The sequence below is a fragment of the Manihot esculenta genome, chromosome 2 (genome assembly GCF_001659605.2).
Source record: "Manihot esculenta cultivar AM560-2 chromosome 2, M.esculenta_v8, whole genome shotgun sequence".
Lineage (NCBI taxonomy): Eukaryota > Viridiplantae > Streptophyta > Magnoliopsida > Malpighiales > Euphorbiaceae > Manihot > Manihot esculenta.
In genome coordinates, this window is record NC_035162.2 from 20,176,158 (window position 1) to 20,248,246 (window position 72,089).

General features: G+C 35.5%; 1 protein-coding gene, 1 long non-coding RNA gene and 1 pseudogene across 6 annotated transcripts; 2 read left to right on the top strand and 1 right to left on the bottom strand.

Annotated features, from left to right (window-relative positions):
- The first annotated feature begins 4,810 nt into the window (after nt 1-4,810).
- On the top strand, nt 4,811-10,699 carry LOC122723097. Its single transcript, XR_006349922.1, has 3 exons — nt 4,811-5,027; nt 10,187-10,270; nt 10,361-10,699. It is a non-coding gene; the product is annotated as an uncharacterized LOC122723097 (long non-coding RNA).
- Nucleotides 10,700-16,741: 6,042 nt separating this feature from the next.
- On the bottom strand, nt 16,742-17,285 carry LOC122723069 (annotated as a pseudogene).
- Nucleotides 17,286-17,949: 664 nt separating this feature from the next.
- Nucleotides 17,950-59,523, top strand: LOC110607529 (disease resistance protein At4g27190). Of its 5 annotated transcripts, none has more exons than XM_043954415.1 (8): nt 17,950-18,218; nt 18,376-18,442; nt 52,215-52,242; nt 52,335-54,951; nt 55,615-56,178; nt 56,312-56,830; nt 58,045-58,731; nt 59,084-59,523. In XM_043954415.1, the coding sequence occupies exons 4-7, from the start codon at nt 52,351-52,353 to the stop codon at nt 58,726-58,728; spliced, it is 4,368 nt and encodes a 1,455-aa protein (XP_043810350.1). In that variant the 5' UTR covers nt 17,950-18,218; nt 18,376-18,442; nt 52,215-52,242; nt 52,335-52,350; the 3' UTR covers nt 58,729-58,731; nt 59,084-59,523. The 5 variants fall into 5 exon arrangements, with proteins under 5 accessions (XP_043810350.1, XP_043810352.1, XP_043810349.1 ...); XM_043954417.1 differs by having other exon boundaries at nt 17,950-18,199; nt 52,319-54,951; XM_043954414.1 differs by having other exon boundaries at nt 17,950-18,199.
- Nucleotides 59,524-72,089: the final 12,566 nt, after the last annotated feature.

Sequence of the window (72,089 nt, forward strand, 5' to 3'; positions counted from 1 at the left end):
ATTGCTTTTTTATTTTTCAGGAAATCAAAGAAGACTTAAAAAAAATTTCAAACCTAATTAAGATTTCCCTAGAAAACAATAGGATGCCCAATCTGAGTCACAATATGCAATGATTTAAAAATCATAATTAACTGGAAAGTAAAGACCTGTATTAATAGTAGCCTTCAGATATCATAGAACATGCATAGCTATTTCCCCATAAGGCCTTTTTAGGGCAGCCATAAACTGGCTGAGGTGCTGTACAACATGGCTAATGTCTAGCCTAGTGAGATTAACATACAAATGTCTCTCAATAAACCTTCTATAACAATCTGGTTCAGTAAGAGGCTCACTATATCCGGTGATAGATCTAAACCTCTAGAAAGAGGAAACAAAGCAGGTTTACAGTGCAACATACAACATCACTCAACCAATAGTAATATACTTTGCCTGACTAAGAATAGTGGCCTGATTAGACAGAGCTATTTCAAGCCCAAGAAAATATTTAAGGTGTCCTAGATTTTTATCGTGAATTTATTATGCAAAGCAATTTTAGCAATAGTAATATCATCAAGAGAAGTTTCTGCCATAATGACATCATCAATATATTTTAAAAGAGCCATAAAAGAGTACCCAGATTGTTTAATAAATAGACAGTGATCATGGGAAGACCGTTTGAACCCCAAATACTTGAAGAAGCTAGTGAATTCAATATTTCATTACCTGGAGGCTTGTTCCAAACTATAAAGAGATTTTTTAAGCAAACCTCCTCAAACTCAAGACTCTTAGTAATGGCTACTAGTTTCCGGATAGTATTTCTATCTCTATCTTGTCTTGCAGGTTTCCCTTCAATCTTGATTTGTTCTTAAACCAATCTGGATATCCTATTGGTTTGAAATAAGTATCCCTAACATGACCATCCATGTTGCAATGACTACAGTGCCCCTTCTTTGGATCATATTTCTTCTGTTTACCTTTCTATAACTATTCTTGTGACTGATTAAATAGTACCAAGGTTTCAGTTGACTCAAAGTTTCTTTTACTCAGAATCTCCTTTTGAGACTCATGCTTAAGGGCCATAGAATATGCCCTATTCATGGATAGCAAGGGATCAAGAACTAAAATTTAATCTCTCACAGAATCGAAATTCTCATTTAGTCCCATCAAGAACTGCATAAGCCTATTCCTGTTGTTCATATCATCAATGGCCTTGGATGCTCTACAGGAATATGGAGGTAAAACTTCTATAGATCCTAACTCATCCCATAATTTTTTCAGATGGGTGAAGTAAACTAAAATGGGAGAATTTTCTTAAGATATGAGGGAGATTTGTCTATGTAATTCATATATTTGAGAACCATTACTCTCCCCAAACCTCTCTATAATCTCACACCATAAATCTCTCGAAGAAACTGTATATATGAAACCATCTACGAGAACCTTCAAGATCGAGCTCAAGATCCAAAATGTGACCATATAGTCACATCTCTTCTACTGTTCAAAGAATTCATTATCTTTATTTGGCATCGGAATGGTGCCATCAACAAAACCTAACTTATTCTTGGCTTCTAACGCTATTCTCATAGCTTTATTCCAAGGTCTGAAGTTTCTACTCCCTATCAAAGAAGCTGAGACCAAAATCATATATGGATGGTCAGATCACTGTAGGTAGAACGGATCCCCGCTCACTGTCCACTAAATGCTGCTTATCTTTTCCCGATCCAGACACCTTAGTTTTACCATAGATACTAAATTTGTCAATCCTCCGTTTTCTTAAGATCTAGCTAAATAGATTGTGAGGAATAAAGGTCGCAGCCTTCATCGAACTCTAACCCTACAAAACTCACCTGCTTTGATGCCATGTAAAGAAAGAGAAATGAAAAATACTTCTAATATATTGATCTAAATCAGTCCTGTACAAAAGGGGCTATTTATACTAAGCCTATCTCACGTGCAATGCACGGTCCAGAATAATCCAGAAAGGAAAATAACACAAGAGTCTTTTGATACTGAAGCTAAACTAATCTGGTCCAAACAAAGCTTATTTACAAAATGGTATTTAAAACAATACAACTCAGTTAATCATGTCGATAAGTCGGTTGTCAAGACCTGCATCGGTCACCAAGTTGTCTGGTCGTCAGTCGGTCATTAGGTGACATTAGGCCGGTCACCAGGTCGATCATCAGGTCGGTCACTAAGTCATCAAGTTGTCTGGTCATCAAGTCTAGATGCCAGTCGGTCATTAGGTCGTCTGGTCGTCAGTCGGTCAGTCAACAGGTCATCATACATATTCTTCTATAGCAAACAATAGCTAAACAGCCACATAGAAGCTATAGAAGCAAGGAGATGAATGTCTCAATAGGTGCAAAGGGAAAGAGGCCAAATCCAAAACGATATTCATCACCTACATCAATAAGCTTCACAAAACGGTAGGAATGCAAATCAGCACAATCACCAATAGACATTTAAGATCACTAACAAAAGTTCAGCATAACTTTAAACAGAATCAGGTTCTATCCATGCAACAAAATCTGAATTTCTAGAGACTCCTTGCTTGGCAAGTTGGTCAGCTACATGATTTCGATCACGAAAAACATCATGGAAAGAAACATTACCTATCTTCATTCTCAAATTATCAATTGTATTGAAGACCTGTTGAAGGCGCCATGGTCTATTGTTTGGAGAAGATGTAATCCATTTTATTGCATCAGAAGAATCAGATTCAATAACAATGCCAATAAATTCAGGCCTACAATATGAACCAGAAAGCTGAAGTGCCTTCATAAAACATTTTGGCATCATTTTGGATCACATGTACCATGAGTTTCCAAGACTTTATTACAAAAAGGGCAAAAAGATAAATTGTCATGGATGATATCTCTATTAAGAAGCAAACCTTTGGTTGAAACCTTTTCCAATAGTGCTAACCAAGAAAACACTTTAACTTTTGGGGGAGCTAAAACTTTTCTCACCCTAGTTACAAATTCATAATGCATTGGTACTTAAAGCTTGGATCAAAATAGAAGATGTTGATTTTACACTATAATTTCCTTTCGAATCAAATTTCCAAATCAATCTATCACTTCTAAAAGACATAGTTACATTAAAGAGTGCATCTCTCTGTGCTGCTTTCCAATCTCTTAAAAATTTTCCCCAACTTAAACACTAGTTCCAATGAGCACCATCCCATAAGCCCATGACAGTAGTATCTTGATCAAGAGAGATGAAGAAAAGAGGAGGAATTAGATCATGTAGTTTAGCGAAACAAACTACTTAATCTATTTATTACATAATTAATATATAGTAATAAATATAATTTATTATTTTTATTATATTATTAATGTATGATCTTTTAATTTTCTATTACTTTTTAATTTGATAAATATAATTTATTGTGTTTATTCATCGCTATGATCTTTGATATCCTATGGAAATTCCGCTAAATGCAACATTGGATGTTGTGTAAGTGTTGATATACCATGATAAAGAAAAGATGCATGTGCTTGCCTAAGGAACTCAGTTTGTGCACATGCTTGATTCTAGGGAGGATTCTTTATTGTGGGACGTTGCCCTCTCGAAACTGTATTGCTACATTCAGTGATTCCCATTGCTACCAACTACTAATAACATAGCAGGCTAATTGTTCCCTATGCCTACCATGTAGCACCTTCTAAAATTGCCATGTGGATGACATTAATATAGCATGCTAAGTGTTCCTTAAGCCTACTACATGGCACTCTCTGATATTGCCATGTGGATATCATTAAATATTAAATATTAAAAATAAATCATTAAACATAACATTAATTAAAAGGAATATGGCAAATTAAAGATTAATTTTTTACCAAATGTTACTAACGGCTTTTTGTTTGAAACGTCAAAGTGTCTTATGCTTTTTAAAATGGCAAACATTTTCTTATCTTAATAGTTATTATAAATATATTTTTTTTGAAAGCATTATATATATTTTTATTTAAATGTAATTATTAATATATATACTTTTATTACTAAAAATAATAGCGAAATTTAATGTATTACAATATTTAAAATAAAATTTTCAATTTTATTTAAATGATTTTAATTTCTAAATATATAAATTAATGGAGACTACCAAGTGTGTCATTTCTTTATTTTAATTATTCTCTTTATAGATCAATTTATATATATATATATTTTTACCTATTCGCATTTTTTATAATATAAAAAAGTGCATTAAATTATAGAAAAATGATTTATGTACAAAATTGTGTTTAAGATCAATGTTTTTTTTTTTTTTTTTGAAAGCAGTCTTTAAGATCAATTTTATAATGTCTTTATAATTTTCATCAACATTTTTTATATTATTTTCTAATGATTATTTAATCTTTTAATTTCCTTTAATCATTTACGTTATATTTAAAATTAATATATTTTTATAACTAATGCAATTAAATAATACAATGGGTTTCATTTAATTATAATTTAAAATAAAATTTTAATTTAATTCAATAATTTTCACCTTTTCTAATCTAAATATTTTTATTAAAATTAAAATAATTAAAAAATATATCTTATCCCAGTGCATAGCACTGGCATTCCGCTGGTCAATTGGAAAGATTAACGTATAATTTTTATCGGGAAATTACTAATTTAACGTATTTTTAAAGATGGTTCTGAATTTAATTTTTTATTAAAAAATACCTTAAAATAAAATATCATTAACAATTAGAGAAATTTGAGCTAATACTGTTCATTTGTATTTTAATTATTTAATATTTTTATTTAAATTAAATTAAAAAAAACTATAAAAATAGAAAAATAAAAGAGGGATGGAAAAGAGGAATAGATATTCTAACTTAACCTAATTCCTCTCAATTCCTTTTCTTGACCTAATTTACTCTCAATCTTAACAACTGACAAGTGTAATCAATAATTATCAAACCCTAAGTTTCAATCGATCATATATCCACTCTGATTTCCTCAATTATTCACTGAAAGGTAAGTGAAATCACATTGTCGTGCATTGGAGTGAGTTGAAATTTGGTGTCTCCATTGTCGTGCATTGCAAGGTAAGTGAAATTCCATTAATAGCTTTCTCCTTTTTTGTTTATTTCCTCAATCTGCCATATGCATGAATAAAACTTGATTCCTCATTTACAATCACTCGTAATAAATTGTGTTTAGTTTATATGAATTCATACCAGATGCATTATTGCTTGTTGTATTTAGTTTTTTATATTGATTTTTTTTCTTGAAATGAATAGGCAAAATGTCAAAATATGTTAATTTAGTGATGCATTATGGTGGTTATTGGATATATAAACCTCATATGGTTTATGGAGGTTTAGTGTCCTATGTTAATCACAAAGATATAAACTACTTATCATAATTTGAGCTATTTGTGTATAAAATGGATTATGGGTACAATGATGGTTGCAGAATTTGGTTTAAAATTACTGCTCTTAGTAGAGATGAAGGTTATGAGGAGATTTTGAGTGATCAGAATGTAAGTAATATGATTAATTATAACAAGGGATATCCTCATATTGATGCGTACTATGTTGGTATTGGTAAACCGTTATTTGTTCATACTAGTGATGTTAGAGCTGAGGTTGTTAACGAAGTTGTAGTTAGTGATGAGGGTGTTAGTGAAGCTGTTAGTCTTGATAAAGGTGATGCTAATGAAGCTCCAATTAGTGATGATCGTTAGTCTTGATGATAGTCCTAGTGAGGATGTTAGAGAGTACCAAACAGAGGTTGGAGGAGATATTAACATTCATGACAGTGAAAGTGAGGATAGTGATTATAAAGATGGCTCTGAAGTGGAGGAGATTTCTAATGATGATGACTCAACAAACAATAATGTTAGTGAGATCTGAGCTAATTTAGAGGGGAGTGATGATGATATTATGAATAAGGGCAATTGTGAAGTTGAAGATGAGACAAAGTATGAATCAGACCAATAGACAGAGCATGAAAGAAGAGGAAGTGATACAACTTTTTCACACAATAAAGATATCAATGAAGATGACAAATAAGAGTTTAATGAAGCGGCTGTTAAAGATGACGAATTGCATAGCATGGCAAGTTTTGAAAGTAAGTGTGAGCATGACGTTCAGGACTTTAATGAAGATTGTGGTATGAAGGATCATTTACTTAAAGTAGGCATGAAGTTCACTTCTGTCAAGGTTTTTGGAAAGGTTTTAAAGGAATGGGCAATTAAAAGAGAGTATACATATGTATTCCAAATGAATTATTCAAAGAGGATAACATCTATTTGTAAAAATAATTGTGAATTTAGGATTCATACTAGTAAGCTTAATGATAGTGATACTTTTCAAATAAAAAATTTTAAGAGAGGGCATAATTGCCCAAGAGTGTTTCATAACCCTCTTGTAACTTCAAGATATCTGTCTGAGAAGTATTTGGAAGAATTTAGGGGAAATCCAAACTGGGATGTTAGGACCATGCAGAAAAAGTTACAAAGAAAAACTAAAACTGAAATATCTCTGTCAAAATGTTACAGGGCTAAGTACAAAGTAAAAGTAAAAATAGAAGGGGATGTTAAAGAGCAATATAAAAGGGTTAGAGATTATGCATTAATAATCATGAAATATAATCCTGAAGTTGGTGTTGATGGGCATCGAATATGTCAATTAAAACGGATTCTACTTTTCTAATTCAATAATTTTTATAAACAGGGTGAATGAGTATTGAATCCATAGAGACCATAAATTTATTTAATTCTTATGACAAGTGAGGGAAAGAATGATTGTTTAAAACAAAAGGGAGAAGAAAAAAATTTCAATTGAAAATTTTGAATTTAAGAAAGACTTGAGAAGAAATAAAATAATGTGATGGAATGCTGAAATAAACAATTAATTTAAAAACTCAGCTGAAGGTAATCAAAGTTTAAGAGGTTTTCAGTTGACCATTTGATTCAAAAGAGAATTCATTTAATTTTTCATTATTTGGTTATAGTGCTCAAACAAGCGAATTCCACCAATTATTCCTTAAAATTAAATTAATTTGCATAGTGCTAAATCAATTTCTAATTAATTAACAATCTCAATAAGCGTATAGATTTAATTAATTAATTACTTTAAAAAAGAAGAACCCACATTTGATTAACAATTGCTAGCGAATTGTTTAAACCAAATCAATCAGTTCCTTAACATAAATAGATATGCTAATTGCTACTTGTATTAAGCTAATTAAATAATTACATTTTTGCTTGAGTTAATTAGCAATATATTGTCTATTTAAGATATTCAATAAGCCTATTGAATCCCTAAAAAGAAAACAATGGAGGTAATATTACTCAAAAACAGAAAAAGAATGAAAACAGAAATTAAGATGAAGAGAAATTAATAATATATCTTATAACTTAAATAAAACCTCAATTTGATTAATCTTCAACTGAAAAAGAGTGTTTAGCCACTAAGATCCATAACAAAAGTGTAGAAAAATAAAAAGAAGAAGAAGAGAATGGTTCGACTAAAGGAACCGAGAGGAAGAGGGGAAATTGGGAGATGAGGAGATGAGAGGAGAGATGCCTTCCTACTTCTAAAATAGCCTTTATATAGGCTTTTCTCAACAAAAAGATAAAATATAATATTCAAAATTTAAAAGAAATAAAATAAATCAATAAATCCTTCTATGGTTGTTATTGTAATCCTTGAATTTGCAGCTATTCGAAATAATTTGAACTCTATACAATTGCCACAACAAAAACTTTGCAATTTGTCCATTAAGCTTGGGTCATAGCCTTGGACAAAATAATACCTTTCAGTCTAAAACAGCTCTGAAACAGCCTCTACTGGTTTCTTTTCACACTTTTTGCTCCACATCTGTCCAAAATCAAAATTCAAGTAAAAATCTAATTGTTTTCCATCAAAATCATAACAAAATCATGGAAATTAATATAAAAAAATGGTGAGTTTTACAACTCATCAGGTGAAGATTTCTACTTCTGTGTATGCAAGTAATGGAGATGACATGCATAGGAAACATGGATTTACAATACCAAAAGAGATAACAGTGTTTCAGTATATGTATGTCAGATTCTCAGTGCAAAAGCAAGGCTGTAATACCCGGCTAGAGTCCAGCGTCGGAATTCTACTTTCCGATGGAGTTTCAGATGCCGGAAGTCTCTAGAAGGGATAGATTGATGTTTTTCTATAATGTTTTGGTATGTTTCATAGTGTTAAAGCATAAGGAAATGAGTTGGTGAGTGAAATGAACCAAGGCAGAAAAGCCAGGTTCGGCCGCCGAAGTTGAGGTTCGGCCGCTGAACATGCATGGCTTTCGGTTTCACGATAGGCCGCCGAAGGTGGTCTGGCCAGCCACCTATAAATGGCCCTCAGTCTGTTGAAGCGGTAGGAGTACCGTTTCTTTCACTTGCTGAGGTGAAACTCTGTCCTTTGTGAGTATTCTTTCATGTTTTCATTAAATCATGCAAAGATTTGATCAGTTTTTATGATCTTTTGAAGGTTTTAAGCTAAAAACTCAAAGTTGTGAAGTTTGGAGAGTTTGAAGGAAAGTTGCTCCAAAACTCCACGTTAGGATCGTTCATCTACTTGTTTTCACACGGTAAGTGAAGATCCTGAGCTTGTTTTTATGTTTTCTGAAGGTTTTATGGGGTTTATAGAGAGAGATGCATGAATAGGGTTATGTGTGAGGTTTTTATTTCTCAGGTATTAGACTAATAATAGGTTTAGATGGATGTCACTTAAAAACATAATTAGGTGGACTTTTGTGCAATAGGAAGGGATGGCAATGACAACATGTTCCCAATTGCACTTGTAGCAATTGATATTGAGTGCAAAGAATCTTGAATTTGGTTTATCAAGTTACTAATAGATGACTTGATCATCCATCAGAGAGACAGGTTAGATTTTCATGTCTGATCAACAAAAGGTAATATGTCAATTCATATTAGTTAATTTTTTTGTGCTTTATACATGTGGCATTTATAATTCTGAATTTCTTGAAGGGTTTAATTGAGGCCTTTAATCAGTTGATGCTTGGGGTTGAACATCGTTTTTATGTTAAACACATATATGATAACTTTAAGGTGATTTTTAGAGGGCTTGAATACAAGAAAAAACTCTGGGCTGCATCTTGTGCAATTAGAAAGAGGACATGGGAGTATCATATGACAAAGATCAAGGAAATGGATGTGAAGGCTTATGATTGGTTGATGAAGCATGACCCCAGCACATGGTCAATGGCTCACTTTTCAACTCATGCCAAATCAGATGTGCTTTAGAATAATATTAGTCAATCATTCAACTCTTACATCAAAGAAGCAAGAGACTTACCTATCCTATCAATGATTGAGTGGATTAGAAGGAGATTAATGAAGAGGCTTCATGTGAAATACCATTCTATGAATAACTACAAAGGAGATATTTGTCCTAATGCACAAGATGAGCTAGAGATTAGGAAAATTGAGAGCAGGAATTGCTTTGTCACTCTAGCTGAAAATAAAAGTATGAAGTTGACTATTATAATACACAATATACTATTGACTTGGATCAAAAGAACTGCAAGCTGCAGAGTATGGGATTTGATAGGATTACTATGCAAACATGCAATTTCTTGCATTTTTAATAATAGAGACAAGCTAGAAAAATATGTTCACTTTTACTTCTCGAAGGAAACCTATTTGGCAATATATAAGCATATCATTAATCCTTTACCAAGTAAGGAAGAATGGGAGAAATCTGAAGGAAATATTGAAATACATCCTCAAATTGTCACCAGGCCTACAGACAGACCAAAGAAGAGGAGAAATAGAAGAAAAGATGAAGTAAGAAATCCATATAAGTTAGCTAGGGCTAGAGGAAAGATTAAATGTGGAAAATGCCACCAGCAAGGACACAATGCAAGGGGGTTTAAAGCAGGCATAACCGGTGAAACAACTTGGTAAAGGAGGATGAGAAAGAAAAATTCCAATAATTCAAGTCAATCTGAGGTAAGGATTGAAACACATAATATAATTGCATTATACATGTGTAAACATATATAATAAGCTTAGAAATACTATCTTTATATGCTACCACTTTCCAAGGAGATACAAGAAATGGAAGGAAAAAAAAGCTACTTTACAATCACAACTAATCCAGCTTAGGTGATGTTATGTTCAATAATATTATCTTTTCAAAATTGATGTTTTGTTCATGTAGCATATAAATGACATACTCCTGTATTCTTATTTTTGTAGGTATTACATAGCAAATTTGCAAGAGAAATTAGACCAAATATGATGGACAGTTCATCACAACCTATACCAAGAATGAAAATGACAGTAAGGATAAAGATATTATAAATAGAGCTAATAATTTGGACATATTAATAGATATTATTTTTTATATTGAGTATGAATTTTTATCCACAGAAGAGGGTCCAGCCATTTAAAGCTCCAAGGCAAACAGAAAGTGGACATCAATGAAAGTGGATAGAAGAGGGTCCAACCATTTTGCATTTTGAGAGTTCCTAAGCTGATTGTTCACAATCTGTTCACATTTTGCATTTTGATAGTCTTTGAGGTGATTTTTCACAAGTTGAAGTTGACAGATTATGAAACTTTTACAACTTACAACCATATATTTTGGATGGATACCATTTTGTAAAGACATATATTGTTAAGTAATTTTGAATTAGATGGATGTGCATATGAAAATTGTGCTTATTCTGTAAAAAGATGTGGATATCAACATTTTCCACATCAATATATGTATTTATTTGGCTATCATTTTGTATTGTTGAAATGTACAAGAATTATTGTAATTTGTAGACTTAATATTCAATCATGATTCTCATGAATGTTTATAAAATTTTGAATTCACCAGTATAACATTAACACAATAAATTTCCACCATTTTTATTAATTTGTAATAATAATATGTTATACAATTAAAGCAAACATGTATTGTCATGCCTATTTTTATTTTTCATATGTGATAACACAGTTGCAACACAATTATAATGAAAAAGACATAAATTCTTTTCATCCATTTACACATACAGTATTGATTTTTATTGACCCTTTTTTCAGTTTTAATTTTCCTCATAGCTACAACTTCATTCATGTGTGATTTCAAAGCATCATCAAATTTCACATTCAACTCCTTACTCGTATTTAACTAAAACAACAATTCTACTTCGCTTGCATGACATTCAACCAATTCATCCTCCAATTCTTCTAATCTTTTGATCATTCTTGAAAAAATAACTTCACATTTTTTATAATTTTCACTATTCAACCATCGAAAAAAGTTGCACCTACCAGGATGTTTAAACCGCTCACATCCATAAAACCTTCTTCCTTCATTTCCTTCAATCATCACAGTCCTCACCGATGCTGGTAGCATGCATCGGCACCTAACAATCTTGCTCATTTCTTTTCCTAAGTCGTTTTCCTCTGACTGTGTGGGAGATTGAGAGCTCATTCTGAATTTTCTTCAAAAAATTAGGGATTATGGTGCAACATAAATTAGAGATTTTGATTCTCTAGGAGGTAAAAAATAATAGTACAAACCTAAGTATTTTTAAAGTTTTTTTTATTAATTTAACTTAAATAAAAATTTTAAATAATCAAAATAAAGATGCCACGTCAGCATGGTTCTAACGGTGTTAGCTCAAATTCCTCTAGTGGCTAATGGTGTTTTATCTCAAGGTACTCTTTTGACAAAAAGTTAAATTCAAGACCCTCTCTAAAAATGCATGAAATTACAAGACAATTTTATGTAATTTCTCAATTTTTATTCTGTAAAAAAAAGGCATAAAAGGCAAATTGTTGGAATTAGCTACAATTTGAATCTCACGTTAATGAACACTTTATCAATTCATGTTCTTTTAATTTCCTTTATAAAGAAGTAGCAAATATAATTATATTAGTGAGCTTCAAATTAGTTCAAATAAATATATTTCATATACTGTGTTCCCTTTGTTTCTGAAAATAACTTATACTATTATGGTTTTTTTTTTTTTTTTTGAAAAATTACTTGTATTTCGAAAATATTTTTCATGAAAAATATTTTTTCAATAAAATACTTTATTTTTTGTTGTTTAATTTTAATTTAAAAAATAAAATATATTAATAAACTTATATGTAGAAGTACTATTAAGTTTTTTAAAATGCAAACAATGATTTAAATTTTTATTTTATTAAGAAAATATTTTCCATTAAATAATTTTTTTAGCATTACAAATGCAAAAAATAAAAAAAAAAATATTTTTTTGAAAAATAGTTTTCGTGGCCTTGATTTAAATTTTTGTTAAACATTCCGGTTAAGATTTTGTTTTAACTTGAGAGTAAATTTCACAATTTATCCATGAATTTTAATATTCATAATATTACAGTCCCTAAAATGAAAATTGAAACATAATACTCTATTAACTTTAATCCCTTGTAATAGTAAAATCCTTCTTAACTTTATTACTCGTTAGTAGGTAAACTAATGATATTTCATCTTTTCTATCATATTAGCCTTCCTCCATCTCCTCTATTTTTTGTTCTTTTTCCTAATTTTTGTCAATCATCGTACCCAATCCCTTCTTTTAGACCCTTTTGGAATTTTCAATCTCTCTATTATTTGTGAACCCAACCTTCACGAAAACCAACAATCCATTCATCATGAACACCAGCATCTATTGTAAATCCCTCTCTGGTGCATGAAGACTAGTAGCGTGAAGAATTATTTGGGGCATGAAAAGTAGTTGTGCGAATAGAAGACTCTCACTAAATTGAATTTCAATTCTATCATTGTAATGGAGAAGATAAATTAACAACATCTTGGATAAATTCTCATCCCTAATGGAGGTTTTATGGATACAGAAAATATGGGGTAAGCTTAACTTGGATGCATGTTTGAATAGTTGTGTGAGTTAGACAAATTTTGATTTTTTTAAAAAAAAAAAAAATTGTGATTGTCCACTTCATATGTCTATACTGAACTTAGATATTTAAATATAAGGGAGTTTAAATTTGATAATTTAAAATTTAATTGGGTTTAAAGTTTGCATCTAATTTTAGCATTTTTAAAATATATATTTAATTTTGTTCTCAACATAGTTTACTTTCAAATTTTTTATATTTGAAAAATTATTTTGATTATTCAAAAACTCAAAAAAATGTTGAAAACTATTTTAAACATTTGAATTTGAGAAATATATTTTTATAAATCATTATTAATATATAAACTCTCTTATCCCTTTTAACCTTAATTCTATTTTGAATTTGATTCATTTCATGTTATAAAAGATATAAATCTTATCTTAAGATCTCTATTAAGTACTATGATACTTCACTAATGTTTTCTTTTTAAGTGCAATCTATACAAAGATTTAAGACCAACAAGTACTATAATGCTTTACAAAAGTTTTCCTTTTAAGTGCAACCTATACAAAAGTTTAAGACTAGCACATTTGGTAAATAAAGTTCAAATATTTAAATAAATTCAATTCAATAAACTTGGGTATTATAATTTCTAATAAAAAAAACACTTCATATTATGAGATTATACTTATTCATATCAAATTTTGTATTCTATTATAAATATAATTCACGTACTGTTACGTTCATACACGTTCTGAAGTAGAGGTATCGATTATTAGATTGTCTTATTTTAAAAAGTAAAAGTTTTAAATTCTTAATTTTTTTAATTAAGGTACACCATCATTTTTAGTCAAACCTTTCCGTCGTTTTTCAATTTTAACCAAATTAAAAAGATTGTTAACTATTTTAACAAAATGTCAATCGAAGGTTATAATTTGCTTATGTGGCAATACTGAATTAGCAAAGGGTCTCATCTGTCATAATATGATAAATTCATCTTAGCCAAACCTTTCTGCAAATTATCAATTTTAGCCAATTTATTTTTTATTCATTTTAATCAAAAGGTAAAAACGAGTGTAACAGGAACTAACTTGACTGTTTAGTTAGCATATAAATTAATTTTTTTTTAATGCAGAACTCACTTGAATAAGCTATCTTATCAAGTGAAAACTATATTTTTAATTATTACACAAATTCAATAATTTATACTAATTTTACACTAAAAAGTAAGACAGATATATTTTATTACTATACTAAAATATTTTTTTTTAACTCTAAATTAAAAATTGACGTAATTTTAGAAATTACTTTTGTAAATAGGCTTCTTATTCTAAATGGATTGCTTATAGATATTAGAAATAAATCTTCTGTTATAAATTATTTTAGCCAAAAGTAATTTTTATCATATTTTTACCCACTATTAACCTATACTTAATTTGTAAATAAAAATACCTATTAATTTTAGGCTAAGTTGGTGCTAATATTTTTTAGTGTAGTCCTATCCAAAAATAGTTTAATTGAATTATTTTTATTTTGATAAATTATTGCATGAACATGGTTTGATTCAAGTGAGTATGAAAGTTTTAATTAAAATTAAAAAAAAATATATTAGCTAAAATTGTGAAATTGTATAAAGGGTTGACTAAAATATATAATTTATCTTTAATAAGGTAAGTTTCATAATTATAAATTACATTTTTTACTGATTTAGCATGCTACATAAACATACTCTAACTTCTCAACCGATTTCTGGCTAAAATTGTTAATAATCTTTTTAATTTAACTAAAATTATAAAAAAATAAAATTAATTAAAATAAAAAATAACATAAAGATTTGACTAGAAATAATATATTTTCTTAAGCTTGAATTTGAAAAATGGTTTTTCCAAATCACGACATTTTGCAATGAAAGAGCATCAAATCTCAAATATGTGGTAAGATTATCTTAATTTAAAGAAAAATGCTTATATAAAAATGCGGTAAGGATTAAAATATATATTTATATGTAATATTAAGAAAATTATATTTTAATTCCTGAAAATTTATTAATTAGTTAATTGATTTTAAAAATTCATTAAAATACTTTTGAAATTTTAAAAACTTTATTAAAAACTCCTTACCTCACTTTAATAATAATACTAATAATATAATTTTTATAATAAAGAATTATTTTTATGTTTATGAATTGTTAAAAAATTCATTTAGTCATCCACATTTTAAAAACACTCAATTAAATATATTCATACTTTGTACAATTCTTTTTAATCTTTTTTAAAGAAAACCATTATTATTATTATTATTATTAATTAGAGGATTAAATATTGAGACTATTTATAATTACATGAATTAAATAATATGTTTAATTAAATTTATAGGGGCTAAATAATATAAATATTCAAGAATATTAATAGTTAATTTAAAAAACTAAATAATTAAATTTTATAAAATATATGGATATTTTAATCGAATAAATTTAAAATAGAGACGAATTAATAAATTTTTTAAAAATTTAGTGATTTAATAGTAATTCATTCTAATGATAATAATAATTTTAAAAATTAAAACAAATTAGAAAAAAAAATAATTTTAAAAGATAATTCCACTCCTCTTGAAAAAAAAAAGTGATTTCTTAAAAATTAAAAATTAAAAAACTGAAAGCTCCATATTAAATAAGTTGTCTTGATAAAAAAAATATTTAATAGAAGGTTGCTATAAAAAATTTGATAATAAATTGAAAGATTAATTAATTTGGATTAATACAATTCAAATGAAAAATTAACTAATTAATTATTTTTTACTATAATAACTAAATAATAATTTTTTTTAAATAAAAATTGAGAAAATAGAATATGAAATCTTTCAGATTTTAATAACTATACCACCGAAAAGCTCAAACTATTTACACTCAAAATACATTCATTTGCTATTTGATCGATTCCAAACTTTCATAGACAATAACTCCATTAATCAAAACTCAAAGGGTCAAACCATATTCATAATAGTTCGATTCTTGCGTTTGGCTATCCCATTCTGTTGTGGAGCGTAAGCTGCTATGAGTTGCCTGCTTATACCATTATCTTTACAAAACGTATTGAACTCATTGGAGGTGAACTATTTTTCTCTGTTAGTGCGTAAACAACATATAGGTACTCCCGACTCCTTTTCAATAGGACTCTTATAATGTTTGAATGTTGTGAATGCCTCAGACTTTTCATTCAGAAGATATATCCACAACTTTCTACTATAATCATCAATAAATGTTAAAATGTACCTTCTATCACTATTAGAGGATGGTGTGATTGGGTCGCAATATTAGCTGTAATTTCTTGGAAGTACGCCATTAACTTTTTTTTACAATTGCCTCTTTGTGTTGTTTCCCTACCAAGCAAACAATACATGATTTAGTTGTAGCTTTCAGAGATGGAACACCGTTTACCATACCTCTATATTTAATGTTGGCAGCCCCTTATAGCTCAGATATCCATATCTCCGATGCCACAGCTGTGATTCATCTTCCATTATTGTTTGTGAGCAAGTAGAGTTTTTTGGTATCACATTAGCTGACAATGCAAACATTCTAATCGTCGACATCCATGTCTCGATAATCAAACCCCTTCTTGAGTGATAAAGCCTGCATGCTCCATGCTTTATAAGAATGGCTAATCCTCTTTCTTGAAGTTGGCCTATACTGAGCAAATTATTTTTCAAATCCGACAAATAATAAACATCCATCATCACCTAAGTTGTGCCCTTGATTTCCAGTCGTATGTTTCCTTTCCCATCACTTCCATTCTTGTATTATTACCTAGCTTCACGAATGTCGGCATGTACCATCTAAATCTAAGAAGTACTGCCTCTTCCCACACATGTGATTGCTGCATTCGGAATCTAAGTACCACATCTCTTCCCTTTTTGTATTGTTAGTTTCCACAAAAGCCATCAGGAGCATCTCTTCATCCTCATCAACCTAACATAGTTGGCTTTCTTGTCCCTGCTAGAACATTTATATTGAAAATGCCCTAGTTGATGGCATTTATAACATTCCACGGTGTCCTTATTAATTTGTCTCCCTCTGCCTCTCTCTCGGCCTCTAATTGCAGCTCCTCTACCTTTGCTTCCTCTTTCATCGTAACTAACCTTTAGTGCTTGCTCCTCTCCACCATTCTTTCTAAACTTTCTGCTCATGAACCAATAACGAGCTTTGTAAACCATCAACTGAGAGACTATCAATGTCCTTTGACTCCTCAATTGAGCATACAATGTAATTGAATTTCTTGGTGAGAGTATGTAGAATCTTCTCAACAATTTTGACATCTGGCATGTCTTCACCACAATTTCTCATGTCATTGGACACCACCATCACTCTCCCGAAGTAATCATTGATTGTCTCTCCCGGTCTCATCTCCAGTAGCTCAAAGTCTCTACGAAGAGTTTGAAGCTGAGCACGCTGCACCTGAGCATTCCCTTGATACTTAACCTTCATTGAGTCCCACAATTGTTTGGCCGTTTGCTTTTGCAAAATTGTCTTCAGAATGGTCTTGTCAATGGAATTGAAGAGATAATTCTTGGCCTTCAAATCCTTTAACCTTGTTTGTTCTAAGGTCTTCTTTTGAACGGGTGTCAGTGCTTCTTTATCAGTTGGTTATGTGTAACCTTTTTGGACGACACTCCAGTACTCCTTTGATCTAAGGAGATTTTCTATGATCAAACTCCAATGATCATAATCTTGTTAAACTTGGGAATGCATGATTGTGCGAAGTTGTTAGTTTTAGTCATTGTCACACAGTCACCTACACTCGCAGTGTTTTTGAGCACCAGAGACCTCTTTGTGGCTCTGATATCAGATTTGAAAGACTCTTAATCATACATAGAGGTCTAAAAAAAAATCTTTTATTTATTAAGCAACATCGGACTTTCATAGCTTTTACATTATAAGATTACTAGTAACAACCACTTACAATTCGTGGTGTTTGTTACAGACTAATTCAAAATTATCTCTATCTATATAACTTCTAATTATTAGGAGTTTATTAGCAAAACACTAATAATTTTAAAATAGTCAGACCCAAGGTTGACTTGGAAAAACGTGTATCAAGCAACCGCAATGACGTGGAATGTACATGACCAGTATTATTTGTTCCCTTCCCTTCCCTTGCTTTTATATTCTCTGATATGCATCGATCTTCTATCCTAATCACTATTTTTTATCATTGGATACCTCCCTGTGGTTGAGCTTTCTGCACTGGCTGATCCTTTTGCCGTTGCCGTTGCCGTTGCTGTTGCTGTGTGTAAAGAGATGGAAGAGTTCCTGCTTGCTAGCTAGCTACTCATCCCATGCCTGCTCATCATTCTCGTCAAAATCACCGCTCCAAAGGACTCTACATGTTGCAGATCTTGGTTTGTTCTTCAGATCTAGGTTCATTATTATTATTATTTTTAATTTTATTAGTTATAGGTTAATTTTTAATTATTTTTTATTTACTTGCCCTCCTTTTATTTCTTCTTTTTTTTTTTTTTTAATTTTAACTCGTTTTTTTTTTTTTTGTTTTTTGGCTTAATTATTTGTGTTCCAGCTCTTGGTTATTCCAGTAACAAAGTGAGAAAATTGAGATTCTCATTGTCATTTCAGTACATTTGCTGGTAAAATTACTTTCTCGCTCCAAATAATTTATCATTTTTGTTTACTTCCATTGATATAGTCTCACTCAATTGATATTTTTTTTGTATTATAGGATGAATTTGGATGTCTTTGCATGATTTTTTTTTTCTAGGTAATTCGTGCAGATATATATTTGCTTTTCTTTATTTTTTTTTCAAATTTTTCTGTTTGATAATTTAAATTTTAATTAACAATTCTTAATTAAAATTAGATTTTATATAAATAATATACCATAACAAAGATGAGATAATATATATTTTTAATGTGCAATTAATAATACTAAAAATCTTATTTGAAAAATATATATAATCAAATTAAATTAAAATAATCCCCTTATCCTAAAAGAAATAACCCAAATATATATATATCTTTTACAAAAGCAGTTAATAACACTTTCAGAAATGATGAATTTAAAAATTACAATAAATTTAAAAAATAATTTTCCAAAAAAAAAATTTAGAAAAGTAATTCTTGAATAAGAAAAAAAAAAACTTATCTATCCCTCCAAGGTCTAAATGAAATTAGATATAAATTTTCATAATTTCATATTGATTAATTATCATCTTATAAATTTAAATTTTTTATCTAAGGATGTAATATTATGACTATTATTTTAATGTTTATTTTTAAATAAATATAAATTATCATCAGGATATAACTGATTTATATTATTATTTTATTATTCAATAATATTTTTAAAATAAAATTATTATCTAATAATTTAATTTTATAAACATATCAATCATCTATTCCTCCACATTAACTTGTATCAGTACTCAGCCAATATCTACCTGTAGTAAGAGTATTCAATTTGACAACCTTATTTTTAAAATTTTGAAATTCTAAAAAAATAAGTTATAACAAAATAAATTTATCAGGTTTAGTCTGATGGTAAATATATCTAAATAAATCTAAAGATTTCAGGTTTTACTTTTTTAATTTTTGGTTTCTATTTAAAAAAAAAACAAAATAAATTTACTGAATTTTAGAGTAAAATAAATAAAGGCACATAACTGGATTTATATAGAGTATTATACTAAAATTAAGGTTGATAAGTGTTTATAAGATTTAAAATCCCAATGAGATAATAATTTTACAACTTTATTGTTAAAATTTATCACAAAATTATAAAAATATATAATAGAAATCATATGAAAATTTATTATTAATTTAATTTTTTGATTAATTGAATTGATATTTTGACACTATATATTAATAAATTATATAAATATATACAATATATTAAGAAACAGCATACCATGTAAAATAACTTATTTTCTTATTTTCTTTATTAATTAAATTTATTATTTTTATTTACCATTATATTGATAATTGTCATATATTGTATGATCTTTATAATAATAATAATAATAATAATAATAATAATAATAATAATAATAATAATAATAATAATAATAATAATAATAATAATAATAATAATAATAATGTAAAATAAGAGAGAATCATTATTTAACATGTTTTATTATGATAATTATCGATTGGTTTTATCATTATTTCAATTTTTATTAGTAAATTTATTAATGTTATTGAAATAGAGGTTAATTAATTTATTATTCTATAATTTTTTAGAAAAACAAATTTAAGATTAAGGAGATAAAGACATTTTCGTTAGCCATCCAACAAAATGCTATATAAATGAGTTTAAAATATATAATTATTTTGGATAATTTTAACAAATTATATAATTAATTTTATATAAATGAGTTTAAAATATATAATTATTTTGGATAATTTTAACAAATTATATAATTAATTTATTATTTTATAATTAATTTATTGGATAAAAATATTTTCATAAGATAATATATTAGAATTTTTTAAAATTTTTTAAGTATTTAGATAATCTTAAAATTATGATAATCATTTTACTATTAGATTTAAAATTATTAATATGTTGATAATTGTTTTGTATATCTTATAATTTTTACCTTTTAAATTTGAACTTATTATCTAATAGTTTAATAGTGTGATAACTATTTTAATATTTTAATATATTTAATTAATATTTAAATTTATTATTTTAATAATCATATCTCAAAAAATTATTTTTTAATTTATTAAAATTGAAATATTATCAAAATTATTAGTTTTTAATAATTATCCTTCTCTATATGACAACCTATATATATAATAATGGATAATGATTTTATTATTTAATTTATTTTTAGATTTATTAAAAATATCAAAGTTTTGAATGCTAAAAAATATATCAAGGTTAAAATTTGAAGACAAGAATTATTAAAATATATTTAAATATTAATAATAAATAAAACTAATTAAACTAAAAAATAAAAAAATTTAAATGTACATATCTAAAATAATTTGTAGCCCGTAATATTCCATTCGTTTTATTAAATAATAAGAGAGGTTTTGATAATTATTGAGAGGTTATTTTAAGCGTATGATAAAATTAAATAAAATTATATATTAATTATATGTATAAAAGAAAAATAAATAATAATTTTGAATAATAATAAAAAATTAAATAAAAATTATCAAACAAAGAGAACAACTTTTAAAATTTAAATTATTTTAAATAATAAAATCTTTATTTATTTTCAAATTTAAATTCAATAGTAAATAAATAAATAATCTAGCGGTATGATATTTTAATATTTCTTTCTTTTCACTTTTATATATAGTGTAGATATAGATAATTAAAATTAATAGTAACACAAAGTATTAATTAAATAACCATTATACAATGTGTAATATACAGTAAAAAAATTAGTTTTAACTAAAATTGTTGGGAGTTTATGTTAATATTTAATCCTATTAAATTATTTTTTATTATAATATAAAATAGAATTAAAAAAGTTAACTAAAAAAATAAAAGAAAATTCATATTTAAAAAATTATAAAAAATAATATTTTTAGTGACGGTGCTGCTGTTACTGCACAAAATTTCTTCATTTATGGCTAACATTTTTAGAGTGAGTTATATATTTTTTTTTGAAATAGGAGATGGGAGAATAAAATTTGAAATTTTTTATATTTACTCTGATATATTTACCACAATCTAAAACTGTGAGTACCGGTGAGTTATATTATAAGAGTGAGATATTTTAAAAATTTTATTTAGGATATTTTCTGTTATTAAATAAATATCTTTTATCGCTATAATATGTTATTAAAACGTTTACCTAAATTATATTTTAAAACTTTTTACAATAAAATTTTTGTACTAATAATTTTTAGTGACTAACATATTATTTGATAAATTAAATGTGTACCAGATTTATTTTAAAATAGTTTTAACACATTAATTTTTAATTTATAAAATTTAAAATAAACTGAGTATTAATTTTAGAAGAAAATATTAAAATAAATGAGTATTAATATTTTTGATAAAAAAAAAATTTATTAATAATATTTTTTATTATTTTAAAAATAATATTTATAAAATACTTGATTAGAAAAAATTAGTCCTATCTATCAAATTGTAAATAACTAAAATTAAAAATAAATATCTAATGTAAAATAAAAACAAAAATTATTAATTTTAAGTTTTATTATATTAAGATAAAGTTAATAATTAATACACTATTTATTTTACTTACAATTTATTTTATAATTGCACTATAATAATTTGATAATAATTTATTTATATAATTGAGAAATTTAATTATAAAAATTAGTTTACAATATATTATATACATTTATCTAATTAAGTTAGAACATATTATTATATGATAAAGTAAATAAATTTTAAACAAATTTTGAAGCTTAACATAAAAAATATCTGGTAGTAATAAATTTAAATTATATGATCATTGATTATGGATGATGATTAATTGAGTATTTTCAGATATTCGATTCAATATAAACCTATTACAATAGTTTACATGGCATATAATTAAATTAATAATATAAATTAATTAAGAGTTTAAAATTTGAACTTAACTTATCTGAAATCGTAAAAAATCCATAATTATATCTTCTTTAAAACTAGATAAAATCATAAAAAATTAAAATCATTTTTAAAATATTAAAAGTCAAGTTGATTTTGGTTTTATCCGCAAATTAGAGTCGAATAACCAGTTCTGAATTAGAACGGACCTTTGGCCGAGCCTACCATACATATTGGAGCAATTACAATTTTTTTTTTTTTTTTTGGCGAAGAGAGGAAAGGAACAAAGGAAGTTATCCTAGTTCTATGGTGGTGATGCCAGTAGCTTTCGAAGAGACTATATCCATAAGCCTGGCTAGAGACTGATCGATGATATCTAACCTCACTTTAATACTTGTAGCCCAATTTGCCATATAATTACACGCCTGTTAGTCTCTCGTAGAGTATGAGTGAACTGAGCCTTAAGTTCGCTGAGAACAGAGCATGAATGGTTCTAAGTATTGAAGCATTAGCGTCGTTCACCTAGGTTTTACCATTCAACATATCAATAGCATTTAGACTATAGCTTTCCATAATGAGGTTGTTGTAATCCAGAGCCTTCGCGACGTTTCTAGTTCAACATTGAGAATTGATCTCCTATCCAGAGAAGCAATAAAACCTTTGACCCAACTACCTGTCAAGTCTCTGAAAATCCCTCCCTAAAAGCAAGGTGCTCATTTCTAGTAATCGTTGCATCCGTGTTCAACTTGACTGTGTTCACCAATGGTTTCTGCCAATTGACCCTTTGTACAGTTTTATATGGAGAAAGGCCATGGCTAGAGATCTTACTTAGAGGTAAGCACGTCTCTTTGGCTTCAGTGAGAGCACAATATATAAGATTATCCAAATTCATGACCTCCCTCATAAAGATAGAGTTGCGATATGTTTCCACAATTTCAGACGACCAAGCCAAATAGTAAAGGCAAGAAGATGTTATCTCGTGTATTGAGAGTGAGCTCTAAGTTCCATCTCATTCGGCTCTTGATCGAACCGTGACTGAAGAATTCTCTCACCTTGCACTTCGGCAGAGTCCTTCTCCAAACCTGGGCAACCGATAGGTAGTCCCTTAGAGCATGCAGGGACGTCTCATTGTCTAGACTGCACATCTCACAAAGCATTGAGGAGTATAGATGTCTCCTCCTTCACTCGACATTCATCAGAACTCTGTCATGGTTGGCTAGAGATAAGAATGTTTTCACTTGTTGCGGCCTGCTCCATCGCCAGATGAGATTCCAATTTTCATCCTTGTCATGATCATTAAGGTTAGAAAGCAAAGAGTGAGTAGAAGCAAGGGTTACCTTTCTTGTACTATCAAACCTCCAATAAAGACAGTCTTGAGAGTCGTTATCAATCAGTGATGGGAGGTCAGTAAGCATAAGCAGAGAGGATGTTGGCAAGAAATCTCCTAAAGCCTTCTAATCCACTATCTGTTCTCTAGTTAGAAACTGATCTCTTGAGCATTCCAATCTGTAGAGGCTGTAAGGTTTGCTTTGCTAGAGTTTGTCCATCTTGGAGCTAAGAGCCCAACCAAAAATTGATAGACTTGCCATTGTTCAGCATCCACACAATACCTTCTTTGAATTCATCCTATACTGAGCATATGCCTCTAGAAAGGTTGGAGCAATTGTATTTGTGAAGCATAGATGTTGGGTATTCACATTTGAACTTGTATTTAGAGTGAAGGATCCTAACCCATATGGCGCTTTTATTTATGAGCACAGCTCAAGCAAGTTTTATCATGTATGCTTGATTAGTCACTTTTTCACATCTAAGACCAAGGCCACCACAATCTTTGGGCTCAATGACTTGCTTCCAAGGAACCAAGGAGACTTTCTTGGAACCATCCGAGCTCCCTCATATGAATTGTCTATATAACTTATCCACTTCGTCACAAACAAGGCTTGGCAGAATAGAAGTTTGCATGGCATAAAATGGAATAGCTGAGATAATCGATTAAGCAAGAATAATGCAACTCACAAGCGAGAGCTTTCTATTATCCCATTTGGCAAATTTGTTCTTGATATTATTAATGATGTCTTGGTAAGTCTATCTAGAGACACGAGAATGCAGCAGTCTCCCAATTTGTTGCTACTCTCTTATCCTGTAGGAAAATGATTTTTATCCAAATTCAACCTCTGGGCAGAACTAGGCAATAAGGTCATCAGCAAAAAGTAAGTGGAAAATGGGAGGGCTACCTCTATCAAGAATAATGGGTCTCTAGTCTCCCTTATTCACCACATAGAAATGTCATGAGCCCGTCTTTCTATACAATTGATGAATAAGTAAAGGGATAGAAGGTCTCCTTATCTTAAACATATGGTTGGATAAAATTCTTCGGTCAAAACTCCATTCCATATAACTTGCATAGAAATTGAAATTTGAAGGGAGACCTGCTTTAGAAAGTCTCTCCTAGAGGAAGGCCCAACTAATTCTATCATAGACTTTTTTCAAATCTACTTTCATAGCAAGGAAACCTTTAGCTCCTATTTTTTAAAGCATGGAGTGAATGACCTCCTGCGCAATAATGACATTATCTGTAATTCTTCTTTCAAGAACAAAACTGGTTTGGTTGGGGCAATAACCTTAGTAATAATTTTATACATGACAGAGCATAAAGCAATAGTTTGAAATGTTTGATACAAATAGGAATGGGGACTTTAGGGATATGGGAGATAAGAGTATTATTTATATTATCATTAAGGGCACCCCTTGTAGAACTTTGTTTACCTCGGCACAAATGTCCTCACCAATAAGGGACCAATGGTTCTGGAAGAATCTTGGATGAAAGTCATCAAGGCCAGGAGCTTTCTAGGGCATCATTTCAATGAGGCCTTTCTTGACCTCATTAGTGGCTGCCAAAGAGATAAGACTTATCACAAAAATTTGAGAGAGAGTAGGAAAATTACATGTGATTCCATAAACGGGGGTGCAGAATCTCCAGCCTAGAAAAGAAAACGAAAAAAGTTACAAGCATGGCTGCTAAAGTCATTTTGATCATCAATCCACCTGCCTTGGTCATTTTGTAATAACTCAATGCGATTCCTTTTTCTTCTCAACAAAGTTTTGGTGTTAAAGAACGTCTTATTTTTATCCCTTCATTGAATCCAATTTGCTCCAGATGTTTTATACCAGATGATCTCCTCTCGAAGCATGATGATATCTAACTCTCGCCAAAGATCAAGCTCAAGTTTTTGAAGGGCACCAGAGAATCTCACTTCTTGTGTATGTTGGATTCCATCAATGCTGGCCAAGAGCAGATATTTTTTTCAAAACACATTCCTAAACGTACTCATATTCTATGATTTCAACTTAGTCATGAGATTACCGAGATTATTCATAATTAACTCATTAGGAATCCAATTATTTTCCAATAGGGAGTGAAAATCATTATGAGTCATCCAGGTAACCTAAAATCCAAATGGTGGTTTAGTACCTAAAGTAGGAAAAAAAAGTTTTGAAACTTGATGAGAAGAGGCCTACGATCACTTTAAGTGCAGGTAAAAAACACAGGCTTCTGGGTACCTTAACTGGCATTGCTCATTACAAATATCCCTGTCCAGCCATTGCAGCATAGTTCCTCTTTTCCAAGTAAATGTGGGAATCTTATAACCCAAATCAATAAGATGAGAGTTCCAAACCAATAAGCAAAATCAGAAGAAATCCTTATCCTGTGAGATGAGCCACCCCTTCTTTCTTCAGACTTTAGAAGAGAGTTGAAATAACCGGCTAAAAGTCAAAGTCTATTCATAAGCAAAAGAAGTGACTTTATATTTTTCCAAATAAGCTTCCTTGAATAAGCCACTAGGCTCCCATACATAGTCGTTAGATACATGAGAAAGGTATTGTTATCAGAAATAGCCATATGCACAAATTTTCCATTATTGAGAATAATTTGAATATCTCAATTTCCTATCCACAAGAACCATATACCCCAGAGAAACCCTGAGCTTCAAATATGTGAGTGTAAGGGAAACTCGTTTTTCCTATAAATGTATTTGCTTTGTCGCCATTGATTCGTGGTTCCAACAACACAACTAGATCCGACCGATGTTTCTCCACAAATAACTTGAAAGTATTAAAAAAAGGGGAGCTTCATGCTCCTTGGCAGTTCCATATAAACACAGACATATTAAAAATGTAAGAGAAGAGAGAACGAGAAATAACAAAACCAAACCTCAGTCCTGTAGGTAAGGATCCACAAATGGTTCCTTATCAAAATCACTACAAATGTTGACCTGGTCCATATCTTCGCTGTCACCATTTTGGTCTTCCCTCATTTCCTCATCCACGGCCAGCTGAGTGGAGATGGATGGTAAAGCTTTCTACATAAGAACCCCATCACCAGAGAGCAAGCTTGGTATAGAGGAAAAGGGAATCAAATATGAGCTAAGGCTTGTGTTTGGTGGCTTGCTATGCACAATAGTGTTCTTATTTTTAATCGAGGTCCCACTCTTATGGCTTTGGTTAAGGGCCTTCTTATTTATAGCTTTCGTCGAGGGCCCAATACTAACGACAAAATGATTCGTAGGGTCTAAGGAAGTCTTCATGCATGAGATATTTGCATGAGGACTCTACATGGGATTTGACATATGTGGGGAATCTGCTAGCGTGTTGATTTGAAGGAGCATACCTTTTCCTAGGATCTCCACCTTGTCCTTTTTGCTTCGATTGTGCCCCCACCCGATGTATATCTGCCTTTTTAGCATATTTGACCTTCCCTTTTCATGGGTATCCATTATAGGGATAGGCCTAATACTAGCCATAAATAGGGCATCAACTGATTGATTCTCATAAGCTAGAGTTTCTATCTCTGCATCTTTTGTTAAGGAATCAAATCGAGATCCATTACCAGCCTGATTAATGCTCTCCGAAACTTTCCTAGTATGCACTTTCCTTCCTCTACGAGTCACAACCATCCATTCCTATAGGCAGTTTCCAGCATCGGAGGAGTCTACTCTTTTGCATTTAAGCTTCTAGATATCTCAGATCAACCCTTTCTGAAAATGTAAATAGGTATAGAGTGTCTTACCCGTCAATATTTAAAACAAATGTGAGGTAGGTTTTCATACTCAATCAACTGAACTCTACCCCCTAATATCCACTTTAGAGAAAAGCGGCTTAGTGAGATTCATTGACATAACCATTCTCCCATACTACCCTTTTAAAGCCACAGAGGTGGTTTCAACAATTTTAACAAGCTTACCAACTGACAAGCCAACTCCGTGGAGCATTTTCTTGTTGTAAAGATGCAGGGGTAGGCCAGGTAATCTGATCCAAACCGCTACTGATTCCACAACATTGGACGAAACATCAAATGAGGGATGCCATGATTGAATCTATAAGTAGCTTCCTAGCACCACCTAAGGCCCCTTTACAAGGGCTCTGCAGTACCCTTCATCATCAAAAAAGTTGGCCAGAAAGAAGTCATTGCCGAGATCAAGGAGATTGAACTTCATCATATTCAAAAGCTCCTTGAGGCATGTCTCAAGGGTTTTGAAGCCCATCTTTCTTCCTAAAAGGCGATGATAAGAGCTTTGTTCTACTTTCTTACTAGGTTATTCTCCAACTCATCCGAGAAAAAATGACCGGATAAGGGCTTGTCAAATCAATAGTAACTTCCGATTTATTAAAATCAAAATCAGTAAACTGACCTACCAATAATTCATGATCCATATATGCAACTTCTAGAACTTTATCCTTGAAAGACACATCAAATTGCACAAATGAGGGGATGTGATCCCTATGCTTCACCTTCTTTGTGGTGCGATTAGAGTTAGGATTGAAATCATCTAATCCTTTTCGTCAGGAGAGCGAGGGGAGCCATACTCATTTTCTTTATCTAATTTTAATTTTAGTGAACTATTAATTTTGCTAAACTACAATTTTTCATAAAATTTAAAGTAAAAATTAAAAAATTGGCCTTATATTCTATTTGTCCTTTCTTGGACACTTTTTTTAAGACAATAACTCATCTTCCCTCTTTTATATATACTAATTTTATTTACGTGCAACACATGTTTTTTTACTCGTTTTAATTTTTTATATATTTTTATTAATTTTTATTTTGTATTCTTAAAATATTTTTATTTTTTTAAAAGAATATTACTTTTTAATAGTTATAATTTTAATCTTTAATTGTTATAATTAAAATTTTTAATTAATGACTAAATTTTATATTAGTTAAAGATTAAAAAGTTTAATTTTATAAGATATATAAATATTTTAATAGAGTGGTTTATAAATAAGAACTATATAGTTACTTTTAACAAAATAAGAAGCTATTAATAATTTATCCTAAATAAAAATTACAAATATATGAAAATAGGGAAAAAAACTTTGTTATAAAAATTGAATTTATAACTCTTACATTTTCTATGAACATATAAATTTAATTATATCAATAATTAATAAATTTTCTATATAATTTTATTATTAGTTTAATATTTATAAGATAAATAAATATTAATCAAAATAATTTTTTAAATAATTTAATATTTTTATAACCATATACTTTTAACTTATAATGGAAATTAAAAGTAGAGATGCAACAGGTAAATTACTTATAAATATTATTATATTCGAAGCCAAACTCAATTAATATTTTCAATATTCAAATTCATTTTATTTTATATATTTTAATTAATAATTTATATAAAAAATATTTTTAATTAATAATTTTCTTCTAAGAAAATTTATATTTCAAAAAAATTATAATCTATTTTTTAAATGAAAATATATGTAATAAGATAAGAAATAATTGGACAATTCCAGTGTATCTTCTCTATTGAGATAAGTGTATATATATACAGATTACAAGATCTTGTTAAGGTAACTTCTAAGAATCATCAATCAATTAATTAGCCTATGATTATGTAATATCCTAAAATTATGTAATCTCCTATGATTATAAATAGATTATATTCACACTTTAACACTCTCCCTCAAGTTGGAGTATAGACGGTTATCTTGACCAACTTGTTAGAAAGATATTCTATTCGAGACCCATTTAAAGTTTTGATGAGTAGATCACCCAGTTGCTCTCCTGTCTTTACATAACTGATGGAGATTAAAATTTCTTGAATCTTCTCACAGATGAAATGATAATCAACTTCAATATACTTAGTTTATTCATGGTATACTGGGTTGGAAGCAATGTGAAGAGCAACCTAATTATCACACAAAGGTTTCGCGGGTGACGCAACATCCATACTAACTTCCTTCAGCAGATGATTTATCTATAGAATCTCATAAGTGGATTGAACCATGGTCCTGTATTCTGACTCCGCACTGGATCTGGATATCACATTTTGCTTCTTACTTTTTCAAGACACCAGGTTTCCTTCAATAAATATACAGTAGTCTATAGTCGACCTTCTATTACTTTTGAATCTCGCTCAGTCAGCATCAGAAAAATACTCAAGTGCAGTATGTCTATAATCACTATAAAGTATATCGAGTCTAGGAGTCCCTTTTAGATAACATAGAATTTATTCTAGAGTGGTTCAATGTTTCACAGGTGCAGATATGAACTGGCTTACAATGTTTACTGTAAAAGTAATATCTGACCGGGTCATCACCATAAGGTAGTTCAACTTTCTAACCAACCTCCTATACCTCTCTGGATCATTATAAGGGTCTCCGTCATCCTTTGTGAGACATATATTATATTAGGAATCATTGGTGTGCTACATGGTTTAGCTCCCATCTTTCCAGTTTCTACAAGTAAGTTAAGGATATACTTCCTTTGAGACAGGAAAAATTTCCTTTTACTCCTTAAGATTTCGACTCCTAAGAAATACTTAAGCTGACCCAAGTATTTGGTATGAAAACTCTCATGCAAGTATTTTTTGAGAGAAGAGATCCATGTACTATCATTCCCTGTAATGATAATATCATCAACATACACAACAAGGAGAATAACACCAGTATCTGAATTTCTATAGAAGACTGAATGGTTACACTTGCTTTTTTTCAACCCAAATTTTGAACAACTTCACTGAACTTGCCAAACCATGCACGGGGACTCTGCTTCAAGCCATACAAAGATTTCTTCAAACAGCAGACTTTTATATACTCCCTTTAAGCAACAAACCCTGGTGGTTGCTCCATATATACCTCCTCTTGGAGGTCACCATGTAAAAATGCATTCTTGATATATAACTGGTGTAAAGGCCAATGTTGAGAAGCAGCTAGGGAGATGAACAAGCGAACCGAGGTCATTTTTACCACAGGAGAAAAAGTGTCAGAATAGTCAACGCCATAGGTTTGGGCATAATCGTTGACGATAAGACGGGCCTTAAGCCTTACTACGGAACCATCTGGATTGACTTTGATAGAAAAAACCCATTTACAGCCCACAGCCTTCTTGCTAGAGGGTAAATCAACTAGTTTCCAAGTATGATTTTCATCTAGAGCCTTGATCTCCTCAAACATTGCATCATGCCATCCAGAATGGGCTAGAGCCTCTTTAACTGTCTTAGGCAAAGAAATGGAATCTAGAGAGACAATTAAGGAGGTGATAGATTTACACTGACAATTAAGGAGGTGATAGATTTACACTGTCGTTTACCTTTATGAAGACTAATGGAAAGGTCAATGTCACTCGGTAGTGGATCCGATGGCGAAGAAGATTCTAGTGCAGGACATGTATCATCAGGTACTGGTCTCCAAGAGTAAACTTGAACAACTGACATTTTAATAGGAGGCTGAGTACTAGGAGGAATGTTACCATTAGATTATACAGTAGAAAGTATACTCGAAGAGATCCCACTATCATATATGATTCTATAGATGGGCCACTCATCGGCCTCCTCTTGATTAGGAGATATTTGTGTAACAGGATAAAAAAGAAATTTGTTTGGAAAAGGCTATATCTATTGAGACCAGATATTTTTTGAGGTCTAGAGAGTAACGTCGATACCCCTTCTGAAGGCGAGAATATCCCAAAAAAACACACTTCAAAGCTTTAGGATCAAGTTTAGTCACATGAGGTCTGACATCCCGAACATAGCAAGTGCTGCCAAAAAGTCGTAGTTCTAGAGGAAATAATAGCTTCTTAGAAAAGAGGACATTATAAGGAGTATTACCATTTAGTACTGTAGAGAGCATGCGATTAATGAGAAAGCATGCAGTCGAGATAGTATCCGCCCAAAATTACTTAGGAACTTGCATTTGAAACAACAGAGCTCGAGCAGTCTCAAGGAGATGTCTATTCTTCCTTTTAGCTATCTCATTTTGAGCGGGTGTATCAATACATGACGATTGGTGAAGAATACCATGTTGAGTCATATAAGCATGTAATGATTCTGAAATATATTCTTTAGCATTATTGCTCTGCAAAATTTGCACAGAAACATTAAATTGAGTCTTGATTTCAGCACAAAAGGCAGAAAAATGAGAAAATACTTCCAAACAATGTTTCATAAAATAAATCCAAGTCATTCTAGAGTAATCATTCGCAAAAGTGATAAAATATCTAAATCCAGTCTTAGATCCAACCGGACATGGGCCCCCAACATCTAAATGAACTAATTCAAAAGCAGACTCTGCTCGTTTATTGACTCTAGAACTTAAAGAGTTTCGATGATATTTTGCAAAATGACATGATTCACATTCCAATGAAAATACCTCATGAAATTGAGAGCATAACTTCTTTAAAATCCGTAAAGAAGGATGTCCCAACGGACAATGTGCTTCAAATGGAGACACGACACTAGAGCAGGCAACAGACCGAGGCACCCATGCACCCAAAATGTAGAGACCCTCAAATACATGTCCTTTGCCAATAATCTACTTCATCACAAGATCCTGAATGAGATAATGATCAGGAAAAAAGAAAATACAATAATTTAGGTCTTCGGTAAGTTTACTTACAGAAATTAAATTAAAGACAAGATTAGGTAAACTTAGCATAAATGATAGGGTAATAGAAGGGGTATGTTTAACAGTCTCAGAACCCTCAACATTATAGATTAACCCATCAGCTATAATAACAGGAGAAGGTGCTTTATGAGATCGAAAGCTAGTAAAAATATGAGGATTGCCTGTCATGTGATTCATGGCACCAGAATCAATGACCCATTTATATGAAGATGAAATAAGACAAGTTTTACCTGTCTCAGCCACTACTAAAGGCATTGAGATAATTTAACAATATGGGTCTTACTGTCAGAAACCATTTCAACCAAAATCTTATACTCCCATACCTTCAAACGAATTAATGAAAGATACCAAAACGTGAACAGTAGGCTACCACTGAAGAAACAGGCGTAACTTCGAGGTGAGTGAGAAATAAATATTACCCTATACGGGTAACCTAAAAGAACAGGAGCTCTAGGTCTCCAAACAAAATATAAAAAGAAAAAATTTAAATCTCTATGGGAGAGACTCTAATACCATGTAATAAGATAAGAAATAATTGGACAATTTCAGTGTATCTTCTCTATTGAAGTAAGTGTGTATATATATAGATTACAAGGTCTTGTTAAGGCAACTCTTAAAAATTCTCTATCAATTAATTAGCCTATAATTATGTAATCTCCTATGATTATATACATATTATGTTCACACTCTAACAATATATAGAAGAAAATTTCTAAATTATATTATAAAATATATATTTTATATTAAATTAATTATTTATATAAATAAATTTAAATGATAGATACTCAAAAAATAAAATTAAAAAAATAATATTCTTCACAAATAAAAAAAGTATGAACTTAAATTAATTACCATTACACCGAACATAATTTAAAAAATTAAAAAATTAAAAAATTAAAAAATTAAAAAATTAAAAAATTAAAAAATTAAATCATTTATAAATTAAATCATTTATAAATTATCTAACCAATATTATGAAATAATCATATTAAATGGAAGTAATAAATATCGGTTCGATTGAGTTTAATAAAAATTAAAATCCCCAATCATATGCAATCAAGATTCCCAACAGTAAAATTACTGTAAGAAAATATCATAGTTTTAAATAAAAATCAAATTACGATGACAAATTGTATTTCAATATTTGAGCTTATTAAAGAAACAATAATATAAGTAAATGATCTCTTTAAATTTTTGATAAATTTTCAATTATTTACTTAAAATTTTAATAAATCTTTTTATTTATCGAAACTCATAATTTATAATAATGAACAATTAACAATTAATTATAATTAAAAAAAATCAAATTAAGCAGAAATAAAATATATGATCTTCACATTGCTGACAGACATTAAAAGAGACTTCTTTTTTCTCTCTTTCTTCTAGCTTAAACTCTTCTATAAATTTCTATAGATTAGTTGTTATGTTTTTGTTGTTATATTTTTTGGAAAATTATGTGTTTTTCTTCAGCAAGGAAGTTGTTTCTCAATTTTTATGAAGGAAAGAAAAGAAACTGCAGAGAAAGAAATAGAGAAGAAGAAAACATATTGTGATTGAAAAGATGAAAGAAATAAAGCATCACTAATAGGACGAAATCCATCAACCAACTACTGAAAATCATCAATCCAATTAGGTAAAATAAAAAATTCCTTCTTCAAGATATGATAATTATAAGCTTCCAAATTCTGATAATATTAAAGACACTAGCAAAGGTGATACACTCGCTGTTAGGGGAGCAACAAGCAATGATGGCTTGATAATCATGGTCGCCACAAATGGAAATATCGATGGTTATTGAGGTCAAGGATGAGAACTGATTGGTTGTTGGTGAAGATGATGTGTGAAAATGGAGACTCGCACAAATTGGGTATAAAAGTTCTTGTCCCCTTTCATTGACAGGAATATGACAATTTATACACTAGGTTTACGTCTGTTTAGAAAAACTCAATAATGTAAAACTTCCTATACAGTACAAGCCAAGCTTTCTATATTGTAAAAACTAAGCTTCCTATGCTACACAAGACAAAGAAGGAAAAAAAAGATATTTACACACAAATCAAGCCTAAAACCGTAAAGGGTCGACAGGCCATCAAGACATCGGACAGGTTAGTACAGGTCGACAAGTCAGTACAGGTCGACAGGTCGTCAAGACATCGGACAGGTTGGTACAGGTCGACAGGTCATCAAGACTGGTACAGGTTGACAGATCATCAAGACTTCGGACAGGTCGATGCAGGTCATTAAGAGGTTGGACTCTCAAGATGTTTGGTAGACATTGGTTGACAGGTCAATTATAATAGCCCCTCAAAATGGAGCATGAAGGTTCCGAATGCCCAATTTTTTAAGAAGAAAATGAAATTGATCATTGCCCAAGGCCTTAGTGAAGATATTAGCCGACTAGATGGAACTACAAACATCGGCCATGCAAATGTTGCCACTGAGTATTTCATTGCGAATAAAGTGGCAGTCCACTTCGATATGTTTGGTGCGTTCGTGATAGACAGGATTGGCTATAATGTGTAGAGCAACTTCACTATCACAATATAATTGTATAGGCATAGTATTAGACACTCCAAGAGAGATTAGGAGGCCTTTAAACCATTTAAGTTCACAGGTGCAGTGATCATGGACCTGTATTCAGCCTCACATAGGAGTGGGACACAGTCGGCTACGTCTTAGTCTTCCAAGAAATGGGAGAGCCACCCAAAAGAACAAGATAGCCAATGAGAGACCTGCAGGTCAAAGAGTAACTAGTCCAGTTAGAGTCACAGTAAGCGATCAAGGCAAGGTTAAAATTGGCAAGCATCAAGATGCCCTGGCTGGGTTGGCCTTTAAGATAACGGACTACTCGGAGAGCAGCCTCCCAATGAATCTGCAGTGGTCGTTGCATGAACTGTGCAAGAATATGCATACAGTAGGACAATTTAGGCTGAGTAATGGTGAGATAAATAAGATGACTCACCAAGCGCCGATAGAAAGTAGGAGTAGCAAAGGCAGCATCCTTCGCAAAAGCCAGCTTATGATTTTGTTCTAGAGGAGTGGCAGTCGGTTTGAAACCCAGCAAACCAACATCAAAAATTACATATAAGGCATACTAATGTTGACACGGAAAAAGGCCTTCAGCGGTGCGGGTTACCTCGAGTCCTAAGAAGAATTTCAGGGTTCCCAAGACTTTCATGTGGAAACAGAGGCTCAAATACTCCTTGAATTTTTGAACAGTAGAAAGATCATTGCTTGCGATAATAAGATTATTAACATTAACAAGGACAACCAAATGAAGCGATTCAATATGAAGAATGAATAAGGAGTAATCTGAATAGAATTGTTGAAATCTATAGGCTCATAAAAAAGCAGCCAGCTTCACAAATAAAAAATGAGGAACTTGGCGCAAACCGTAGACAGACTTGCGGAGGTGACAGACTTTGCCAGAGGAGGAAGAGCCAAAGCCGGGTGGCATTTTCATGTAGATTTCTTCCTGCAAGTCACCGTGTAAAAAAGCACTATGGATATTCATTTGATGTAATTTCCAATTCTTGGCAACCGTGGCTGCAAGAAGAGTACGCACAGTACCCATTTTCGTTGTGGGTGCAAAGGTGTCCTGATAATCAAGCCCTTTAACTTATTTATTGTCCAAGATAACTATTCGTGCCTTGTATCGTTCAATACTACCATCAGAATTATACTTGATTTTGTATACCCATTTGCTGCTAATTGTGCGCTTCCCAGGAGGTAAAGCTTGACTGTCCATGTACCATTATCCTCTAAAGCTTGAATTTTTGTGCGCATGGCCTCTCTCCATCGGGCATCTTGACAAGCTTCAATATAAGAGGTGGGTTCATGTCCTGCAGTAATCGCTCTCAAGAAACACCTCTGTTGTATAGGGAATTTATCATAACTCACATAATATGCTATAAGGTAAGGGAGTACCTGAAGAAGAAGCTAATGGAGAGGATGAGTACTGCGAGGGGCTTACATTGATCGCATGAGTCACACAGTCTTTTAAATAAATCGAAACCTGCTTAGTTCATTGTCCCCTTCCTAATAGCTCAGAAGCTATATCACTCCATCCGACTTCTTTATTGCATCCCCTTCCTGACTGCTCGGGAGCTATATTGCTCCTTCTAACCTCTTTATTGCATCCCCTGCCTAATTGCTTGTGAGCTACATCACTCCTATCGACTTTCACACTTTTATCAAATTGACATTTGATCATGGCTATAAATTTGTTAAGAACATATGTCCCGTCACTTTTGTGATTGAATAAATAAATCTATATAGCACGCGAATAATCATCAACTATGGTCAAGAAATAACGAGCTCCACAAGAAGCGGGAATTGTATAGGGTCCCCACAAGTCATTGTAACGACCCAAAAATCGGACCGCTACCGGCGCTAGGATCCAGATCGACTTAAGGTCGCCGGGACCCGTAGCAAGCCTAACATACATCCTGCAAACCCGTTTAATCCCATACATGATCATACATATACATAAAAACTGTAAACTTTTTCTTTTCTTTTACCAAGCTTAACCTGTGCATGCACAACCACAAAACATAAACACATACAACTCACATTGTTCATAAACTCACAAAAACCCTATTAACATGCATAAACTCTAACATATGCATTCTTGTAACGACCCGAAAATCGGACCGCTACCGGCGCTAGGATCCGGGTCGACTTAAGGCCGCCGGGACCCGTAGCAAGCCTGACATGAAACCTGTAAACCTGTTTAATCCCATACATGATCAACAATCATACATAAAAATTTAAACTTTTCTTTCATTCATTTCTCATACACCAAACTCAACCTGTGCATGCACTAAAACATAATCATAAACTTGACCCCTCTGTGGGATCTCATCAATGCCCCAATGGGCGATATACATGCGTTGAGTTGGCTAACATCTGTATCATCAATTATCTAGGATCATGCATCAACAAGGGATTACAATACTCATAGGGTCAAGCACATCTATAACCTCAATATACCTCAATATACCTCATATTGCAATCTCTTACATTACATTAGTACAATTGTCATGTCCACAATCTAACTATTACATAGACATACTTCAAAACTCTGGCTAACCTCCTGGTCTACCCTGTACCTGCACATCTGGGGTTAGGGGAGAGGGGTGAGCTACAAAGCCCAGTGAGCAGAATAGTGAAATCATATATTAAAATCTCATGCTTTCATGAAATGCAACACATCACAACAAATCACATCTCGGATGGTATTGTCACCTATAGTCCTCTACATAGTCCAACTGTGCCGGGACGTAGAATGGGTACAACCGGTCTTTCTCTTAACATAACATAACATATCATACAGTCCAACTGTGCCAGGGACGTAGAATGGGTACAACCTGGACTTCCTCTTACATCGTGCCAGGGACGTAGAATGGGTACAACCTGGACTTCCATACCATATCATGCCATAACATCATCATATCATATGAGGACTAAAGGATCATCCAATAACCAATCCACATCAACATCATAAATGCAATGCAACATATTCGTGAATACTAATGCAAACAACCTACTATATCTCATGGCATTCATGATGCGTGGATCATGCTCAAAAATTCATATTTCATTTAATTTAAAACTTAAGGTTTATTCCACTCACCTCTGGCTAGCTCTGACAAACTCTGTAGCAGCTGGCTCACTGCTGGGGTCCTCGGTTCCTCGGGTCCGAACCTACACAGGTGGACTCCAATGAGGGACCAACATACATAAACATAACTCTAATATACTTCCCAAAAACCCCCTAAAACATCATGGAACAACTACATAAAAACATGCAAGAAATGGCTGGACAGGGCACTTTCGGCGGCAGGTTCGGCGGTCGAAAGTCCCTCCAGAGCCGAAAGTCAGGCAGGTTCGGCGGCACCTTCGGCGGCCGAAACTCCCAGACAGAGGCGAAACTCATGCATGTTCGGCGGCACCTTCGGCGGTCGAAAGTGCCAGACAGAGACGAAAGTCTCTTTTCGGGGGCAACTTCGGCAGCCGAAAGGCCTGCCTCCCCAGCCATGTTCGGCGGCCGAAAGCTCCTTCGGCTGCCGAACCTGGTTTCTGCCAAAGGGCAGAAACTTTGGCTCCTTTATGCACATTTGCCTCCAAACTCTTCCAACATGCATAAACTTGTTCTAAAACAAGCGTACATATCATACATTACACCTAGGGGTCTCAAACTAGCATATACCCCAACTACAACACTTCAAACACACAAGAATCAACATACATTGTTCATCAAAACATCAAAACCCATAAACTCATCAACAAGCCTAAACATGCATCTCTACCCATAAAACAACTTAATGCTTGTTTAAAACACATAACAAGGGTGGATCCGAGCTTACCTCTTGAAGAAACGAGAGGAAAGACGATCCTAGCTTTGAGATGGAGAGATTGAGCTCTTTGAACCTCCAAGTACCCAAAACTTGCTCTTTACTCAGAGATCTTCAAAATAGAAGTTAAAACCCGTGAAAATCATGGAAGATCTAAGGAAAACACTCAAGATCGAGGGAGGGGTGGCGGAGACTCACCTTGGCCGACAACGGGGAGAAAAAAACTCGCCCGTGCGGACCTAAGGGACCCTTTTATAGGTGGCTGGCCAGGCCACGTTCGGGGGCCGAAAGTGCCTCCGCATGCATGCCACGTTCGGCGGCCGAACTTGGGTTTCGGCGGCCGAACCTGGACTTCCCTCACTCACGCTTTCGGGGGCCTAACGTGCCTCCAAAACGCATGCATGTTCGGCGGCCGAACTTGACTTTCGGCGGCCGAACCTGGGTTTTCCTCCAAAGACTTTTCATGCAAAAACTCATTAAATTTTCATACTTAAAACCATGAAATACCTTAAAACATTTTATGAAAACATGTTTCTACCCTACTAGAGGCTTCCGACATCCGAGATTCCACCGGACGGTAGGAATTCCGATACCGGAGTCTAGCCGGGTATTACATTCTCCCCCCCTTAAGAACATTAGTCCCCGAATGTACCTCAACTAGCACACATAGCATGGCATAAAACACAACATACATACATAGCACATAAAACTCACAGGGAACTAACCTCAGAAAAGATAAGGGTATTGCTGGAGCATGGACTCCCGTGTCTCCCAAGTGCATTCTTCCAAGTTGTGGTGGTTCCACAGGACTTTCACCATCGGGATTTCCTTGTTTCTTAACTTTCTGATCTGGGTGTCTAGGATCCGTATTGGCTGCTCAACATAAGTGAGATCCTCTTGGACCTCCACATCAGGCTCACTAAGAACCTTGCTCGGATCTGACACAAACTTCCTCAACATTGAAACATGGAAAACCGGATGGATTCTTTCCATTGAAGCAGGTAAATCCAGCTTGTACGACACATTCCCAATCTTTTGCAAGATTTCAAAGGGTCCGATGTATCGTGGGGCTAGTTTACCTTTCTTCCCGAAGCGAACCACTCCCTTCATTGGAGACACCTTAAGCAATACCAGATCCCCCTCCTGAAACTCTAACTGTCTCCTGCGAACGTCTGCACAGCTCTTCTGTCTGCTGGCAGCAGTCTTGATTCTCTCTCTGATTATGGGTACCACCCTGCTGGTGATCTCTACTAGCTCAGGCCCTGCTAAGGCCTTTTCTCCAACTTCCTCCCAACAAACAGGTGATCTGCACTTCCTTCCATACAAAGCTTCATATGGAGCCATCCCAATGCTAGCATGATGGCTGTTGTTGTAGGCAAACTCCACCAAAGGTAGATGCTGCCTCCAAGAACCGCCAAAGTCCAGCACACACATTCTAAGCATATCTTCGATAGTCTGGATGGTCCTTTCTGACTGTCCATCAGTCTGGGGGTGGAAGGCAGTACTGAAATCCAACCTAGTACCCATGGCATTCTGCAGACTCCGCCAAAACCTAGAGGTGAACTGGGGCCCTCTATCAGACACTATCGAAACAGGAACCCCATGCAGCCTGACGATCTCATCCACATACACCTGCGCCAACTTGTCCACAGAGTAGCCACTCCTGACAGGGATGAAGTGAGCAGATTTGGTGAGTCTGTCCACAATCACCCATATGGAGTCCATTCTGTTGGACGCCGCCGGTAACCCCACTACGAAGTCCATAGCTATATTTTCCCATTTCCATTCTGGAATAGGTAGCGGGTTAAGCATTCCAGCCGGCTTCTGATGTTCCAGCTTCACCCTCTGACACACTTCGCAGGCTGACACGAATTGTGCCACTTCTTTCTTCATAGCTGGCCACCAATAAGCCTTCTTTAGATCTTGATACATCTTGGTGGCTCCGGGGTGAATGCTGTATCTTGCATTATGAGCCTCTCTCATAATGTCTCCTTTTAGCCCAATGTCATCTGGTACACATAGTCTGCTCCCATAGCGGAGGATCCCCTTGCTGTCGAATCTGAACTCACTATCATTGCCTGACTGAACAGTCCTGGCAATCTTCACTAACTCCGGGTCCTCATGCTGTTTCTGAGCCACCTGCTCCAGAAACACGGGTGCTACTCTCATCTGGGCCACCAAGGCACCTGTACCAGACAACTCCATCTGTAGACCTTCCTCAAAACTCCTTCACCACTGGCCTCCTCTCTGCCGATATGTGGGATAAACTGCCTAGTGACTTCCGGCTTAGGGCGTCTGCCACGACATTCGCCTTACCCGGATGATACTGAATCTTGCAATCATAGTCACTCAGCAGCTCCACCCATCTCCTCTGTCTCAAGTTCAAATCTCTTTGACTCAGGATGTACTGCAGGCTTTTATGATCTGTGAAGATCTCACATTTTTCCCCATAGAGGTAGTGCCTCCACATCTTGAGTGCAAAGATCACTGCTGCCATCTCCAGGTCATGTGTGGGGTAATTCAACTCATGCTTCTTCAGCTGCCTAGAAGCATAAGCGATCACCTTTTCATTCTGCATCAGTACACAACCCAATCCCACACGGGACGCATCACAAAAGACTGTAAAGTCCTCATCACTAGATGGCAGAGCTAAAACTAGTGCTGAAGTCAACCTCTTCTTAAGCTCTTCAAAACTCTCTTCGCACTGGTCGGTCCACAGAAATTCCTGATTCTTCCTGGTTAACCTGGTCAGAGGAGCTGCTATCTTTGAGAAGTCCTGAACGAACCTCCTGTAGTAACCTGCCAAACCCAAGAAACTCCTGATCTCCGTCACTGAAGTGGGTCTAGGCCAGTTAGCCACAGTTTCTGTCTTCTTGGGGTCTACCTCTATCCCATTCTCTGACACTACATGCCCCAAGAACGAAATGCTCCTCAGCCAGAACTCACATTTAGAGAACTTGGCATACAAGCCATGCTCCCTCAAAGTCTGCAAGACCAACCGCAGATGATGGGCATGCTCCTCTGCATTCCTGGAATACACCAAGATATCATCTATGAAGACAATAACGAAGTGATCCAGGTACTGGCTAAACACTCTGTTCATGAGATCCATGAATGCGGCAGGGGCGTTAGTTAACCCGAACGGCATCACAAGGAACTCAAAATGCCCATATCTGGTCCTGAAAGCTGTCTTTGGCACATCTTCTTCTCTGATCCTCAGCTGATGGTACCCCGATCTCAGATCTATTTTGGAGAAACAACCCGCTCCGGCTAGCTGGTCGAATAGATCATCGATCCTTGGCAGAGGGTACCTACTTTTGGTAGTGACTTTGTTCAACTGCCTGTAGTCGATACAAAGTCTGAGGGACCCATCCTTCTTCCTCACAAACAAGACCGGAGCACCCCAAGGTGAGGTACTCTGTCGGATGAGCCCTTCTCTACCAGCTCTTGCAACTGCTCTCTCAACTCCTTCAACTCGGCTGGGGCCATCCTGTAGGGAGGGATAGAGATCGGTCTAGTTCCAGGCACCAACTCTATCTCGAACTCTATCTCCCTAGCAGGTGGTAAACCTGGAAGCTCATCTGGAAAGACATCCTGAAACTCTCTGACAACTGGCACCGAGGCCGGCTCCCTGACCTGACTGTCTAGCTCTCTCACATGAGCTAAGTACCCCTGACATCCCTTCCTAAGCAACCTACGAGCCTGAAGAGCTGATATCAGACCTCTAGGTGTGCCCCTCATGTCTCCCCTGAAGACGACCTCTGACCCGTCCTGATCTCTGAACTTGACTTCCTTGTCCCTGCAGTCCAAGGTAGCACCATGGGTAGATAGCCAATCCATCCCTAGAATGATGTCAAAGTCTGTCAAATCTAGAACCACAAGGTCGGCGGAGAGGCATCTTCCCTCAACAAAAACTGGACTGTACTGGCAGACCGACACTGCCACCGACGGGTCACACTTGGGTCCACTGACCCATAGGGGACACTCTAACCCAGAGACTATCAGACCCAACCTCTCAATGGCTCTCGGAGCAATAAATGAATGAGATGCACCCGGGTCCATTAATGCATACACATCAGAACACCCAATAACGAGATTACCTGACACCACGGTGTTGGATGTGTTAGCCTCCTGCTGAGTCATGGTGAAGATCCTGGCTGGAGCTGATGGATCTTCACCTCGGGAACCAGAAGAAGAGGCTGCCCCTCTCCCTCTACCTCTGCAACTGCCCTGAGTTGTGGCTGGAACTGCTGGCTGTGCCACACTACCAGAAGCTGTCTGCTGGGGCTGGCCCATAAAAGGCGCTCTAGGACACTCCCGAGCTATGTGTCCCTCCTGTCCACATCTGAAACATGTATTAGTCCCAGCTCGACACACTCCCCTGTGTGGTCTTCCACATCTCTGGCACTCTGTACCATCTGAGCCTGAGCTCGAGCCACCGCCAAATCCCAGACCGGATTTCAACTTGTTCCAAAACTTATTCTTCTTCGACTTCCTGGTGGTGTTATCCCACCTCTTCTTAACTGAGCTCTGAGAAGAGAAACCTGGTCCTCCTCTACCTGGGGTCTTAACCCCTGAAGACTGGGTCACTGACTGCTTCACTGACCCCTCAACTATAGCACTTGCTTCCATTCTTCGAGCCATATCCACCACAGTGTGGAAACTTTCTCTCTCAGCTGACTGAATCAACGAGGAGTACCTGGAATGCAGCTTCATAACATACCTCTTGGCTTTCTTCGTATCTGTATCTAGAGCTTGCCCTGAAAAAGGCAATAGCTCCAAGAATTTATCCGTGAACTCCTCTACACCCATGTGCTCTGACTGCCTCAGTTGCTCAAACTCAATCATCTTCAGTTCTCTGGAACTGTCTGGAAAAGCCCATCCAGCGAACTCATTCGCAAATTCTTCCCATGTCATACCGTCTAGTCTCGGGTCCACATAACACTTGAACCACTCCCGTGCCTTCTTGCACTTTAAAGTGAACCCTGCCATCTGAATGGCCCTGCTGTCACTTGCCCCTAGCTCATCAGTTATTGTCTTCACTACTCTCAGATATTCAAAGGGGTCATCCCCTGACTTGTATTTGGGAGCATCTAGCTTGAGGTAATCTGTCATCTTTACCTTGCTCCCATCAGCTGAGCTAGGTCTAGGAGGTTGAGTAACTGGGGCTGCTGGTTCTGTAGGTGGTGGAGGTGCAGGTGCAGCATTCCCCGAGGTGGGGTTTGCCGGGTTTGGATAGAAGGGTGAGGGTGGGTAAGCTGGGTACTGTGTGTAAGGTGGATAGAAAGGTGGATAAGGCATGTAGGTAGGGTAGGGGTTAAAGCTGGAGTAATCCGATGTACCTCCCATCGGATACCCTGAACCCTGTGGGAAGGGTGGATAATGGGGTGGAAAACCATACCCCGAGGCCTGAACGCCTCCCTGAGACTCCCCTGTCCCTTCTTCCTCCATGCTCACATCCAAGTTCCCATCCCTCCTCTGATCCTCTTCCATAACCTCCCTCACATCTGAAGAACTTCCTCCTCTATCTGTCCCCCTTCTGCTAGCATCAAAAGACCTTCTAGGGTCCCTTGACACCCTTTCTCTGTTGGCTCTACAAGACATTGCCCTAGGCAATGTAGGAGGACGGGCGCTCGTGCCCTCATCCTCAGGTGGCACTCCAGTCAATCGTACAAGACAGGACTCCACATCCAAGACAGGACTCCACATCCTATCCTAGTGGACGTGATCTTCCTATTGTGCTTGACCTTCTAGAACATCTATGAGCCCGACACTCTAGGTCCGACCATATGAACCTAGGGCTCTGATACCATTCTGTAACGACCCGAAAATCGGACCGCTACCGGCGCTAGGATCCAGGTCGACTTAAGGCCGCCGGGACCCGTAGCAAGCCTGACATGAAACCTGTAAACCTGTTTAATCCCATACATGATCAACAATCATACATAAAAATTTAAACTTTTCTTTCATTCATTTCTCATACACCAAACTCAACCTGTGCATGCACTAAAACATAATCATAAACTTGACCCCTCTGTGGGATCTCATCAATGCCCCAATGGGCGATATACATGCGTTGAGTTGGCTAACATCTGTATCATCAATTATCTAGGATCATGCATCAACAAGGGATTACAATACTCATAGGGTCAAGCACATCTATAACCTCAATATACCTCAATATACCTCATATTGCAATCTCTTACATTACATTAGTACAATTGTCATGTCCACAATCTAACTATTACATAGACATACTTCAAAACTCTGGCTAACCTCCTGGTCTACCCTGTACCTGCACATCTGGGGTTAGGGGAGAGGGGTGAGCTACAAAGCCCAGTGAGCAGAATAGTGAAATCATATATTAAAATCTCATGCTTTCATGAAATGCAACACATCACAACAAATCACATCTCGGATGGTATTGTCACCTATAGTCCTCTACATAGTCCAACTGTGCCGGGACGTAGAATGGGTACAACCGGTCTTTCTCTTAACATAACATAACATATCATACAGTCCAACTGTGCCAGGGACGTAGAATGGGTACAACCTGGACTTCCTCTTACATCGTGCCAAGGACGTAGAATGGGTACAACCTGGACTTCCATACCATATCATGCCATAACATCATCATATCATATGAGGACTAAAGGATCATCCAATAACCAATCCACATCAACATCATAAATGCAATGCAACATATTCGTGAATACTAATGCAAACAACCTACTATATCTCATGGCATTCATGATGCGTGGATCATGCTCAAAAATTCATATTTCATTTAATTTAAAACTTAAAGTTTATTCCACTCACCTCTGGCTAGCTCTGACAAACTCTGTAGCAGCTGGCTCACTGCTGGGGTCCTCGGTTCCTCGGGTCCGAACCTACACAGGTGGACTCCAATGAGGGACCAACATACATAAACATAACTCTAATATACTTCCCAAAAACCCCCTAAAACATCATGGAACAACTACATAAAAACATGCAAGAAATGGCTGGACAGGGCACTTTCGGCGGCAGGTTCGGCGGTCGAAAGTCCCTCCAGAGCCGAAAGTCAGGCAGGTTCGACGGCACCTTCGGCGGCCGAAACTCCCAGACAGAGGCGAAACTCATGCATGTTCGGCGGCACCTTCGGCGGTCGAAAGTGCCAGACAGAGACGAAAGTCTCTTTTCGGGGGCAACTTCGGCAGCCGAAAGGCCTGCCTCCCCAGCCATGTTCGGCGGCCGAAAGCTCCTTCGGCTGCCGAACCTGGTTTCTGCCAAAGGGCAGAAACTTTGGCTCCTTTATGCACATTTGCCTCCAAACTCTTCCAACATGCATAAACTTGTTCTAAAACAAGCGTACATATCATACATTACACCTAGGGGTCTCAAACTAGCATATACCCCAACTACAACACTTCAAACACACAAGAATCAACATACATTGTTCATCAAAACATCAAAACCCATAAACTCATCAACAAGCCTAAACATGCATCTCTACCCATAAAACAACTTAATGCTTGTTTAAAACACATAACAAGGGTGGATCCGAGCTTACCTCTTGAAGAAACGAGAGGAAAGACGATCCTAGCTTGGAGATGGAGAGATTGAGCTCTTTGAACCTCCAAGTACCCAAAACTTGCTCTTTACTCAGAGATCTTCAAAATAGAAGTTAAAACCCGTGAAAATCATGGAAGATCTAAGGAAAACACTCAAGATCGAGGGAGGGGTGGCGGAGACTCACCTTGGCCGACAACGGGGAGAAAAAAACTCGCCCGTGCGGACCTAAGGGACCCTTTTATAGGTGGCTGGCCAGGCCACGTTCGGGGGCCGAAAGTGCCTCCGCATGCATGCCACGTTCGGCGGCCGAACTTGGGTTTCAGCGGCCGAACCTGGACTTCCCTCACTCACACTTTTGGGGGCCTAACGTGCATCCAAAACGCATGCATGTTCGGCGGCTGAACTTGACTTTCGGCGGCCGAACCTGGGTTTTCCTCCAAAGACTTTTCATGCAAAAACTCATTAAATTTTCATACTTAAAACCATGAAATACCTTAAAACATTTTATGAAAACATGTTTCTACCCTACTAGAGGCTTCCGACATCCGAGATTCCACCGGACGGTAGGAATTCCGATACCGGAGTCTAGCCGGGTATTACAATTCTACCCCATAAATCAACTTAAAACTTACTTAAAACATACAAGAAGGGTAGGATCTAAGCTTACCTCTTGAAAATCGAGAGGAAAGACGATCCTAGTTCGGAGATGGGGAGAAATCAACCCTTTGGTCTCCAAGTTCTCAAAACTCGTTCTTTGCTCGAAAATCTTCAAAACCAAGTTGAAAACTCATGAAAATCATGAAAACTCGAAGGAAGAAACTCAAAATCGACGAGGGACGGCGGAGAACTCACCTTGGCTGAAAATGGGGAGAAAAGCTCGCCCGTTTCGGACAGGGGACCCCTTTATAGGTGGCTGGCCAGACCACCTTCGGGAGCCGAACGTGCCTCCGCATGCATGCCATGTTCGGCGACCGAACCTGGATTTCCCTCTTATGCCTTCGGGGGCCTAAAGCACTCCCGAAGCGCATGCATGTTCGGCGGCCGAACATGAGGTTCGGCGGCCGAACCTGGATTTTCCTCCAAGGTTATTTTCATACAAAAACTCCATTTCTTTCTTTCTTAAAATCATAAAATACATTAAAACATTTTATAAAAACATGATTTTACCCTTCTAGAGATTTTCGACATCCGAGATTCCACCGGACCGTAGGAATTTCGATATCGAAGTCTAGCCGGGTATTACATTCTCCCCCCCTTAAGAACATTCATCCCCGAATGTTCCTCAACTAGCACATGCAAGGCATTCAACATAACATACATACAAAAGACATAAAACACATGAATGTAATACCCCTTGTAGGTGGATTTAAAGTATCCCACATCAGAAAGAGGTTGAAAGAGTGGGGGCCTTATAAGGTCAAGCCCTGGACACCCCAGTGGACGCATTTTGGGAAGACAGGGTAGTAAATCCCTTGACCCAAAAACAAAACCGTGAGGGGAAGGACGCTGGGCATGAACCCAAAGCAGACAATATTCACTGGTGTGGACCCAGAGGATGTTATGATTGGTATCAGAGCCTGGGCCTCATGAGTACGGTATGCTGAGCGAGGACGCTCAGGCCTTATGAGGGGAAGAATGTAATACCCCTTGTAGGTGGATTTAAAGTATCCCACATCGGAAAGAGGTTGAAAGAGTGGGGGCCTTATAAGGTCAAGCCCTGGACACCCCAGTGGACGCGTTTTGGGAAGACAAGGTAGTAAATCCCTTGACCCAGAAACAAAACCGTGAGGGGAAGGACGCTGGGCGTGAACCCAAAGCGGACAATATTCACTGGTGTGGGCCCAGAGGATGTTACAATCATAGTGTATCAAATCAAAACACTCTGTTGCTTTATTATTACTAGAAAAGAAAGCCTTTCTCGTTTGTTTTGTTCGAAAATAAACTTCACAAGTTTTATTAGTTTGTCTATCCAATCAATTAGTTTCTAAAATCAAGCCTGTCACCTTAAATGACGGATGTCCCATTCTATTATGCCAAAGCTCAAAGGTTCCTCCACTACTCAGCTTGCAAGCATGAACTCAAGTGACTCCTTTGAGAAGGTAAAGCCCCTTTCGTTGCTCACCCACTCCAATCAAAATCCTCAAATTTGGGTCCTGTATAGTACATATTTTGTTAGTGAGTTGAATAACTAAATTTGAATCATTAAGAAGCTGAGAGACAAAAATTAGATTGCATTTTAGATTGAGAACAAAAATAACTCGTCGTAATTTTAAATTTCCGCCAAGCAACATGGTTCCTTCTTTGACTGCCGTTATTTTCTCCCCATTAGGCAATCCAACCGAGCATGATGCAATGTCATGTAAGTCGATTAGAAAAGCCTTAGTTCCTATCATATGATGGGAGGCTCCTGTGTGAATAATCCAAGGAAAATTTCTTTAGTTGCATGTTAACCTCTCATTAGTATTCTAATGAGAGTTTAACATACCTAGCAGAGCAGCCCATTGCTCATCGTTTGGTCCGTTCAACCCCTTTCAATATGCATATGTCATTGCTTTTTGTCCAGTATCAACTGCAGCTGCTTGCGCTGCGTGTGCACGCACAACACCTCCTTTGTTACGTCTTCCTCCAGTCCCATGCTTTTGAGTACTACCACGCACACTTGAGTTTCCACAAGGCCAAGCACCCCACCATTCTTAATACCCTATTAACTGAAAATAACTTTCAGTGTCATAACCCTTTCAATTGCAATGAGAGCAAATAGAAGTTTTATCTTTATCCCCTCTTGGATTCCGAACACTAGCCTGAATTACAAAACTCATGGAGTTGCCCCGTTCATCTTTGCTTCTCGTCACAGTTCTCACTCGCTCTTGTTGAACCACCATAGCACAAGTATGATTCAAATTAGGCAAAGGGTCAGTGCTCAAGACATGGGACTATACAGTACTATAACCTTCTTCTTCCAAGTCCATCAGAAACTGATGAACTCTTTTTTCTTTACACTTTTATTCCATTTTAATGGTAAGATTGCATTTGAAGCCTGCACATGCACACTTCGGTATCTGATCATAGTTATTAATCTCATCCCATAAGGTTTTGAATTTACCGAAATAGAAAACAATGGATTGACCATCCTGCCTACAGTTTGCTAGGTTAGATCTCAACTGCTGCGTTCGTGGTCCATTTCTAATTGGGAACCTCTACTTAATATTTTTCCGCAGATTCTTCACCTTTTCGGTAGGAGAGATAGTCGATAAAAGTGTTGGTTCAATAGTATTGAATACCCAAGAAACCAATATAGAGTTAACTATCCACCAATATTTGAGTTCTGATGCATTGTTCTCTAGTTGTTTGACAGATCCATTGATAAAGCTATATTTCTTTTTGGCTCTCAGCGCAGTCTGCATGGCCCTTGCCCATTCTTTGTAATTTTCTTCTTTTAACTTCACTTGGGTAATCAAATTGCCTGGGTTGTCAATGGAATTTAGTGTATAAGGATTGAAAGAGTTCTTCTTTTCAACTTCTATAGCTCTGATACCATGTGAAAATGGAGACTCGCACAATTTGAGAATGAAAGTTCTTGCCCCCTTTTATTGTCCAAAATGTGACAATATATACACTAGGTTTACCCCTGTTTAGGAAAATCCAAGAATGCAAAACTTCATATACAATACAAGCCAAACTTCCTATACTATACAAACTAAGCTTCCTATACTGTACGAGCCAACAAAGAAAAGAAAAGATATTTACATATAAATCAAGCCTGAAATCGAGATGGATCGATAGGTTGTCAAGATATCGGACAAGTCAGTACAGGTCAACAGGTCGTCAAGACTTCGGACAGGTCAGTGCTGGTTATTAAGAGGTCGGACCCTCGAGACGTCTGGTCGAAATTGGTCAACAGGTCGCTTCCAATATGATAAAATTAATTTTGGGATTGCAGGAGAGGATTGTTATTTATAGAGGAAATTAAGATTTTTAAAGGAAACGAAGATTTAATTGAGAATGAAAATGACGTTTAGAGAGGAATCGATTGCTTGATAATCATGGTTCCAGAGAGAAAGAGGATTACCATGGGAAGAGGAAATGGAGATTGATTAAGAATGGAGTTATGTTGTACATGAGGAGAAATGTGAATAGGTGATTAGTAAAGATGACTAATAGTAGGGTATAATAAAAATAGACATTTTGAGTTAATTGTTTATCTATAAGTTTCGTACTTCGATAGACCAAAAACTTTATTAGAGGTTTAAGTGAACAAATAAAAATCTGTCTGGAATTTAAAGAGGCTTTTACCAATTATATATATATAGTCTGTGTTCAGTTCTCAACAAACTGAGATGCAAATATACAACCTCAATATCATTTGAATTTATCAAAGGAACAATAAAAATCAAACAATCCAATTCCAAGTGATAATTAAAAATGCAAAATAGTGCATATAACATGCTTTAGAATCATAGATTTTCAATCTGTCATCATGGAATTTTTCAAAAAAATAAAATGCAGATTTTAATGAAATACAAGATGGAAATAATTAAAGAAGAAACGCATTATAGCATCTCATTGCATCTCAGATGATCTCTCGTCATTTGTAAATCCACAAAATAAAAGAACTAGCTCTAAATCAGGTCATGAGTCCTATCTACTTCTAGTTGACTGCTCTATGATGGACCTCCCTGTTTTTTGCTTGTTCAAAAGATGTTCATCTTGAATATGCTATTACTGAGGTCTTAAAAAATTGTCAAAATCCATCATATGTGTGAGATTTTGCCAATATGGTATAAAGCAAAGAAGAAAAAATAATTAAACCAAGACCACCAAAATAGAAAAGGAAGAAGAAGCAATAAAAAAGAGAAGAGAGAATTAGTGGGGCAAGTGGTGGTAAAGAAAAAACATTATTAGGTTAGGGGACTATTACATATATATACTACGATGTAATAATGTATTTTACTAATTTCAGCTCCATTCTACTTTTTAATTTTTGATTAAAAAAATAAACCGAAAATTAAAAACTCTATAAAATACTAATCGAATCACACCAATTTAATTATAAAATCAAATATAACTGATTTAGTTCGATTTATTTTTTCAGTTAGCATTGAAAAGTGCTCAGTCCTAAACCAAATCGAACTATGATTAGGGCATATTAAGCTAAATATGCAATATGTAAGCAACCAACCTAGCAAATACGCGATTAATCTTCAACTCAAGTACCAGTAAGTAAGATATCACAATTTAAATCAGGAAAATTAAGGAGTTGATTCTTCAATTTAATTCAAAAATATCTCAAGTAATAAATTTCAACACAAGATACATTAAACTACAGAAGTGCTGAAATTTAAAGGGAATAGGGATAAGAAAATAAAAAATAAATGCTTTATAGTGATTCGCCTCATTAGCCTAAAATTAAATTTATATTAAAATAACAATAATTAAATATATATATATATATATATATATATATTCTCTTATTTTTAATATGTAATTAATTTTCAAATAATTTTAATAAATAAATTAAAATTTTGATTTATTTTAAAATAATTAAAAATTAATTAAATATTATAGATTAGAGAATATATGTGTTTTAAATAAAAATTGAGAGAATTTTATATTGTAAAATGAAGTTTATGTAACTTACTGTTATGTATTCCAAATTAGTGTATTGTACGTGTAAAATATTTTTAGTGAACATATAAATTTGTAGAGTTTAAGTAGTAAAAATAAAAGGATAGAGTTGTAAAAATATAAAAAGAATTGACTTTCTTCACCTGAACTCTTTTTTAAAGATTAATTTCAGTTGCTCGTTATTAATTTGGACATCAATGATATTTTTGATCTTTGTTATTATTATTTTTTTTGAACTAGAAATTGAGAATTAGGGAGTAAAATCTAAGACTTTATTCAAATACACTTACCACCACATTAAGTCTGTGAGTGCGATCTTTGCTATTATTTAATTAGTATTTATTTTATTGGTTATTTATTGCTTTTAATGTTCAAATTCAATGAAGATAAAATGTTTTTAAATGATTGGCTGATTTTCTTTTGCAGATCTATTAGCAATCCATCCTTCGATTTTGTAAGATTTTAATATACTTATTGTTTAATTTAAACTGTGTTTTACTTTTCTTGTCGTGCAATTATATTAATTCTAGGACTTCGTTATTGTAGAAATATAACAAGAGAAATGGAGGTTCTCCTTGCCATTGGAGGTACAATTGCTGGTGAAATTGCTAAAAACTTGGTGGCTCCTATTTGGCGACCGATTTATTATCTGATTTACTACAAACATAACATCGAGAATTTGAAAGAGGAGCTTCAGAAACTGGATGACAAGAGAACTGAGGTGGGGCTACGTGTGAATAACGCCAAAAGCAACTTGCAGGTGGTTGTTGGTTCTGTAATTCGTTGGCAAGAGAAAGCAGATGGCATTGATAGGAGGAGTAAAGAATTTCTTCAAAATGAAATGAATGTGAACAAGTGTTTGAACCGTTCTTCCTTGAGTAGAAAAGCTAAGAAGATGACAAAAAATATGCTTGCTTTGCTCGAAGAAGCGAGGAATTTTGATGAAATAGCCTATCCTGATCCTTGTCAAAAGATAGAATTATGGTTCAGTGATGAACGCATCAAGAATTTTAAATCCAGGGAATCAATTCTAAATGACATCTTGATGGCCTTAAAGAATGACGATCTTCGTGTGATTGGGATTTGCGGAATGAGTGGTATCGGTAAAACCACTATGGTAAAGCAGCTTATGAAAAACATGGAAACAAAGAAATTGTTTGACGAGTTTGCTATGGTAGCCGTGTCTGATACTCCTGACTTCAGAAAGATCCAAGATGAAATTGCATCTTGCTTGCGATTGGAACTCAAGAATGATGAAAGTGAGGTGGTAAGAGCAAGCAAACTGCATCAGAGGCTTACCAACTGTGATAAGAGGATCCTTCTAATATTGGATGATGTTTGGAAGGAGGATGGTTTAGGAGAAATTGGAGTTCCTTTAGGTTGCAGGAGCAATGGATGCAAAATCGTGTTGACTTCACGAAATGAATTTGTGTGCTCTAGTTTGGGAAGTCAAAGAAATTTCCTAATGAAAGTTTTGAATGATGAAGAAGCTCTAGTTCTTTTCAAAGAGACAGCAGGTGACTCAATTGGCCATGATTTACTCGACACGGTGAAGGAGATTGTAAATGAATGTGAAGGCTTACCAATTGCCATTGTAACTCTTTCCAAGGCATTAAAAAACAAAAACAAACACATTTGGAATGATGTGCTTCGACATCTAAAGAATTCTAAGCTGGAAGATATCTCAGGAATGAAGGCAAAGGTGTTTTCTGCAATTGAATTAAGTTACAATTATTTGGAAGATGAAGAGGCCCAGTCATGCTTTTTGCTTTGTAGCTTGTTCCCTGAAGATTTCAATATTCTGGTTGAAGATTTGCTTGAATTTGGAATGGGCCTAAGGCTGTTTAAAGGTGTTGAATATGTGCATGAAGGAAGAGATAGGATCTATAAGCTTATTGATATGCTCAAAGGGTCAAATTTGTTGCTTGAAGGTGACGACATATGGAACGAGTCTGTCAAAATGCATGACCTTGTCCGTGATGTAGCCATATCACTTGCCTCCAGAAATAAGCAGTGGCACACATTACAAAGTCAAGCTAGAATAAATGAGTGGCAAGGTAAGGATTGGTACAAAAATTGCACTGCAATTTCACTTCTGTGTGAAGACATCAAAAAACTTAAAGATCATTTAAAGTGTCCGAAGCTTGAACTTTTACAGCTTTGGCATGATTGTCAGTTACAAAGCCTTCCAATCAACGTGTTAGAAGGGATGAAAGAACTCAAAGTTCTATCTATAGCCTCCCTTATCCCATCACTGCCACAATCAATTGATGTCTTGAAGAATCTTCAACCCTTATGTCTTTTGAATGATAGGCTAAACGAGATGCATACAATTGGTGCTCTCGTGGAACTGGAAATACTTCAAATTCGTAGTTATCATTTAAAAGAGCTGCCTGCAGAAATAGGATTACTAAAAAATCTAAGGTTGCTAAACCTGCGCAGGGTCAAGAACCTTAGATACATTCCACCAGGTGTATTATTAAGGTTGTCCAAACTAGAAGAGTTGTATCTTCCACCTGGATATATGATGAAATGGGAATGGAAGGAAGACGAAGAGAAAAACAATGCAAGCCTCAGCGAGCTAGAGACTCATCATATAACTGCATTGCATATTACTGTAGTAAATGCCTACATTTCACCTAAAGATTCAGTCTTTAGAAACTTAATAAGATTCCACATTTTTGTAGGCAAATCAAAGGTTCATATTGTTCGCAAAGATTCAGAGAATATATTGTATCTTGAAGGAGATGCAAGTGATATTAAAGGGAGTGGGATATGTGTTTTGTTGAGGAAAGTTGAAGTCTTATATTTGGTAGAAGTGAAAAATTTGAAGAAAATTGTAAATGAGATAGAAGATAATAGTTTTGCGGATTTGAAGCGAGATGAATGTGATGCACTAGTGAAAATTCCAGAGTCTCCAAAAAGTCTCCTCCCATACTTGAGCAATTTAAGAAAAGTAGATATACGGGGATGTGATAAGTTGAAATACTTTATTTCACTATCCATGGCTAGAGAGTTGAGGCAACTTCACAGCATGACTGTAGAGTCGTGCGAAAAGATGGAGGGAATTTTCTACAGAAACAAAGTGAACGATGAGATTGAGTCGCCACTTACAACTCTCTGCTTGAATAACCTTCCAAACTTCATTGGATTTATCTACAAGGTAAGCTTTTATATTTTTTATAATTAAAGAAAATTTTAGTTTAAATATGAAGACCATTTTATAATTTTACTTGTTTTTAAACTTTTAGTAATTATTTTTATTACTTAAAAAAAATTTCATTATTTTAAATATGTACGAGTAATCCCTTGAAGAAAACATAATATATTTATAATTTACTTTTATCACTAATATGACTTGGCGACAAATTAATGAGGAAATTTTTTCTTGAGAAGCTCTCGAGCAATTTTTCAAATCATGCAATGACATACCTGTATAAATTGATAATTTTTTTTAAAATTATACATTATTTGAAAAATTGCTCGAAGCCCTCACACTGACATATTAATCCCTTGCATCATAGCGTGACTGAAAAAACAATAGTTTTCATTTTTTTTTAAATTTAGTTAAAAAAATATTTTTCTAATAAAAAATAAACCAAGAAAATAATTTTTACTTTTGAAAAAATAAAATCATTTTCCACATCTTAAAATATTTATATATAAATTTATTAATAAATTTTATTTTTTAAATTAAAATTAAATAATGACATACCTTCTATATTTGCTAATTGTTTTCATTTTATACAGAAGTAATTGAGTTTTAATTTTTATTCCAATGGCTAATATATATATATATATATATATATATATTCGTGTTTGACAGGATATAGAACAGTTGAGTGCATCTGAAATGAACAATAGGATGGAAATTGTTCAATCTAAAACTGAACCAATGGAAAAGATTTCTATATTATTTTCTTCTCTTTGGCTACGACTATCAAAGTTGCAAAAGCTTACCTTGTGTAATTGTGGTTTGGTAAAAGTACTGTTTCATCCTTCTGTTGCCCAGCAATTTACGCAGCTTAAAGAATTAAATATCTTAGCATGTTGTAAGATGGAATATATAGTTGCAGAAGCAAAAGAAGAAGAGAAAAACAAGGGCATAAGCAAAATAGCGTTTCCTAATCTGACTAAGCTTGATCTTGGTAATCTACCAGAGCTGGTGGCTTTCTTTGCAGACAATGATATTTCTTTTGAGTTGTACTCATTAGTATATTTGAAGATATGGTCTTGTCCTAAACTGAAGACACATTACTGTGAAACTCCAGACTCATCAACTTTGAACAAAAGTTTCGATCAAAGTGACCTCAAAGTCATGTTCCCAACAAGCTCAATTGCTCAACGCTTACTAAGAAGAGGAGAGCCAAAAGATGTTTCCAAGAAAAAGGTATGTACTTATTGAATTTCATAACGTAATGCCATTGAAATTGTTGAAATTTACTTTAGGGTTTGGGAGTTAGAAGCATTACACCTACAATAGCAATGAATGAATTAGATGATCTCCCTAATAAATTTGGCAGGATATGGAGATGGAGCAGCCAAGCACATCTCAAATGAAAAGTGGACCAATGGAAATGATTTCTACATTATTCTTTCCACCAAATTCACCATTATCAAATTTGCGAGAGCTTAATATCTTTGAATGTCATTTTCAAGAAGCAGCCTTTTCTCTCTCTGTAGCTCAACAATTGGTGCAGCTTAAAGACTTAACCATTTGGTCATGTGAGAAGATGGAATACATTGTTGCAAAAGATAAGGGAAGAAGCAAAATAGTATTGTTTCCTAGCCTAACTTATCTTCACCTTTCAGATCTGCCAAATTTGATGGGTTTTTGCAAAGATAATAATGTTTCTCTTGAGTGGTCTTTGTTAGAAAAATTGTGGTTTCGTGAATGTCGGAAAATGAAGACATTTTGCGTTTCAGTTCCAGAATCATCAACATTGAGTACGAGTGCTGAGGTTGATCACCTTGATACTACCTTTTGTGCCACATTGATACCACGAAAAAGAAAAAAGCAAGATAATAATTTCAGTAAAGAGGTATGCCTTTCAAGATAAATTATAATTATTTGAAATGAATAAATGTCAATTTGAATTAGTATTTATTTAATTTCTCAATTTTTATTTATCAAAATTTTCAAATCAATTATATATTTTATTTTTATTTAAAAATTTCATATTTTTGTAGTTAAATAAAAAAATTCACATTTTTTAAATAACATATTATAACTATTTTATGCGACACATGATATATTTTCAAAATTTATATTTTATAAAAGTTTATTCAATATCTATCAATATGATGGTTTTTTCTGCTATATTGGATATGGAAAAATAAATAAACATTTACACAAATTCATATTTATATAATTTTTTTTAAACTAGATTTATTTTATTAATAAAATAGTTCTCTGAACTAAATATTTTTATTTAATTATGTCTATTAAATTCATTCATATTTTTTATTATTTTATTATTTTTCCTTCTTAATAATTAAAAATTTGTGAAAAATAATTTCAAATCAAATTAATGTATTTTAATTTTTATTAACATATATTAAAATAACAAAATGATGTTTTTAAATTAATTTTAACAGTATTTTATTTTTAATTTTTAAAACTTATGTACATAATTTTTAATATTATCAAGCATGGAATATGAACATAAATATTGAATACAACTTTTGATAGATTAACTTATTGATACTCAATAATATTGAAAATCATGCATGTAACTTTTAAGAATTAAAAAAAATAAAATTTTTAAATATATTATTTTGTTATTTTAGCATTAGTTAATAAAAATTTAAAATGTGTGGAATTCAATTTAAAACTTATTTTCTATAATGTTTTAATTATTGAAGAGAAAAATATTATAATTGATGAAAAAGTACACAATTGACTTTAATATTGACAAAAAATGATATTATCAAAATAAAAATATTTATTTCAAATGACCATATTTTAATTTTATAATATAAATTATCGTTAATTTTTTTAAAATTCAATTTAGTTTATTAGCTAAAACTGTAACTAATATTAAAATTTTAGTTTTATTATTAAAAAAAATTATCTGTTTATGTTGTTTTATAAAGAAAATTTATCAATCTAATTACTGATTTATGAAAGTGAATCATATTATTAAATAATGTTTTGTATTTTTATAAAATATACATGTTGCTCAGAGATTTAACCTGATAATAAGTATATCTTAGTAAATCTGAGAGATTTTAGTTCTGCTCCTCAATTTGACAGGTTTCATTAATAAAGACTCAGAGGGATCCATCTGTTAGCAATATTGATGAAAGTTGTGCATTTCCATCCAAATTGATTCAACAGTTGCAAAATGTGAAAGACCTTTGGATTGAGGGCAGCGATTCAGTGGAAGTAATATTTTCATTTGAAGGGCTGATTAATGGAGTGCTCAATTCAGTGGAAAAGATATGGTTAGTTGATTTACCAAATTTGAAGCACCTTTGGTTCAAGATTCCACCAGAAATCACAGCCTTCCAAAACCTGCGAAAGTTGATTGTAATAGATTGTGATAATTTAATAAACCTTTTCTCAATTTGCTCGGCCAAACTTGTAGGAAAGCTACAATCAATAGAGATTAGAAGGTGCAAGAGGATGGAGGAAATTATTGGAAAAGAGGATGAAGAAATTAGCATGCAAAAAATTGTGTTCCCTCAACTAAGGTCTCTGACACTTGACAATTTACCCAACCTCAACAGTTTCTGCAATACGATTTATGCTCTTGAATTTCCATTTCTAGAAACATTGGAGTTTTGGAAGTGGAAAAGGATGGTGACATTCTCATATGGATCATTAAGCATGCCAAAGCTAGAGAAGGTTATGATAAATGGAAGGTGGCATCAATTGATGGGATCTGATCCAAACCTTAATGCAAAAATGAGTGAGTTGTTAAAGATGAATCAATAAGAGGTATGATTCATTTCCTAATGCCTTTATTTAGAATGGTAAATTTTTAGAGAATTCAAGTGAATTAATTTTTTTTTTTAATTTTTGTGTTTAGAAAAATTAAGAATATAAGAATTTTTTAAAATTTTTGTGAGAATTGATTTTGAATTAAAAATTAAGCATTGCTTTTCTTTAGTTATTGTTTTGAAATTTTGAATTTAGTTTTGATTGGTGAATTTGTTTTGATTGGTGAATAACCCACACTTGCATAATCTCAGGAATATCTTATAAATAATTAAATATGATAAATAATTTATTTGTTACACAAGAACTTGATGCCACTGACAATGGTGATTTTGATTATCCCAAATTTCAGGAACAAGGGGAAGCTGAGTTTGAGTCGTGAAGACGAAAGTGATGAAGCTGCTTTTAATGGAGAATAGCATTGGGATCAAGGTGTTCAATGAAGATTGAATATTTAGGATTTTTTTTTCTCGAGTCTTGAAGTTGAAAAAAATAAACAAGTTGAAAAAAATAAACAATTTCCTTCTCTCGTGATTTCTCATCAACAAAATTTCATGAGTCTTAAAATTCTAAGGCAGGTGTTAAATAACTTTGCTGCTATTAAAGACATATGAAAGATTTGTTCATGTTATTGTCATGCTATGTTTAGTTCTTTTCCTTAGTTTTTCAATGGGACGACAGACAACTATGTCCATAGTTCATATGGATTGTCTATCATCAGTAAGGTGACTTCTTTGTCTTATTTTATTATTTTGTGGTTGCTAGTTGTATAGTGCGTGAAATTGTTTGGTTTGGTTTTTTTGTATTTTTAAATTTCTATTCTAATAATATTTTTACTGTTTATGAATAAAAAAAGTAAATTATATTTTAGTCTCTAAATTTTAACATAATTAATAAATTGATTTCTGTATTCTTAAAATCAAATACTTAAATCCCTATATAATTATTCTGTTTAAATTGGAGATCTTTCTCTCCATAATTCCATTAGTCAAATGTTCAAAAGAGAATAAACATTTCAAATAACTAAAATATCATCATAAACACTTAAATCCTTTTCAATATAAGTGAGAATTTTATGTTGTATAAATTATATTTTGATCCTTAAATTTTAGCATAATTGATAGATCAGTCTTTATATTTTTAAAACTAAATCTTTAAATCCCTCTATATTTAATTCATTTAAAATTACAGTTATTTTATCCATTATAAGCATTAGTTCAAAGCTAGTGTATGATCAAATTTTTCCAGAAAGTACAATTGTTTCCTAAAATACTCTTTATAAAAATTTATAATTTACTTAAAAGTTACTTGGTAACACATAAAAATAACTGAAATTGTAAGTATTTTATAAAAATTATAAAATTATAAGTATTGAAGTATTTTAATGAATGGAAATTGAAGATCAAAAAGTATTAAAAATTAGTTAAATGAGATATTATAGATAAAAGTTAATGAAAACTTAAGTATTCTTTCAAATAAAAAATGAAGGATCAAAATGTTTAAATTATAATAAATGAGGATAGACTGACCATAAAGGGATTTAAGAGTACGATTTTTAAAATAGAGGGACCGATTCATTAATGTTAGAGTGTGAACATAATCTATATATAATAATAGGAGATTATATAATCATAGGTTAATTAATTGATAGAGAATTCTTAAAAGTTGGATTATTAAGGCCTTGTAATCTGTATATATACACACTTACTTCAATTAGAATATACACTAAAATTGCCCAATTATTTCTTATTTTATTATATGGTATCAGAGTCTCTCCCGTAGAGATTTGAATTTTTCCTTTTCTGTTATGTTTAGAGAATTAGGGCTCCTATTCTTTTAGGTTACAAATATAGGGTTATTTGCTTTTCACTCACCTCAAAGTCCCCTTATCAGATCTATGGTCCGTTTACTGTTTGAGTATTGAGTGGAGGTATTTTTGGTTTGGATCGCATTCTAGTATAAGAGTATAGAGTTTTGGTTGAAATGGTTTCTGATAATAAGACTCATATTGTTAAAATTATCCTAATGCCTTCAGTAGCGACTAAAACAGGTAAAACTTGTCTTATTTGCTCTTCGTATAAATGGGGCATTGATTCTGGTGCCACGGATCACATGACAGATAATCCTCATATTTTTACTAGCTTTCGATCTCATAAAGTACCTTCTCCTGTTATTATAGCTAATGGGCCAACCTATAATGTTGAGGGTTTTGGGACTGTTAAACTCACTCCTTCTATTACTCTATCATCTATGCTAAGTTTACCTAATCTTGCCTTTAATTTAATTTTTGTGAGTAAACTTACCAAAGATCTAAATTGTTGTATTTCTTTTTTTCCTGATCATTGTCTCATTTAGGATCCTGTGATGAAGTAGATTATTAGCAAAGGACATGTATCTGGGATCTCTACATTTTGGATGCATGGGTGCCTCGGTCTGTTGCCTGCTCCATTGTCGTGTCTCCATTTGAAGCATATTGTCGGTTGGGACATCCTTCTTTGCCGATTTTGAAGAAGTCATGCCCTTAATTTCATGAGGTATCTTCATTGGAATTGTAATACCCGGCTAGACTCCGGTATCGGAATTCCTACCGTCCGGTGGAATCTCGGATGTCGGAAGCCTCTAGTAGGGTAGAATCATGTTTTCATAAAATGTTTTAAGGTATTTCAAGGTTTTAAGTTAAATGGAAATGAGTTTTTGCGTGAAAACAACCTTGAAGGAAAACTCAGGTTCGGCCGCCGAACCTCAAGTTCGGCCGCCGAACATGCATGCCTTCGGGAGCGCCTTTAGGCCCCCGAAAGCATAAGTGAGGAAAGTCCAGGTTCGGCCGCCGAACCTCAAGTTCGGCCGCCGAACATGGCATGCATGCGGAGGCACATTCGGCCCCCGAACGTGGCCTGGCCAGCCACTATAAAAGGGTCCCTTAGCCGAAAACGGGCGAGCTTTTTCCCCATTTCCGGCCAAGGTGAGTTCTCCGCCACCCCTCACCGATCTTGAGTCTTTTCCTTCAGATCTTTCAAGTTTTTCACTAGTCTTCATCTTGTTTTGAAGATTTCCGAGTTTTGAGCAAATTTTGGAGCTTTGAGGTTCAAGAACTCAAATCTCTTCCAACTCCAAGTTAGATCGCCTCCACCCTCGATCTTCAAGAGGTAAGAGTCGATCTCTAGCTTACATTATGTTTTAAACAAGTTTTATGCAAGTTCATGGGGTAGAAAATGCATGTGTAGCTTATGTTGAGCTTATGGGTTTTTGATGTGATTTTGAACAATGTGGCTTGCAAATGTATGTTGGATGTGTTATAGTTGGGGTTTTAGTTAGTTGATGCCCCTAGGAACTTGTATGCTTGTGTATGAGTGTTGTAGAATAGGTTTATGCATGTTGGTTTGAGTTTGGAGGCATTTGTGCATGTTTGAACCGAGTTTCTGCCCTTTGGGAGAAACCAGGTTCGGCAGCCGAAGGGACTTTCGGCCGCCGAACCCTCTTATGGAGGCAGCCTTCGGCTGCCGAAGCTTGCCCCCGAAAGGAGACTTTCGTCTCTGTCTGGGAGTTTCGGCCGCCGAAAGTGCCGCCGAACATGCATGAGTTTCGCCTCTGTCTGGGAGTTTCGGCCGCCGAAGGTGCCGCCGAACCTGCCTGACTTTTGGCTCTGGAGGGACTTTCGGCCGCCGAACCTGCCGCCGAAAGTGCCCTGCCCAGCCCTTTCTTGCATGTTTTTCTATGATTGTTTCATGATGTTTTAGGGGGTTTTTGGGGAGTAGTTTAGAGTTATGTTCATGTATGTTTGGTCCCTCATTTGAGTCCACCTGTGTAGGTTCGGACCCGAGGAACCGAGGACCCCAGCAGTGAGTCTGTTGCCCCAGTGTCTGGTCAGAGCTATCCAGAGGTGAGTGGAATAACCCTTTATGTTTTTAAGCAAATCAATTACTAGGATTGAGCATGATCATGCATCATGAATGCCATGTGATGAATTAGGTTGCTTGCATTAGAATTCACGAATATGTTGCATTGCATATTTTAAATGTGGATGTGGATGAATGTTGGATGATCCATAGCCCTCGATCTATGATATGACGATGTGATATGTACGGTACGGAATGTAAGACCAGTGGGACCCATTCTACGTTCGCTGGCACTATGTAAGGGAAAGACCAGGACCCATTCTACGTTCTGGCACAGTTGGACACTGTTATGTTATGATATGTAAGGGAAAGACCAGGACCCATTCTACGTTCTGGCACAGTTGGACCATGTAGAGGGCTATTGGTGACAAGTTCATCCTTGATGTGATTAGCTGTGATGTGATGCATTTCATGTTATCATATGTTTTAAATGTTTTACTATTCTGCTTACTGGGCTCTAGTAGCTCACCCCTCTCCCTTTTTCCCCAGGATTGCAGGTACAGGGTAGACCAGGAGGTTTACAAGAGTAATGAGGCCTTGTGCATGTAATAGATAGTGTGGACATGATAAAAGTATTAATGTTATGTAAAAGTACAGTTTCAGTCATGTAATGATATTGAGGTTTAGAGATTGTGCTTGACATTATGTATGAGGTATCCCTTTTAATACATGATCTTGGATGTTTTATAATGTTCATGTAAGCCAACTCATCTTATGATGTATCGCCCATTGGGGCATTGATGAGATCCCACAGAGGGGTCATGATTATGATTATGAGTTATTCAGTGCATGCACAGGTTGAGTTTGGCTTATGAGTGAAAGAAAAGTTTTAAATTTTTGGTATGTTGTTGATCATGTATGGGATTAATCAGGTTCACAGGATGTATGTTAGGCTTGCTACGGGTCCCGGCGACCTTAAGTCGACCTGGATCCTAGCGCCGGTAGCGGTCCGATTTTCGAGTCGTTACAGGAATATGAATCATGTCATTTTGCAAAACATCATCGAAACTTTTTAAGTCCTAGAGTCAATAAACGAGCTGAGTTTGCTTTTGAATTAGTTCATTTAGATATTTAGGGCCCATGTCCGGTTGGATCTAAGACTGGGTTCAGATATTTTATCACTTTTGTGAATGATAACTCTATAATGACTTGGATTTATTCTATGAAACATCGTTCCAAGTATTTTCTCATTTTTCTGCCTTTTGTGTTGAAATCAAGACTTAATTTAATGTTTCTGTGCAAATTTTGCGAAGCGACAATACTAAAGAATATATGTCAGAATCAGTCTAGGCTTATATGATTCAACATGATATTCTTCATCAATCGTCATGTATTGATACACCCGCTCAAAATGGGATAGCTGAAAGGAGGAATCGATATCTCCTTGAGGCTGCTCGAGCTCTGTTGTTTCAAATGCAAGTTCCTAAGCAATTTTGGGCCAATGCTGTCTCTATTGCATGCTTTCTCATTAATCGCATGCCCTCCACAGCACTAAATGGTAATACTCCTTATAATGTCCTCTTTCCTAAGAAACTATTATTTCCTCTAGAACCACGACTTTTTTGGCAGCACTTGCTATATTCGGAATGTCAGACCTCATGTGACTAAATTTGATCCTAAAGCTTTGAAGTGTGTTTTTTGGGATATTTTTGCCTTCAGAAGGGGTATCGATGTTACTCTCTAGACCTCAATAAATATCTGGTCTCAACAGATGTAGCCTTTTTCAAAAAAATTCCTTTTTATCATATTACACAAATCTCTTCTAATCAAGAGGAGGATGATGAGTGGCTCATCTATAGAATCATATCTAATGGTGGGACCTCTTCGAGTATGTCTTCTACTGTACAATCTGATGGTAACATTCCTTCTAGTACTCAGCCTCCTATTAAACCGTCAGTTATTCAAGTTTACTTTCAGAGACCAGTACCTGATGATATATATCCTGCACCAGAATCTTCTTCGCCATTGGATCCACTACCAAGGTAAACGACAATGTAAATCTGTTTATTCTGTTGCTAACTTTTTGTCTTATAATCACCTGACTCCTTCTTCTACCTCCTTAAATTGTCTATCTAGATTCCATTTCTTTGCCTAAGTTAGTTAAAGAGGCACTGACCCATTCTGGATGGCGTGATTAGGGATGGCAACGGATCGGGTATTTTCGGGTACCCGATCCGACCGAACCCTAATAGAACGGATTTGGGTAGTTATAATCGGGTTTGGGACGGGTTTGGATTTTAAAAATAATACCCGTTGCGGGTTCGGATCGGATTCGGATTTTATGTACAGGGTACCCACCATCCGAACCCGTTTATATAAATAATTAATTTAATATAAAAAATATATTTTACAATAATATTTATAAATTTTTTTATATATTTTTATTTAAAAATTTAAATTTAAATATTTTTAAAAATATTAGATTTTTTAAATGAAAATTATTAATGAGAAATATTTTTTATATAAATTATTAATTAAAATATATAAGATTAAACGGGTTCGGGTTTTATTCGGGTAATAATAATCAGGTTTGGTACGGATTCGGATAGTTTAAATTAATTTTTAATCGGGTTCGGAACGGATTCGGATATTAATAATATAAATCGGGTTCGGGTTCGGGTAGTTTAATTTTCGCGGGTACCCTACCCGTTTCATCCCTAGGCGTGATGCAATGTTTGAGGAGTCAAGGCTCTAGATGAAAATCATACTTGGAAACTAGTTGATTTACCCTTTGGCAAAAAGGCTATGGGCTGTAAATGGACTTTTGCCATCAAAGTCAATCCAGATTGTAACGACCCGAAAATCGGACCGCTACCGGCGCTAGGATCCAGATCGGCTTAAGGCCGCTGGGACCCGTAGCAAGCTTGACATATAACCTGTAAACCTGTATAATCCCATACATGATCGACAACATGCATAAAAATTTAAACTTTTCTTTCATTCATTCCTCATACACCAAACTCAACATGTGCATGCACTAACATAATCATAAACTTGACCCCTCAGTGGGATCTCATCAATGCCCCAATGGGCGATATACATGTGTTGAGTTGGCTAACATCTGTATCATCAAATATCTAAGATCATGCATCAACAAGGGATTACAATAAACTATGGTCAAGCACAATTTTAAACCTCAATATCATTACACATAACATAACTATAATCTCTTACGTTACATCATAGTACAATTGTCATGTCCACAATCTAACTATTACATAAACATACTTCAAGACTCTGGCTAACCTCCTGGTCTACCCTGTACCTGCACAGCTGGGGTTAGGGGAGAGGGGTGAGCTACAAAGCCCAGTGAGCAGAATAGTGAAATCATATATTAAAATTCCATGCTTTCATGAAATGCAACACATCACAACAAATCACATCTCGGATGGTATTGTCACCTATAGTCCTTTACATAGTCCAACTGTGCCGGGACGTAGAATGGGTACAACCGGTCTTTCTCTTAACATAACATATCATAACATTCCAACGTGCCAGGGACGTAGAATGGGTACAACCTGGACTTTCTCTTACATCGTGCCAGGGACGTAGAATGGGTACAACCTGGACTTCCATACCATATCATGCCATAATATCATCATACCATATGAGGACTAAAGGATCATCCAATAACCAATCCACATCAACATCATAAATGCAATGCAACATATTCGTGAATACTAATGCAAACAACCTACTATATCTCATGGCATTCATGATGCATGGATCATGCTCAAAATTCATATTTCATTTATTTTAAAACTTAAGGTTTATTCCACTCACCTCTGGCTAGCTCTGACAAACTCTGTAGCAGCTGGCTCACTGCTGGGGTCCTCGGTTCCTCGGGTCCGAACCTACACAGGTGGACTCCAATGAGGGACCAAACATACATAAACATAACTCTAATATACTCCCCAAAGACCCCCTAAAACATCATAAAACAACTACATAAAAACATGCAAGAAATGGCTGGACAGGGCACTTTCGGCGGCAGGTTCGGCGGCCGAAAGTCCCTCCAGAGCCGAAAGTCAGGCAGGTTCGGCGGCACCTTCGGCGGCCGAAACTCCCAGACAGAGGCGAAACTCATGCATGTTCGGCGGCACCTTCGGCGGCCGAAAGTCCCAGACAGAGACGAAAGTCTCTTTTCGGGGGCAAGCTTCGGCAGCCGAATGCTGCCTCCACAAGGGGGTTCGGCGGCCGAAAGTTCCTTCGGCTGCCGAACCTGGTTTCTCCCAAATGGGCAGAAACTTGGCTCAAGTGAACCTCTTGCCTCCCAAAACCTCAAATCATGCATGAACTTGTTCTAAAACATGCATACACATCATACATCACACCTAGGGGTCTCAAACTATCAATTACCCCAACTACAACACTTCAAACATGCCACATTGCTCAAAAACATAACATTTGCTCAAAAACTCATACAACCCTAAACATGCCATTCTACCCCATAAAACAACTTAAAACTTACTTAAAACATACAATGAGCTTAAGATCGGCTCTTACCTCTTGATGATAGAGAGAGAGACGACCTAAACTCGGAGATCCAAGCAAATGAGCTCCTGAGTTCCCAAAGCTCCAAAACTTGTCTTAAATGCTCAAAACTTGCAATGAGAGGTGAAAACTCAAGAAAAATGGAGGAGATTTGGAGAAAGAACACAAGATCTGGGGAGAGGGAGGTCGGAAGCTAGCTATGGCCGAAAATGGGAGAAAGCTCGCCCATTTCGGCTAAGTGACCCTTTTATAGGTGGCTGGCCAGGCCACGTTCGGGGGCCGAAAGTGCCTCCGCATGCATGCCATGTTCGGCGGCCGAACTTGGGTTTCGGCGGCTTAACCTGGACTTCCCTCACTCATGTTTTCGGGGGCCTAACGTGCCTCCAAAACGCATGCATGTTCGGTGGCCGAACTTGACTTTCGGCGGCCGAACCTGGGTTTTCCTCCAAAGACTTTTCATGCAAAAACTCATTTAATTTTCATACTTAAAATCATGAAATACCTTAAAACATTTTACAAAAACATGTTTCTACCCTACTAGAGGCTTCCGACATCCGAGATCCCACTGGACGGTAGGAATTCCGATACTGGAGTCTAGCCGGGTATTACATTCTCCCCCCTTAAGAACATTCGTCCCCGAATGTACCTCAACTAGCACACATAGCATGGCATAAAGCATAACATACATATATAGCACATAAACACATAGGGATCTAACCTTAAAAGAGATGAGGGTACTGCTGGAGCATAGACTCCCGTGTCTCCCAAGTGCATTCCTCCAAATTGTGGTGGTTCCACAGGACTTTCACCATTGGGATTTCCTTGTTTCTTAACTTTCTGATCTGGGTGTCTAGGATCCGTATTGGCTGTTCAACATAAGTGAGATCCTCTTGGACCTCCACATCAGGCTCACTAAGAACCTTTCTCGGATCTGACACAAACTTCCTCAACATTGAAACATGGAAAACCGGATGGATTCTTTCCATTGAAGCAGGTAAATCCAGCTTGTACGACACATTCCCAATCTTTTGCAAGATTTCAAAGGGTCCGATGTATAGTGGGGCTAGTTTTCCTTTCTTCCCAAAGCGAACCACTCCTTTCATTGGAGACACCTTGAGCAATACCAAATCCCCCTCCTGAAACTCTAACTGCCTTCTGCGGATGTCCGCATAACTCTTCTGTCTGCTTGCAGCAGTCTTGATTCTCTCTCTGATTATGGGTACCACCCTGCTGGTGATCTCTACTAGCTCAGGCCCTGCCAAGGCCTTTTCTCCAACTTCCTCCCAGCAAACATGTGATCTGCACTTCCTTCCGTACAAAGCTTCATATGGAGCCATCCCGATGCTAGCATGATGGCTGTTGTTGTAGGCAAACTCCACCAAAGGTAGATGCTGCCTCTAAGAACCGCCAAAGTCCAGCACACACATTCTAAGCATATCCTCGATAGTCTGGATGGTCCTTTCGGACTGTCCGTCCGTCTGGGGGTGGAAGGCAGTACTGAAATCCAACCTAGTACCCATGGCATTCTGCAGACTCTGCCAAAATCTGGAGGTGAACTGGGGCCCTCTATCTGACACTATCGAAACAGGAACCCCATGCAGCCTGACGATCTCATCCACATATACCTGCGCCAACTTGTCCACAGAGTAGCCACTCCTGACAGGAATGAAGTGAGCAGATTTGGTGAGTCTGTCCACAATCACCCATATGGAGTCCACTCTGTTGGACACCGCCGGTAACCCCACTACGAAGTCCATAGCTATATTCTCCCATTTCCACTCTGGAATAGGTAGCGGGTTAAGCATTCCAGCCGGCTTCTGATGTTCCAGCTTCACCCTCTGACATACTTCGCAGGCGGACACAAACTGTGCCACTTCTTTCTTCATCGCTGGCCACCAATAAACCTTCTTCAGATCTTGATACATCTTGGTGGCTCCGGGGTGAACGCTGTATCTCGTATTATGAGCCTCCCTCATAATGTCTCCTTTTAGCCCTATGTCATCTGGTACACATAGTCTGCTCCCATAGCGGAGGATCCCCTTGCTGTCGAATCTGAACTCACTATCATTGCCTGACTGGACAGTCCTGGCAATCTTCACTAACTCCGGGTCCTCATGCTGTTTCTGAGCCACCTGCTCCAGAAACACGGGTGCCACTCTCATCTGGGCCACCAAGGCACCTGTACCAGACAACTCCATCTGTAGACCTTCCTCAATGAGCTTATAGAGCTCCTTCACCACTGGCCTCCTCTCTGCCGATATGTGGGATAAACTACCGAGTGATTTTCGGCTTAAGGCGTCTGCCACAACATTCGCCTTACCCGGATGGTACTGAATCTTGCAATCATAGTCACTCAGCAGCTCTACCCATCTCCTCTGTCTCAAATTCAAATCTCTTTGACTCAGGATGTGCTGCAGGCTTTTATGATCTGTAAAGATCTCAAATTTTACCCCATAGAGGTAGTGCCTCCACATCTTGAGTGCAAAGATTACTGCTGCCATCTCCAGGTCATGTGTGGGGTAATTCAACTCATGCTTCTTCAGCTGCCTAGAAGCATAAGCGATCACCCTCTCATTCTGCATCAGTACACAACCCAGTCCCACACGGGACGCATCACAAAAGACTGTAAAGTCCTCACCCCTAGATGGCAGAGCTAAAACTGGTGCTGAAGTCAACCTCTTCTTAAGCTCTTCAAAACTCTCTTCGCACTGGTCGGTCCACAGAAACTTCTGATTCTTCCTGGTTAGTCTGGTTAGAGGAGCTGCTATTTTCGAGAAGTCCTGAACGAACCTCCTGTAGTAACCTGCCAAACCCAAGAAACTCCTGATCTCCGTCACTGAAATGGGTCTAGGCCAGTTAGCCACAGCTTCTACCTTCTTGGGGTCCACCTCAATCCCATTCTCTGACACTACATGCCCCAAGAACGAAATGCTCCTCAGCCAGAACTCACACTTAGAGAACTTGGCATACAAGCCATGTTCCCTCAAAGTCTGCAAGACCAACCGCAGATGATGGGCATGCTCCTCTGCATTCCTAGAATACACCAAGATATCATCTATGAAGACAATAACGAAGTGATCCAGGTACTGGCTAAACACTCTGTTCATGAGATCCATGAATGCTGCAGGGGCGTTGGTTAACCTGAACGGCATTACAAGGAACTCAAAATGCCCATATCTGGTCCTAAAAGCTGTCTTCGGCACATCTTCATCCCTTATTCTTAGCTGATGGTACCCCGATCTTAGATCTATTTTGGAGAAACAACCCGCTCCTGCTAGCTGGTCGAATAGATCGTCGATCCTTGGCAGAGGGTACCTATTTTTGGTAGTGACTTTGTTCAACTGCCTGTAGTCGATACAAAGTCTAAGGGATCCATCCTTCTTCCTCACAAACAAGACCGGAGCACCCCAAGGTGAGGTACTCTGTCGGATGAAGCCCTTTTCCACCAGCTCCTGTAATTGCTCTTTCAACTCCTTTAACTCGGCTGGGGCCATCCTGTAGGGAGGGATAGAGATCGGTCTAGTTCCAGGCACCAACTCTATCTCGAACTCTATCTCCCTAGCAGGTGGTAAACCTGGAAGCTCATCTGGAAAGACATCCTGAAACTCTCTGACAACTGGCACCGAGGCCGGCTCCCTGACCTGGCTGTCTAGCTCTCTCACATGAGCTAAGTACCCCTGACATCCCTTCCTAAGCAACCTACGAGCCTGAAGAGCTGATATCAGACCTCTAGGTGTGCCCCTCATGTCTCCTCTGAAGACGACCTCTGACCCGTTCTGATCTCTGAACCTGACTACTTTGTCTCTGCAGTCCAAGGTAACACCATGGGTAGATAGCCAATCCATCCCTAGAATGACGTCAAAGTCTGTCAAATCTAGAACCACAAGGTCGGCGGAGAGGCATCTTCCCTCAACAAAAACTGGACTGAACTGACAGACTGACACTGCCACTGACGGGTCACACTTGGGTCCACTGACCCATAGGGGACACTCTAACCCAGAGACTATCAGACCCAACCTCTCTACGGCTCTCGGAGCAATAAATGAATGAGATGCACCTGGGTCCATTAATGCATACATATCAGAACACCCAATGACGAGATTACCTGACACCACGGTGTTGGATGTGTTAGCCTCCTGCTGTGTCATGGTGAAGATCCTGGCTGGAGCTGATGGACCTTCACCTCGGGAACCAGAAGAAGAGGCTGCCCCTCTCCCTCTACCTCTGCCACTGCCCTGAGTTGTGGCTAGAACTGCTGGCTGTGCCACACTACCAGAAGCTGCCTGCTGGGGCTGGCCCATAAAAGGCGCTCTAGGACACTCCCGAGCTATGTGTCCCTCCTGTCCACATCTGAAACATGTATTAGTCCCAGCTCGACACACTCCCCTGTGCGGTCTTCCACATCTCTGGCATTCTGTACCATCTGAGCCTGAGCTCGAGCCACCGCCAAATCCCAGACCAGATTTCAACTTGTTCCAAAACTTATTCTTCTTCGGCTTCCTGGTGGTGTTATCCCACCTCTTCTTACCTGAGCTCTGAGAAGAGAAACCTGGTCCTCCTCTGCCTGGGGTCTTAACCCCTGAAGACTGGGTCACTGACTGCTTCACTGACCCCTCAACTATAGCACTTGCTTCCATTCTTCGAGCCATATCCACCACAGTGTGGAAACTTTCTCTCTCGGCTGACTGAATCAGTGAGGAGTACCTGGAATGCAGCTTCATAACTTACCTCTTGGCTTTCTTCGTATCTGTATCTAGAGCTTGCCCTGAAAAAGGCAATAGCTCCAAGAATTTATCCGTGAACTCCTCTACACCCATGTGCTCTGACTGCCTCAGTTGCTCAAACTCAATCATCTTCAGTTCTCTGGAACTGTCTGGAAAAGCCCATCCAGCGAACTCATTCGCAAATTCTTCCCATGTCATACCGTCTAGTCTCGGGTCCGCATAACACTTGAACCATTCCCGTGCC

What these genes read in the sequence shown, in the direction of transcription:
- LOC110607529 (XM_043954415.1), top strand. Translation starts at nt 52,351, where the DNA reads ATGGAGGTTCTCCTTGCCATTGGAGGTACAATTGCTGGTGAAATTGCT. An exon ending in TCATTGGATTTATCTACAAG is followed by an intron (nt 54,952 to 55,614) that starts GTAAGCTTTTAT and finishes CGTGTTTGACAG; the next exon opens with GATATAGAACAGTTGAGTGC. An exon ending in ATAATAATTTCAGTAAAGAG is followed by an intron (nt 56,831 to 58,044) that starts GTATGCCTTTCA and finishes TCAATTTGACAG; the next exon opens with GTTTCATTAATAAAGACTCA.